This window comes from Passer domesticus, chromosome W (genome assembly GCF_036417665.1).
Source record: "Passer domesticus isolate bPasDom1 chromosome W, bPasDom1.hap1, whole genome shotgun sequence".
Lineage (NCBI taxonomy): Eukaryota > Metazoa > Chordata > Aves > Passeriformes > Passeridae > Passer > Passer domesticus.
Window position 1 is genome coordinate 12,847,706 of NC_087511.1, and position 69,787 is coordinate 12,917,492.

The following is a 69,787-nucleotide window of genomic DNA, read 5'->3' on the forward strand; positions in this document are numbered from 1 at the left end:
GTTCTTGTCCAGGGCCCGGTGGCCCGGAGTGGCCGGCTGCCTGCTGAAATTCCGTGCCGATCAGGATACCTCCAAGATGAAAGGTGCCCCCACAGGCAACTGTGGCTGCTTTGACAGTGTCACGTGCCTCCTGCAATCTGACATCAGGAACCGGGCCTGGTGAGTTTTGCTTCTCTGGGGAAAGGCCACAGCTCATAGCCAGGGCCCAGCGCCCCGGAGGGGCCGGCTGCCTGCTGAAATTCCGAACGAATCAGGATACCTCCCATATGCAAGGAGCCCCCACAGGCAACTGTGGCTGCTTTGACAGTGTCACGTGCCTCCTGCAAACTGACATCAGGAACCTGGCCTGTTGACTTTTGTTTCGCTTGGGAAAGGCGATGGTTCATGTCCAGAGCCCGGTGGCCCGGAGTGTCTGGCTGCCTGCTGAAATTCCGCACGGATCAGGATGCCGCTGAGATGCGAGGTGGCCCCACAGGCAAATGTGGCTGGTTTGACAGTGCCAAGTGCCTCCTGCAAACTGACATCAGGACCCTGGCCTCGTGACTTTTGTTTCTCTGGGGAAAGGCCATCGTTCGTGTCCAGGGCCCAGTGGCCCGGAGTGGCCGGCTGCCGACTGAAATTCCGCACGGATCAGGGTGCCGCCGAGATGCAACGTGCCCCCACTGGCAACTGTGGCTGGTTAGACAGTGCCAAGTGCCTCCTGCAAACTGACATCAGGAACCTGGCCTGGTGAGTTTTGTTTCTCTGGGGAAAGGCCATCGTTCGTGTCCAGAGCCCAGTGGCCCGGAGTGGCCGGCTACCTGCTGAAATTCGGCATGGATCAGGATACCTCCCAGATGCAAGGTGCCCCCACAGGCAACTGTCGCTGCTTTGACGGTGCCACGTGCCTCCTGCAAACTGACATCAGGAACCTGGCCTGGTGAGTTTTGTTTCTCTGGGGAAAGGCCATCGTTCGTGTCCAGGGCCCATTGGCCCGGAGTGTCCGGCTGCCGGCTGAAATTCCGCACGGATCAGGGTGCCGCCGAGATGCAAGGTGGCCCCACAGGCAACTGTGGCTGGTTTCACAGTGCCAAGTGACTCCTGCAAACTGACATCAGGAACCTGGCCTGGTGAGTTTTGTTTCTCTGGGGAAAGGCCATAGCTCATAGCCAGGGCCCGGTGGCCCGGAGTGGCCGGCTGCCTGCTGAAATTCCGCACGGATCAGGATAGCTCCCAGATGCAAGGTGCCCCCACAGGCAACTGTGGCTGGTTTGACAGTGCCAAGTGCCTCCTGCAAACTGACATCAGGAACCTGGCCTGGTGAGTTTTGTTTCTCTGGGGAAAGGCCATCGTTCGTGTCCAGGGCCCGGTGCCCCGGCGAGGCCAGCTGCTTGCTGAAATTCCGTACGGATCAGGATGCCGCCGAGATGCAAGGTGCCCCCACAGGCAACTGTGGCTGCTTTCACAGTGCCAAGTGCCTCCTGCAAACTGACATCAGGAACCTGGCCTGGTGAGTTTTGTTTCTCTGGGGAAAGGCCATAGCTCATAGCCAGGGCCCGGTGGCCCGGAGTGGCCGGCTGCCTGCTGAAATTCCGCACGGATCAGGATAGCTCCCAGATGCAAGGTGCCCCCACAGGCAACTGTGGCTGGTTTGACAGTGCCAAGTGCCTCCTGCAAACTGACATCAGGAACCTGGCCTGGTGAGTTTTGTTTCTCTGGGGAAAGGCCATCGTTTGTGTCCATGGCCCGGTGCCCCGGCGAGGCCAGCTGCTTGCTGAAATTCCGTACGGATCAGGATGCCGCCGAGATGCAAGGTGCCCCCACAGGCAACTGTGGCTGCTTTGACTGCGCCAAGTGCCTCCTGCAAACTGACATCAGGAACCTGGCCTGGTGAGTTTTGCTTCTCTGGGGAAAGGCCATCGTTCGAGTCCAGGGCCCGGTGCCCCGGAGAGGCCAGCTGCTTGCTGAAATTCCGTATGGATCAGGATGCCGCCGAGATACAAGGTGCCCCCACAGGCAACTGTGGCTGGTTTGACAGTGCCAAGTGCCTCCTGCAAACTGACATCACGACCCTGGCCTGGTGAGTTTTGTTTCTCTGGGGAAAGGCCGTCGTTTTTGTCCAGGGCCCAGTGGCCCGCAGTGGCCGGCTGCCTGCTGAAATTCCGCACAGATCAGGATGCCTCCCAGATGAAAGGTGCCCCCACAGGCAACTGTGGCTGGTTTGACTGTGCCAATTGCCTCCTGCAAACTGACATCAGGAACCTGGCCTGTTGACTTTTGTTTCGCTGGGGAAAGGCGATGGTTCATGTCCAGAGCCCGGTGGCCCAGAGTGTCCGGCTGCCTGCTGAAATTCCGCACGGATCAGGATGCCGCTGAGATGCGAGGTGGCCCCACAGGCAACTCTGGCTGGTTTGACAGTGCCAAGTGCCTCCTGCAAACTGACATCAGGAACCTGGCCTGGTGAGTTTTGTTTCTCTGGGGAAAGGCCATCGTTCATGTCCAGAGCCCAGTGGCCCGAAGTGGGCAGCTGCCTGCTGAAATTCCGCATGGATCAGGATACCTCCCAGATGCAAGGTGCCCCCACAGGCAACTGTGGCTGGTTTGACAGTGCCACGTGCCTCCTGCAAACTGACATCAGGAACCTGGCCTGGTGAGTTTTGTTTCTCTGGGGAAAGGCCATGGCTCATAGCCAGGGCCCGGTGGCCCGGAGTGGCCGGCTGCCTGCTGAAATTCCGCACGGATCAGGATAGCTCCCAGATGCAAGGTGCCCCCACAGGCAACTGTGGCTGGTTTGACAGTGCCAAGTGCCTCCTGCAAACTGACATCAGGAACCTGTCCTGGTGAGTTTTCTTTCTCTGGGGAAAGGCCATCGTTTGTGTCCAGGGCCCGGTGCCCCGGCGAGGCCAGCTGCTTGCTGAAATTCCGTACGGATCAGGATGCCGCCCAGATGCAAGGTGCCCCCACAGGCAACTGTGGCTGGTTTGACAGTGCCAAGTGCCTCCTGCAAAGTGACATCAGAAACCTGGCCTGGTGAGTTTTGTTTCTCTGGGGAAAGGCCATCATTCATGTCCAGGGCCCGGTGGCCCAGAGTGGCCGGCTGCCTGCTGAAATTCCGCACGGATCAGGGTGCCGCCGAGATGCAAGGTGCCCCCACAGGCAACTGTGGCTGGTTTGACTGTGCCAAGTGCCTCCTGCAAACTGACATCAGGAACCTGGCCTGGTGAGTTTTGTTTCTCTGGGGAAAGGCCATCGTTCGTGTCCAGGGCCCGGTGTACCGGAGAGGCCAGCTGCTTGCGGAAATTCCGCACGGATCAGGATGCCTCCCAGATGAAATGTGCCCCCACAGGCAACTGTATCTGTTTGACTGCGCCAAGTGCCTCCTGCAAACTGACATCAGGAACCTGGCCGGGTGAGTTTTGTTTCTCAGCGGAAAGGCCATCGTTCTTGTCCAGGGCCCGGTGCCCCGGAGTGGCCGGCTGCCTGCTGAAATTCCGTACGGATCAGGATACCTCCCAGATGCAAGGTGCCCCCACAGGCAACTGTGGCTGCTTTGACAGTGTCACGTGCCTCCTGCAAACTGACATCAGGAAGCTGGCCTGGTGAGTTTTGCTTCTCTGGGGAAAGGCCATCGTTCGAGTCCAGGGCCCAGTGGCCCGGAGTGGCCGGCTGCCCACTGAAATTCCGCACGGATCAGGGTGCCGCCGAGATGCAAGGTGCCCCCACAGGCAACTGTGGCTGGTTTGACAGTGCCAAGTGCCTCCTGCAAACTGACATCACGACCCTGGCCTGGTGAGTTTTGTTTCTCTGGGGAAAGGCCATCGTTTTTGTCCAGGGCCCAGTGGCCCGCAGTGGCCGGCTGCCTGCTGAAATTCCGCAAGGATCAGGATACCTCCCAGATGCAAGGTGCCCCCACAGGCAACTGTGGCTGCTTTGACAGTGTCATGTGCCTCCTGCAAACTGGCATCAGGAACCTGGCCTGGTGAGTTTTGTTTCTCTGGGGAAAGGCCATCGTTCGTGTCCAGGGCCCAGTGGCCCGGAGTGGCCGGCTGCCGACTGAAATTCCGCACAGATCAGGGTGCCGCCGAGATGCAAGGTGCCCCCACAGGCAACTGTGGCTGGTTTGACAGTGCCAAGTGCCTCCTGCAAACTGACGTCAGGACCCTGGCCTGGTGAGTTTTGTTTCTCTGGGGAAAGGCCATCGTTCGTGTCCAGGGCCCGGTGGCCCGGAGTGGCCGGCTGCCTGCTGCAATTCCGCAAGGATCAGGATACCTCCCAGATGCAAGGTGCCCCCACAGGCAACTGTGGCTGGTTTGACAGTGCCAAGTGCCTCCTGCAAAGTGACATCAGGAACCTGGCCGGGTGAGTTTTGTTTCTCAGGGGAAAGGCCATCGTTCATGTCCAGGGCCCGGTGCCCCGGAGAGGCCAGCTGCCTGCTGAAATTCCGTACGGATCAGGATGCCGCCGAGATGCAAGGTGCCCCCACAGGCAACTGTGGCTGGTTTGACAGTGCCAAGTGCCTCCTGCAAACTGACATCAGGACCCTGGCCTGGTGAGTTTTGTTTCTCTGGGGAAAGGCCATCGTTCGTGTCCAGGGCCCGGTGGCCCGGAGTGGCCGGCTGCCTGCTGAAATTCCGTACGAATCAGGAAATTCCCAGATGAAAGGTGCCCCCACAGGCAACTGTGGCTGGTTTGACAGTGCCAAGTGCCTCCTGCAAAGTGACATCAGGAACCTGGCCTGGTGAGTTTTGTTTCTCTGGGGAAAGGTGATGGTTCATGTCCAGAGCCCGGTGGCCCGGAGTGTCCGGCTGCCTGCTGAAATTCCACACGGATCAGGATGCCGCTGAGATGCGAGGTGGCCCCACAGGCAACTGTGGCTGGTTTGACAGTGCCAAGTGCCTCCTGCAAACTGACATCAGGACCCTGGCCTGGTGAGTTTTGTTTCTCAGGGGAAAGGCCATCGTTCTTGTCCAGGGCCCGGTGGCCCGGAGTGGCCGGCTGCCTGCTGAAATTCCGTACGGATCAGGATACCTCCCAGATGCAAGGTGCCCCCACAGGCAACTGTGGCTGCTTTGACAGTGTCACGTGCCTCCTGCAAACTGACATCAGGAAGCTGGCCTGGTGAGTTTTGCTTCTCTGGGGAAAGGCCATCGTTCGAGTCCAGGGCCCGGTGCCCCGGAGAGGCCAGCTGCTTGCTGAAATTCCGCACAGATCAGGATGCCTCCCAGATGAAAGGTGCCCCCACAGGCAACTGTGGCTGGTTTGACTGTGCCAATTGCCTCCTGCAAACTGACATCAGGAACCTAGCCGGGTGAGTTTTGTTTCTCTGGGGAAAGGCCATCGTTCGTGTCCAGGGCCCGGTGGCCCGGAGGGGCCGGCTGCCTGCTGAAATTCCGAACGAATCAGGATACCTCCCATATGCAAGGAGCCCCCACAGGCAACTGTGGCTGCTTTGACAGTGTCACGTGCCTCCTGCAAACTGTCATCAGGAACCTGGCCTGTTGACTTTTGTTTCGCTGGGGAAAGGCGATGGTTCATGTCCAGAGCCCGGTGGCCCGGAGTGTCCGGCTGCCAGCTGAAATTCCGCACGGATCAGGATGCCGCTGAGATGCGAGGTGGCCCCACAGGCAACTGTGGCTGGTTTGACAGTGCCAAGTGCCTCCTGCAAACTGATATCAGGACCCTGGCCTGGTGAGTTTTGTTTCTCTGGGGAAAGGCCATCGTTCGGGTCCAGAGCCCAGTGGCCCGGAGTGGGCAGCTGCCTGCTGAAATTCCGCAAGGATCAGGATACCTCCCAGATGCAAGGTGCCCCCACAGGCAACTGTGGCTGCTTTGACAGTGTCACGTGCCTCCTGCAAACTGGCATCAGGAACCTGGCCTGGTGAGTTTTGTTTCTCTGGGGAAAGGCCATCGTTCGTGTCCAGGGCCCAGTGGCCCGGAGTGGCCGGCTGCCGACTGAAATTCCGCACAGATCAGGCTGCCGCCGAGATGCAAGGTGCCCCCACAGGCAACTGTGGCTGGTTTGACATTGCCAAGTGCCTCCTGCAAACTGACGTCAGGACCCTGGCCTGGTGAGTTTTGTTTCTCTGGGGAAAGGCCATCGTTCGTGTCCAGGGCCCGGTGGCCCGGAGTGGCCGGCTGCCTGCTGAAATTCCGCAAGGATCAGGATACCTCCCAGATGCAAGGTGCCCCCACAGGCAACTGTGGCTGGTTTGACAGTGTCACGTGCCTCCTGCAAACTGGCATCAGGAACCTGGCCTGGTGAGTTTTGTTTCTCTGGGGAAAGGCCATCGTTCGTGTCCAGGGCCCAGTGGCCCGGAGTGGCCGGCTGCCGACTGAAATTCCGCACGGATCAGGGTGCCGCCGAGATGCAAGGTGCCCCCACAGGCAACTGTGGCTGGTTTGACATTGCCAAGTGCCTCCTGCAAACTGACGTCAGGACCCTGGCCTGGTGAGTTTTGTTTCTCTGGGGAAAGGCCATCGTTCGTGTCCAGGGCCTGGTGGCCCGGAGTGGCCGGCTGCCTGCTGAAATTCCGTACGAATCAGGAAACTCCCAGATGCAAGGTGCCCCCACAGGCAACTGTGGCTGCTTTGACAGTGCCAAGTACCTCCTGCAAACTGACATCAGGAACCTGGCCTGGTGAGTTTTGTTTCTCTCGGGAAAGGCCATCGTTCGTGTCCAGGGCCTGGTGGCCCGGAGTGGCCGGCTGCCTGCTGAAATTCCGTACGGATCAGGATGCCGCCGAGATGCAAGGTGCCCCCACAGGCAACTGTGGCTGGTTTGACAGTGCCAAGTGCCTCCTGCAAACTGACATCAGGACCCTGGCCTGGTGAGTTTTGTTTCTCTGGGGAAAGGCCATCCTTCGTGTCCAGGGCCCGGTGGCACGGAGTGGCCGGCTGCCTGCTGAAATTCCATACGAATCAGGAAACTCCCAGATGCAAGGTGCCCCCACAGGCAACTGTGGCTGCTTTGACAGTGCCAAGTGCCTCCTGCAAACTGACATCAGGAACCTGGCCTGGTGAGTTTTGCTTCTCTGGGGAAAGGCCATCGTTCGAGTCCAGGGCCCGGTGGCCCGGAGAGGCCAGCTGCTTGCTGAAATTCCGTATGGATCAGGATGCCGTCGAGATACAAGGTGCCCCCACAGGCAACTGTGGCTGGTTTGACTGTGCCAAGTGCCTCCTGCAAACTGACATCAGGAACCTGGCCGGGTGCGTTTTGTTTCTCTGGGGAAAGGCCATCGTTCGTGTCCAGGGCCCGGTGCCCCGGAGAGGCCGGCTGCCTGCTGAAATTCCGCACGGATCAGGATACCTCCCAGATGCAAGGTGCCCCCACAGGCAACTGTGGCTGGTTTGACAGTGCCAAGTGCCTCCTGCAACCTGACATCAGGAACCTGGCCTGGTGAGTTTTGTTTCTCTGGGGAAAGGCCATGGCTCATAGCCAGGGCCCGGTGGCCCGGAGTGGCCGGCTGCCTGCTGAAATTCCGCACGGATCAGGATACCTCCCAGATGCAAGGTGCCCCCACAGGCAACTGTGGCTGGTTTGACAGTGCCACGTGCCTCCTGCAAACTGACATCAGGAACCTGGCCTGGTGAGTTTTTTTTTCTCTGGGGAAAGGCCATCGTTCTTGTCCAAGGCCCGGTGCCCCGGAGAGGCCAGCTGCTTGCTGAAATTCCGTATGGATCAGGATGCCGCCGAGATGCAAGGTGCCCCCACAGGCAACTGTGGCTGGTTTGACTGTGCCAAGTGCCTCCTGCAAAGTGACATCAGAAACCTGGCCTGGTGAGTTTTGTTTCTCTGGGGAAAGGCCATCGTTCGTGTCCAGGGCCCAATGGCCCGGAGTGGCCGGCTGCCTGCTGAAATTCCGCACGGATCAGGATACCTCCCCGATGAAAGGTGCCCCCACAGGCAACTGTGGCTGCTTTGACAGTGTCACGTGCCTCCTGCAAACTGACATCAGGAACCTGGCCTGGTGAGTTTTGTTTCTCTGGGGAAAGGCCGTGGCTCATAGCCAGGGCCCGGTGGCCCGGAGAGGCCAGCTGCTTGCTGAAATTCCGTACGGATCAGGATGCCGCCGAGATGCAAGGTGCCCCCACAGGCAACTGTGGCTGGTTTGACAGTGTCACGTGCCTCCTGCAAACTGACATCAGGAACCTGGCCTGGTGAGTTTTGTCTCTCTGGGGAAAGGCCATGGCTCATAGCCAGGGCCCGGTTTCCCGGAGAGGCCAGCTGCTTGCTCAAATTCCGAACGGATCAGGATGCCGCCGAGATGCAAGGTGCCCCCACAGGCAACTGTGGCTGGTTTGACAGTGCCAAGTGCCTCCTGCAAACTGACATCAGGAACCTGGCCTGGTGGGTTTTGTTTCGCTGGGGAAAGGCGATGGTTCATGTCCAGAGCCCGGTGGCCCGGAGTGGCCGGCTGCCTGCTGAAATTCCGCACGGATCAGGATGCCGCCGAGATGCAAGGTGCCCCCGCAGGCAATTGTGGCTGGTTTGACAGTGCCAAGTGCCTCCTGCAAACTGACATCAGGAACCTCGCCTGGTGAGTTTTGTTTCTCTGGGGAAAGGCCATGGCTCATAGCCAGGGCCCGGCGGCCCAGAGTGGCCGGCTGCATGCTGAAATTCTGCACGGATCAGGATACCACCCAGATTCAAGGTGCCCCCACAGGCAACTGTGGCTGGTTTGACAGTGCCAAGTGCCTCCTGCAAACTGACATCAGGAACCTGGCCTGGTGAGTTTTGTTTCTCTGGGGAAAGGTGATGGTTCATGTCCAGAGCCCGGTGGCCCGGAGTGTCCGGCTGCCTGCTGAAATTCCGCACGGATCAGGATGCCGCTGAGATGCGAGGTGGCCCCACAGGCAACTGTGGCTGGTTTGACAGTGCCAAGTGCCTCCTGCAAACTGATATCAGGACCCTGGCCTGGTGAGTTTTGTTTCTCTGGGGAAAGGCCATCGTTCGGGTCCAGAGCCCAGTAGCCCGGAGTGGGCAGCTGCCTGCTGAAATTCCGCATGGATCAGGATACCTCCCAGATGCAAGGTGCCCCCACAGGCAACTGTGGCTGGTTTGACAGTGTCACGTGCCTCCTGCAAACTGGCATCAGGAACCTGGCCTGGTGAGTTTTGTTTCTCTGGGGAAAGGCCATCGTTCGTGTCCAGGGCCCAGTGGCCCGGAGTGGCCGGCTGCCGACTGAAATTCCGCACAGATCAGGGTGCCGCCTAGATGCAAGTTGCCCCCACAGGCAACTGTGGCTGGTTTGACATTGCCAAGTGCCTCCTGCAAACTGACATCAGGACCCTGGCCTGGTGCGTTTTGTTTCTCTGGGGAAAGGCCATCGTTCGTGTCCAGGGCCCGGTGGCCCGGAGTGGCCGGCTGCCTGCTGCAATTCCGCAAGGATCAGGATACCTCCCAGATGCAAGGTGCCCCCACAGGCAACTGTGGCTGGTTTGACAGTGCCAAGTGCCTCCTGCAAACTGACATCAGGAACCTGGCCTGGTGAGTTTTGTTTCTCTGGGGAAAGGCCATCGTTCGTGTCCAGGGCCCGGTGCCCCGGAGAGGCCAGCTGCCTGCTGAAATTCCGTACGGATCAGGATGCCGCCGAGATGCAAGGTGCCCCCACAGGCAACTGTGGCTGGTTTGACAGTGCCAAGTGCCTCCTGCAAACTGACATCAGGACCCTGGCCTGGTGAGTTTTGTTTCTCTGGGGAAAGGCCATCGTTCGGGTCCAGAGCCCAGTAGCCCGGAGTGGGCAGCTGCCTGCTGAAATTCCGCATGGATCAGGATACCTCCCAGATGCAAGGTGCCCCCACAGGCAACTGTGGCTGCTTTGACAGTGTCACGTGCCTCCTGCAAACTGGCATCAGGAACCTGGCCTGGTGAGTTTTGTTTCTCTGGGGAAAGGCCATCGTTCGTGTCCAGGGCCCAGTGGCCCGGAGTGGCCGGCTGCCCACTGAAATTCCGCACGGATCAGGGTGCCGCCGAGATGCAAGGTGCCCCCACAGGCAACTGTGGGTGGTTTGACATTGCCAAGTGCCTCCTGCAAACTGACGTCAGGAACCTGGCCTGGTGAGTTTTGTTTCTCTGGGGAAAGGCCATCGTTCGTGTCCAGGGCCCGGTGGCCCGGAGTGGCCGGCTGCCTGCTGAAATTCCGTACGAATCAGGAAACTCCCAGATGCAAGGTGCCCCCACAGGCAACTGTGGCTGCTTTGACAGTGCCAAGTGCCTCCTGCAAACTGACATCAGGAACCTGGCCTGGTGAGTTTTGTTTCTCTGGGGAAAGGCCATCGCTCGAGTCCAGGGCCCGGTGTCCCGGAGAGGCCAGCTGCTTGCTGAAATTCCGTATGGATCAGGATGCCGCCGAGATACAAGGTGCCCCCACAGGCAACTGTGGCTGGTTTGACTGTGCCAAGTGCCTCCTGCAAACTGACATCAGGAACCTGGCCGGGTGCGTTTTGTTTCTCTGGGGAAAGGCCATTGTTCGTGTCCAGGGCCCGGTGCCCCGGAGTGGCCGGCTGCCTGCTGAAATTCCGCACGGATCAGGATACCCCCCAGATGCAAGGTGCCCCCACAGGCAACTGTGGCTGGTTTGACAGTGTCACGTGCCTCCTGCAAACTGACATCAGGAACCTGGCCTGGTGAGTTTTGTTTCTCAGGGGAAAGGCCATGGCTCATAGCCAGGGCCCGGTGGCCCGGAGTGACTCGCTGCCTGCTGAAATTCCGCACGGATCAGGATACCTCACAGATGCAAGGTGCCCCCACAGGCAACTGTGGCTGGTTTGACAGTGCCAAGTGCCTCCTGCAACCTGACATCAGGAACCTGGCCTGGTGAGTTTTGTTTCTCTGGGGAAAGGCCATGGCTCATAGCCAGGGCCCGGTGGCCCGGAGTGGCCGGCTGCCTGCTGAAATTCCGCACGGATCAGGATACCTCCCATATGCAAGGTGCCCCCACAGGCAACTGTGGCTGGTTTGACAGTGCCAAGTGCCTCCTGCAAACTGACATCAGGAACCTGGCCTGGTGAGTTTTTTTTCTCTGGGGAAAGGCCATCGTTCTTGTCCAGGGCCCGGTGCCCCGGAGAGGCCAGCTGCTTGCTGAAATTCCGTACGGATCAGGATGCCGCTGAGATGCGAGGTGGCCCCACAGGCAACTGTGGCTGGTTTGACAGTGCCAAGTGCCTCCTGCAAACTGACATCAGGACCCTGGCCTGGTGAGTTTTGTTTCTCTGGGGAAAGGCCATCGTTCGGGTCCAGAGCCCAGTAGCCCGGAGTGGGCAGCTGCCTGCTGAAATTCCTCAAGGATCAGGATAGCTCCCAGATGCAAGGTGCCCCCACAGGCAACTGTGGCTGCTTTGACAGTGTCACGTGCCTCCTGCAAACTGACATCAGGAACCTGGCCTGGTGAGTTTTGTTTCTCTGGGGAAAGGCCGTGGCTCATAGCCAGGGCCCGGTGGCCCGGAGAGGCCAGCTGCTTGCTGAAATTCCGTACGGATCAGGATGCCGCCGAGATGCAAGGTGCCCCCACAGGCAACTGTGGCTGGTTTGACAGTGTCACGTGCCTCCTGCAAACTGACATCAGGAACCTGGCCTGGTGAGTTTTGTCTCTCTGGGGAAAGGCCATGGCTCATAGCCAGGGCCCGGTTTCCCGGAGAGGCCAGCTGCTTGCTCAAATTCCGAACGGATCAGGATGCCGCCGAGATGCAAGGTGCCCCCACAGGCAACTGTGGCTGGTTTGACAGTGCCAAGTGCCTCCTGCAAACTGACATCAGGAACCTGGCCTGGTGGGTTTTGTTTCGCTGGGGAAAGGCGATGGTTCATGTCCAGAGCCCGGTGGCCCGGAGTGGCCGGCTGCCTGCTGAAATTCCGCACGGATCAGGATGCCGCCGAGATGCAAGGTGCCCCCGCAGGCAATTGTGGCTGGTTTGACAGTGCCAAGTGCCTCCTGCAAACTGACATCAGGAACCTCGCCTGGTGAGTTTTGTTTCTCTGGGGAAAGGCCATGGCTCATAGCCAGGGCCCGGCGGCCCAGAGTGGCCGGCTGCATGCTGAAATTCCGCACGGATCAGGATACCACCCAGATTCAAGGTGCCCCCACAGGCAACTGTGGCTGGTTTGACAGTGCCAAGTGCCTCCTGCAAACTGACATCAGGAACCTGGCCTGGTGAGTTTTGTTTCTCTGGGGAAAGGTGATGGTTCATGTCCAGAGCCCGGTGGCCCGGAGTGTCCGGCTGCCTGCTGAAATTCCGCACGGATCAGGATGCCGCTGAGATGCGAGGTGGCCCCACAGGCAACTGTGGCTGGTTTGACAGTGCCAAGTGCCTCCTGCAAACTGATATCAGGACCCTGGCCTGGTGAGTTTTGTTTCTCTGGGGAAAGGCCATCGTTCGGGTCCAGAGCCCAGTAGCCCGGAGTGGGCAGCTGCCTGCTGAAATTCCGCATGGATCAGGATACCTCCCAGATGCAAGGTGCCCCCACAGGCAACTGTGGCTGGTTTGACAGTGTCACGTGCCTCCTGCAAACTGGCATCAGGAACCTGGCCTGGTGAGTTTTGTTTCTCTGGGGAAAGGCCATCGTTCGTGTCCAGGGCCCAGTGGCCCGGAGTGGCCGGCTGCCGACTGAAATTCCGCACAGATCAGGGTGCCGCCTAGATGCAAGGTGCCCCCACAGGCAACTGTGGCTGGTTTGACATTGCCAAGTGCCTCCTGCAAACTGACATCAGGACCCTGGCCTGGTGCGTTTTGTTTCTCTGGGGAAAGGCCATCGTTCGTGTCCAGGGCCCGGTGGCCCGGAGTGGCCGGCTGCCTGCTGCAATTCCGCAAGGATCAGGATACCTCCCAGATGCAAGGTGCCCCCACAGGCAACTGTGGCTGGTTTGACAGTGCCAAGTGCCTCCTGCAAACTGACATCAGGAACCTGGCCTGGTGAGTTTTGTTTCTCTGGGGAAAGGCCATCGTTCGTGTCCAGGGCCCGGTGCCCCGGAGAGGCCAGCTGCCTGCTGAAATTCCGTACGGATCAGGATGCCGCCGAGATGCAAGGTGCCCCCACAGGCAACTGTGGCTGGTTTGACAGTGCCAAGTGCCTCCTGAAAACTGACATCAGGACCCTGGCCTGGTGAGTTTTGTTTCTCTGGGGAAAGGCCATCGTTCGGGTCCAGAGCCCAGTAGCCCGGAGTGGGCAGCTGCCTGCTGAAATTCCGCATGGATCAGGATACCTCCCAGATGCAAGGTGCCCCCACAGGCAACTGTGGCTGCTTTGACAGTGTCACGTGCCTCCTGCAAACTGGCATCAGGAACCTGGCCTGGTGAGTTTTGTTTCTCTGGGGAAAGGCCATCGTTCGTGTCCAGGGCCCAGTGGCCCGGAGTGGCCGGCTGCCCACTGAAATTCCGCACGGATCAGGGTGCCGCCGAGATGCAAGGTGCCCCCACAGGCAACTGTGGGTGGTTTGACATTGCCAAGTGCCTCCTGCAAACTGACGTCAGGAACCTGGCCTGGTGAGTTTTGTTTCTCTGGGGAAAGGCCATCGTTCGTGTCCAGGGCCCGGTGGCCCGGAGTGGCCGGCTGCCTGCTGAAATTCCGTACGAATCAGGAAACTCCCAGATGCAAGGTGCCCCCACAGGCAACTGTGGCTGCTTTGACAGTGCCAAGTGCCTCCTGCAAACTGACATCAGGAACCTGGCCTGGTGAGTTTTGTTTCTCTGGGGAAAGGCCATCGTTCGTGTCCAGGGCCCGGTGGCCTGGAGTGGCCGGCTGCCTGCTGAAATTCCATACGAATCAGGAAACTCCCAGATGCAAGGTGCCCCCACAGGCAACTGTGGCTGCTTTGACAGTGCCAAGTGCCTCCTGCAAACTGACATCAGGAACCTGGCCTGGTGAGTTTTGCTTCTCTGGGGAAAGGCCATCGCTCGAGTCCAGGGCCCGGTGTCCCGGAGAGGCCAGCTGCTTGCTGAAATTCCGTATGGATCAGGATGCCGCCGAGATACAAGGTGCCCCCACAGGCAACTGTGGCTGGTTTGACTGTGCCAAGTGCCTCCTGCAAACTGACATCAGGAACCTGGCCGGGTGCGTTTTGTTTCTCTGGGGAAAGGCCATTGTTCGTGTCCAGGGCCCGGTGCCCCGGAGTGGCCGGCTGCCTGCTGAAATTCCGCACGGATCAGGATACCCCCCAGATGCAAGGTGCCCCCACAGGCAACTGTGGCTGGTTTGACAGTGTCACGTGCCTCCTGCAAACTGACATCAGGAACCTGGCCTGGTGAGTTTTGTTTCTCAGGGGAAAGGCCATGGCTCATAGCCAGGGCCCGGTGGCCCGGAGTGACTCGCTGCCTGCTGAAATTCCGCACGGATCAGGATACCTCACAGATGCAAGGTGCCCCCACAGGCAACTGTGGCTGGTTTGACAGTGCCAAGTGCCTCCTGCAACCTGACATCAGGAACCTGGCCTGGTGAGTTTTGTTTCTCTGGGGAAAGGCCATGGCTCATAGCCAGGGCCCGGTGGCCCGGAGTGGCCGGCTGCCTGCTGAAATTCCGCACGGATCAGGATACCTCCCATATGCAAGGTGCCCCCACAGGCAACTGTGGCTGGTTTGACAGTGCCAAGTGCCTCCTGCAAACTGACATCAGGAACCTGGCCTGGTGAGTTTTTTTTCTCTGGGGAAAGGCCATCGTTCTTGTCCAGGGCCCGGTGCCCCGGAGAGGCCAGCTGCTTGCTGAAATTCCGTACGGATCAGGATGCCGCCGAGATGCAAGGTGCCCCCACAGGCAACTGTGGCTGGTTTGACTGTGCCAAGTGCCTCCTGCAAAGTGACATCAGAAACCTGGCCTGGTGAGTTTTGTTTCGCTGGGGAAAGGCGATGGTTCATGTCCAGAGCCCGGTGGCCCGGAGTGGCCGGCTGCCTGCTGAAATTCCGCACGGATCAGGATGCCGCCGAGATGCAAGGTGCCCCCGCAGGCAATTGTGGCTGGTTTGACAGTGCCAAGTGCCTCCTGCAAACTGACATCAGGAACCTCGCCTGGTGAGTTTTGTTTCTCTGGGGAAAGGCCATGGCTCATAGCCAGGGCCCGGCGGCCCAGAGTGGCCGGCTGCATGCTGAAATTCCGCACGGATCAGGATACCACCCAGATTCAAGGTGCCCCCACAGGCAACTGTGGCTGGTTTGACAGTGCCAAGTGCCTCCTGCAAACTGACATCAGGAACCTGGCCTGGTGAGTTTTGTTTCTCTGGGGAAAGGTGATGGTTCATGTCCAGAGCCCGGTGGCCCGGAGTGTCCGGCTGCCTGCTGAAATTCCGCACGGATCAGGATGCCGCTGAGATGCGAGGTGGCCCCACAGGCAACTGTGGCTGGTTTGACAGTGCCAAGTGCCTCCTGCAAACTGACATCAGGACCCTGGCCTGGTGAGTTTTGTTTCTCTGGGGAAAGGCCATCGTTCGGGTCCAGAGCCCAGTAGCCCGGAGTGGGCAGCTGCCTGCTGAAATTCCGCATGGATCAGGATACCTCCCAGATGCAAGGTGCCCCCACAGGCAACTGTGGCTGGTTTGACAGTGTCACGTGCCTCCTGCAAACTGGCATCAGGAACCTGGCCTGGTGAGTTTTGTTTCTCTGGGGAAAGGCCATCGTTCGTGTCCAGGGCCCAGTGGCCCGGAGTGGCCGGCTGCCGACTGAAATTCCGCACAGATCAGGGTGCCGCCGAGATGCAAGGTGCCCCCACAGGCAACTGTGGCTGGTTTGACATTGCCAAGTGCCTCCTGCAAACTGACGTCAGGACCCTGGCCTGGTGAGTTTTGTTTCTCTGGGGAAAGGCCATCGTTCGTGTCCAGGGCCCGGTGGCCCGGAGTGGCCGGCTGCCTGCTGAAATTCCGTACGAATCAGGAAACTCCCAGATGCAAGGTGCCCCCACAGGCAACTGTGGCTGCTTTGACAGTGCCAAGTGCCTCCTGCAAACTGACATCAGGAACCTGGCCTGGTGAGTTTTGTTTCTCTGGGGAAAGGCCATCGTTCGTGTCCAGGGCCCGGTGCCCCGGAGAGGCCAGCTGCCTGCTGAAATTCCGTACGGATCAGGATGCCGCCGAGATGCAAGGTGCCCCCACAGGCAACTGTGGCTGGTTTGACAGTGCCAAGTGCCTCCTGCAAACTGACATCAGGAACCTGGCCTGGTGAGTTTTGCTTCTCTGGGGAAAGGCCATCGTTGGAGTCCAGGGCCCGGTGGCCCGGAGAGGCCAGCTGCTTGCTGAAATTCCGTATGGATCAGGATGCCGCCGAGATACAAGGTGCCCCCACAGGCAACTGTGGCTGGTTTGACTGTGCCAAGTGCCTCCTGCAAACTGACATCAGGAACCTGGCCGGGTGCGTTTTGTTTCTCTGGGGAAAGGCCATTGTTCGTGTCCAGGGCCCGGTGCCCCGGAGTGGCCGGCTGCCTGCTGAAATTCCGCACGGATCAGGATACCCCCCAGATGCAAGGTGCCCCCACAGGCAACTGTGGCTGGTTTGACAGTGTCACGTGCCTCCTGCAAACTGACATCAGGAACCTGGCCTGGTCAGTTTTGTTTCTCTGGGGAAAGGCCATCGTTCGTGTCCAGGGCCCAGTGGCCCGGAGTGGCCGGCTGCCTGCTGAAATTCCGCACGGATCAGGATACCTCCCCGATGAAAGGTGCCCCCACAGGCAACTGTGGCTGCTTTGACAGTGTCACGTGCCTCCTGCAAACTGACATCAGGAACCTGGCCTGGTGAGTTTTGTTTCTCTGGGGAAAGGCCGTGGCTCGTAGCCAGGGCCCGGTGCCCCGGAGAGGCCAGCTGCTTGCTGAAATTCCGTACGGATCAGGATGCCGCTGAGATGCGAGGTGCCCCCACAGGCAACTGTGGCTGGTTTGACAGTGCCAAGTGCCTCCTGCAAAGTGACATCAGAAACCTGGCCTGGTGAGTTTTGTTTCTCTGGGGAAAGGCCATGGCTCATAGCCAGGGCCCGGTGGCCCGGAGTGGCCGGCTGCCTGCTGAAATTCCGCACGGATCAGGATACCTCCCAGATGCAAGGTGCCCCCACAGGCAACTGTGGCTGCTTTGACAGTGTCACGTGCCTCCTGAAAACTGACATCAGGAACCTGGCCTGGTGAGTTTTGTCTCTCTGGGGAATGGCCATGGCTCATAGCCAGGGCCCGGTTTCCCCGAGAGGCCAGCTGCTTGCTGAAATTCCGAATGGATCAGGATGCCGCCGAGATGCAAGGTGCCCCCACTGGCAACTGTGGCCGGTTTGACAGTGCCAAGTGCCTCCTGCGAACAGACATCAGAAACCTGGCCTGGTGAGTTTTGTTTCTCTGGGGAAAGGCCATCGTTCGTGTCCAGGGCCCAGTGGCCCGGAGTGGCCGGCTGCCTGCTGAAATTCCGCACGGATCAGGATACCTCCCCGATGAAAGGTGCCCCCACAGGCAACTGTGGCTGCTTTGACAGTGTCACGTGCCTCCTGCAAACTGACATCAGGAACCTGGCCTGGTGAGTTTTGTTTCTCTGGGGAAAGGCCGTGGCTCATAGCCAGGGCCCGGTGGCCCGGAGAGGCCAGCTGCTTGCTGAAATTCCGTACGGATCAGGATGCCGCCGAGACGCAAGGTGCCCCCACAGGCAACTGTGGCTGGTTTGACAGTGTCACGTGCCTCCTGCAAACTGGCATCAGGAACCTGGCCTGGTGAGTTTTGTCTCTCTGGGGAAAGGCCATGGCTCATAGCCAGGGCCCGGTTTCCCGGAGAGGCCAGCTGCTTGCTCAAATTCCGAACGGATCAGGATGCCGCCGAGATGCAAGGTGCCCCCACAGGCAACTGTGGCTGGTTTGACAGTGCCAAGTGCCTCCTGCAAACTGACATCAGGAACCTGGCCTGGTGGGTTTTGTTTCGCTGGGGAAAGGCGATGGTTCATGTCCAGAGCCCGGTGGCCCGGAGTGGCCGGCTGCCTGCTGAAATTCCGCACGGATCAGGATGCCGCCGAGATGCAAGGTGCCCCCGCAGGCAATTGTGGCTGGTTTGACAGTGCCAAGTGCCTCCTGCAAACTGACATCAGGAACCTGGCCTGGTGAGTTTTGTTTCTCTGGGGAAAGGCCATGGCTCATAGCCAGGGCCCGGCGGCCCAGAGTGGCCGGCTGCATGCTGAAATTCCGCACGGATCAGGATACCACCCAGATTCAAGGTGCCCCCACAGGCAACTGTGGCTGGTTTGACAGTGTCACGTGCCTCCTGCAAACTGACATCAGGAACCTGGCCTGGTGAGTTTTGTTTCTCTGGGGAAAGGTGATGGTTCATGTCCAGAGCCCGGTGGCCCGGAGTGTCCGGCTGCCTGCTGAAATTCCGCACGGATCAGGATGCCGCTGAGATGCGAGGTGGCCCCACAGGCAACTGTGGCTGGTTTGACAGTGCCAAGTGCCTCCTGCAAACTGACATCAGGACCCTGGCCTGGTGAGTTTTGTTTCTCTGGGGAAAGGCCATCGTTCGGGTCCAGAGCCCAGTAGCCCGGAGTGGGCAGCTGCCTGCTGAAATTCCGCATGGATCAGGATACCTCCCAGATGCAAGGTGCCCCCACAGGCAACTGTGGCTGCTTTGACAGTGTCACGTGCCTCCTGCAAACTGGCATCAGGAACCTGGCCTGGTGAGTTTTGTTTCTCTGGGGAAAGGCCATCGTTCGTGTCCAGGGCCCAGTGGCCCGGAGTGGCCGGCTGCCTGCTGAAATTCCGCACAGATCAGGGTGCCGCCGAGATGCAAGGTGCCCCCACAGGCAACTGGGGCTGGTTTGACATTGACAAGTGCCTCCTGCAAACTGACGTCAGGACCCTGGCCTGGTGAGTTTTGTTTCTCTGGGGAAAGGCCATCGTTCGTGTCCAGGGCCCGGTGGCCCGGAGTGGCCGGCTGCCTGCTGAAATTCCGTACGAATCAGGAAACTCCCAGATGCAAGGTGCCCCCACAGGCAACTGTGGCTGCTTTGACAGTGCCAAGTGCCTCCTGCAAACTGACATCAGGAACCTGGCCGGGTGAGTTTTGTTTCTCTGGGGAAAGGCCATCGTTCGTGTCCAGGGCCCGGTGCCCCGGAGAGGCCAGCTGCCTGCTTAAATTCCGTACGGATCAGGATGCCGCCGAGATGCAAGGTGCCCCCACAGGCAACTGTGGCTGGTTCGACAGTGCCAAGTGCCTCCTGCAAACTGACATCAGGACCCTGGCCTGGTGAGTTTTGTTTCTCTGGGGAAAGGCCATCCTTCGTGTCCAGGGCCCGGTGGCCCGGAGTGGCCGGCTGCCTGCTGAAATTCCATACGAATCAGGAAACTCCCAGATGCAAGGTGCCCCCACAGGCAACTGTGGCTGCTTTGACAGTGCCAAGTGCCTCCTGCAAACTGACATCAGGAACCTGGCCTGGTGAGTTTTGCTTCTCTGGGAAAAGGCCATCGTTGGAGTCCAGGGCCCGGTGGCCCGGAGAGGCCAGCTGCTTGCTGAAATTCCGTATGGATCAGGATGCCGCCGAGATACAAGGTGCCCCCACAGGCAACTGTGGCTGGTTTGACTGTGCCAAGTGCCTCCTGCAAACTGACATCAGGAACCTGGCCGGGTGCGTTTTGTTTCTCTGGGGAAAGGCCATTGTTCGTGTCCAGGGCCCGGTGCCCCGGAGTGGCCGGCTGCCTGCTGAAATTCCGCACGGATCAGGATACCCCCCAGATGCAAGGTGCCCCCACAGGCAACTGTGGCTGGTTTGACAGTGTCACGTGCCTCCTGCAAACTGACATCAGGAACCTGGCCTGGTCAGTTTTGTTTCTCTGGGGAAAGGCCATGGCTCATAGCCAGGGCCCGGTGGCCCGGAGTGACTCGCTGCCTGCTGAAATTCCGCACGGATCAGGATACCTCCCAGATGCAAGGTGCCCCCACAGGCAACTGTGGCTGGTTTGACAGTGCCAAGTGCCTCCTGCAACCTGACATCAGGAACCTGGCCTGGTGAGTTTTGTTTCTCTGGGGAAAGGCCATGGCTCATAGCCAGGGCCCGGTGGCCCGGAGTGGCCGGCTGCCTGCTGAAATTCCGCACGGATCAGGATACCTCCCTTATGCAAGGTGCCCCCACAGGCAACTGTGGCTGGTTTGACAGTGCCACGTGCCTCCTGCAAACTGACATCAGGAACCTGGCCTGGTGAGTTTTTTTTCTCTGGGGAAAGGCCATCGTTCTTGTCCAGGGCCCGGTGCCCCGGAGAGGCCAGCTGCTTGCTGAAATTCTGTACGGATCAGGATGCCGCCGAGATGCAAGGTGCCCCCACAGGCAACTGTGGCTGGTTTGACAGTGCCAAGTGCCTCCTGCAAAGTGACATCAGAAACCTGGCCTGGTGAGTTTTGTTTCTCTGGGGAAAGGCCATCGTTCGTGTCCAGGGCCCAGTGGCCCGGAGTGGCCGGCTGCCTGCTGAAATTCCGCACGGATCAGGATACCTCCCCGATGAAAGGTGCCCCCACAGGCAACTGTGGCTGCTTTGACAGTGTCACGTGCCTCCTGCAAAGTGACATCAGGAACCTGGCCTGGTGAGTTTTGTTTCTCTGGGGAAAGGCCGTGGCTCATAGCCAGGGCCCGGTGGCCCGGAGAGGCCAGCTGCTTGCTGAAATTCCGTACGGATCAGGATGCCGCCGAGATGCAAGGTGCCCCCACAGGCAATTGTGGCTGGTTTGACAGTGTCACGTGCCTCCTGCAAACTGACATCAGGAACCTGGCCTGGTGAGTTTTGTCTCTCTGGGGAAAGGCCATGGCTCATAGCCAGGGCCCAGTGGCCCGGAGTGGCCGGCTGCCTGCTGAAATTCCGCACGGATCAGGATGCCGCCGAGATGCAAGGTGCCCCCGCAGGCAATTGTGGCTGGTTTGACAGTGCCAAGTGCCTCCTGCAAACTGACATCAGGAACCTGGCCTGGTGAGTTTTGTTTCTCTGGGGAAAGGCCATCGTTCGTGTCCAGGGCCCGGTGCCCCGGAGGGGCCGGCTGCCTGCTGAAATTCCGCATGGATCAGGATGCCGCCGAGATGCAAGGTGCCCCCGCAGGCAATTGTGGCTGGTTTGACAGTGCCAAGTGCCTCCTGCAAACTGACATCAGGAACCTGGCCTGGTGAGTTTTGTTTCTCTGGGGAAAGGCCATCGTTCGTGTCCAGGGCCCGGTGCCCCGGAGAGGCCAGCTGCTTGCTGAAATTCCGTACGGATCAGGATACCTCCCAGATGCAAGGTGCCCCCACAGGCAACTGTGGCTGCTTTGACAGTGTCACGTGCCTCCTGAAAACTGACATCAGGAACCTGGCCTGGTGAGTTTTGTCTCTCTGGGGAAAGGCCATGGCTCATAGCCAGGGCCCGGTTTCCCCGAGAGGCCAGCTGCTTGCTGAAATTCCGAATGGATCAGGATGCCGCCGAGATGCAAGGTGCCCCCACTGGCAACTGTGGCCGGTTTGACAGTGCCAAGTGCCTCCTGCAAACTGACATCAGGAACCTGGCCTGGTGAGTTTTGTTTCGCTGGGGAAAGGCGATGGTTCATGTCCAGAGCCCGGTGGCCCGGAGTGGCCGGCTGCCTGCTGAAACTCCGCACGGATCAGGATACCTCCCAGATGAAAGGTGCCCCCACAGGCAACTGTGGCTGGTTTGACAGTGCCCAGTGCCTCCTGCAAACTGACATCAGGAACCTGGCCTGGTGAGTTTTGTTTCTCTGGGGAAAGGCCATCGTTCGTGTCCAGGGCCCGGTGCCCCGGAGAGGCCAGCTGCTTGCTGAAATTCCGTACGGATCAGATGCCGCCGAGATGCAAGGTGCCCCCACAGGCAACTGTGGCTGGTTTGACAGTGCCAAGTGCCTCCTGCAAACTGACATCAGGAACCTGGCCTGGTGAGTTTTGTTTCTCTGGGGAAAGGCCATGGCTCATAGCCAGGGCCCGGTGGCCCGGAGTGGCCGGCTGCCTGCTGAAATTCCGCACGGATCAGGATACCTCCCATATGCAAGGTGCCCCCACAGGCAACTGTGGCTGGTTTGACAGTGCCCAGTGCCTCCTGCAAACTGACATCAGGAACCTGGCCTGGTGAGTTTTGTTTCTCTGGGGAAAGGCCATCTTTCGTGTCCAGGGCCCGGTGGCCCGGAGTGGCCGGCTGCCTGCTGAAATTCCGCACGGATCAGGATAGCTCCCAGATGCAAGGTGCCCCCACAGGCAACTGTGGCTGGTTTGACAGTGCCAAGTGCCTCCTGCAAACGGACATCAGGAACCTGGCCTGGTGAGTTTTGTTTCTCTGGGGAAAGGTCATGGCTCATAGCCAGGGCCCAGTGGCCCGGAGTGGCCGGCTGCCGGCTGAAATTCCACACGGATCAGGATAGCTCCCAGATGAAAGGTGCCCCCACAGGCAACTGTGGCTGGTTTGACAGTGCCAAGTGCCTCCTGCAAACTGACATCAGGAACCTGGCCTGGTGAGTTTTGTTTCGCTGGGGAAAGGCCATGGCTCATATCCAGGGCCCGGTGGCCCGGAGTGGCCGGCTGCCTGCTGAAACTCCACACGGATCAGGATACCTCCCAGATGCAAGGTGCCCCCACAGGCAACTGTGGCTGGTTTGACAGTGCCCAGTGCCTCCTGAAAACTGACATCAGGAAACTGGCCTGGTGAGTTTTGTTTCTCTGGGGAAAGGCCATGGCTCATAGCCAGGGCCCGGTGGCCCAGAGTGGCCGGCTGCATGCTGAAATTCCGCACGGATCAGGATACCCCCCAGATGAAAGGTGCCCCCACAGGCAACTATGGCTTGTTTGACAGTGCCAAGTGCCTCCTGCAAACTGACATCAGGAACCTGGCCTGGTGAGTTTTGTTTCTCTGGGGAAAGGCCATCGTTCGTGTCCAGGGCCCGGTGGCCCGGAGTGGCCGGCTGCCTGCTGAAATTCCGTACGAATCAGGAAACTCCCAGATGCAAGGTGCCCCCACAGGCAACTGTGGCTGCTTTGACAGTGCCAAGTGCCTCCTGCAAAGTGACATCAGGAACCTGGCCTGGTGAGTTTTGCTTCTCTGGGGAAAGGCCATGGCTCATATCCAGGGCCCGGTGGCCCGGAGTGGCCGGCTGCCTGCTGAAACTCCACACGGATCAGGATACCTCCCAGATGCAAGGTGCCCCCACAGGCAACTGTGGCTGGTTTGACAGTGCCCAGTGCCTCCTGCAAACTGACATCAGGAAACTGGCCTGGTGAGTTTTGTTTCTCTGGGGAAAGGCCATCGTTCGTGTCCAGGGCCCGGTGGCCCGGAGAGGCCAGCTGCTTGCTGAAATTCCGTACGGATCAGGATGCCGCCGAGATGCAAGGTGCCCCCACAGGCAACTGTGGCTGGTTTGACTGTGCCAAGTGCCTCCTGCAAAGTGACATCAGAAACCTGGCCTGGTGAGTTTTGTTTCTCTGGGGAAAGGCCATTGTTCGTGTCCAGGGCCCGGTGGCCCGGAGAGGCCAGCTGCTTGCTGAAATTCCGTACGGATCAGGATGCCGCCGAGATGCAAGGTGCCCCCACAGGCAACTGTGGCTGGTTTGACAGTGCCAAGTGCCTCCTGCAAACTGACATCAGGAACCTGGCCTGGTGAGTTTTGTTTCTCTGGGGAAAGGCCATCTTTCGTGTCTAGGGCCCGATGGCCCGGAGTGGCCGGCTGCCTGCTGAAATTCCGCACGGATCAGGATAGCTCCCAGATGCAAGGTGCCCCCACAGGCAACTGTGGCTGGTTTGACAGTGCCAAGTGCCTCCTGCAAACTGACATCAGGACCCTGGCCTGGTGAGTTTTGTTTCTCTGGGGAAAGGCCATCCTTCGTGTCCAGGGCCCGGTGGCCCGGAGTGGCCGGCTGCCTGCTGAAATTCCATACGAATCAGGAAACTCCCAGATGCAAGGTGCCCCCACAGGCAACTGTGGCTGCTTTGACAGTGCCAAGTGCCTCCTGCAAACTGACATCAGGAACCTGGCCTGGTGAGTTTTGCTTCTCTGGGAAAAGGCCATCGTTGGAGTCCAGGGCCCGGTGGCCCGGAGAGGCCAGCTGCTTGCTGAAATTCCGTATGGATCAGGATGCCGCCGAGATACAAGGTGCCCCCACAGGCAACTGTGGCTGGTTTGACTGTGCCAAGTGCCTCCTGCAAACTGACATCAGGAACCTGGGCGGGTGCGTTTTGTTTCTCTGGGGAAAGGCCATTGTTCGTGTCCAGGGCCCGGTGCCCCGGAGTGGCCGGCTGCCTGCTGAAATTCCGCACGGATCAGGATACCCCCCAGATGCAAGGTGCCCCCACAGGCAACTGTGGCTGGTTTGACAGTGTCACGTGCCTCCTGCAAACTGACATCAGGAACCTGGCCTGGTCAGTTTTGTTTCTCTGGGGAAAGGCCATGGCTCATAGCCAGGGCCCGGTGGCCCGGAGTGACTCGTGCCTGCTGAAATTCCGCACGGATCAGGATACCTCCCAGATGCAAGGTGCCCCCACAGGCAACTGTGGCTGGTTTGACAGTGCCAAGTGCCTCCTGCAACCTGACATCAGGAACCTGGCCTGGTGAGTTTTGTTTCTCTGGGGAAAGGCCATGGCTCATAGCCAGGGCCCGGTGGCCCGGAGTGGCCGGCTGCCTGCTGAAATTCCGCACGGATCAGGATACCTCCCTTATGCAAGGTGCCCCCACAGGCAACTGTGGCTGGTTTGACAGTGCCACGTGCCTCCTGCAAACTGACATCAGGAACCTGGCCTGGTGAGTTTTTTTTCTCTGGGGAAAGGCCATCGTTCTTGTCCAGGGCCCGGTGCCCCGGAGAGGCCAGCTGCTTGCTGAAATTCTGTACGGATCAGGATGCCGCCGAGATGCAAGGTGCCCCCACAGGCAACTGTGGCTGGTTTGACAGTGCCAAGTGCCTCCTGCAACCTGACATCAGAAACCTGGCCTGGTGAGTTTTGTTTCTCTGGGGAAAGGCCATCGTTCGTGTCCAGGGCCCAGTGGCCCGGAGTGGCCGGCTGCCTGCTGAAATTCCGCACGGATCAGGATACCTCCCCGATGAAAGGTGCCCCCACAGGCAACTGTGGCTGCTTTGACAGTGTCACGTGCCTCCTGCAAACTGACATCAGGAACCTGGCCTGGTGAGTTTTGTTTCTCTGGGGAAAGGCCGTGGCTCATAGCCAGGGCCCGGTGGCCCGGAGAGGCCAGCTGCTTGCTGAAATTCCGTACGGATCAGGATGCCGCCGAGATGCAAGGTGCCCCCACAGGCAACTGTGGCTGGTTTGACAGTGTCACGTGCCTCCTGCAAACTGACATCAGGAACCTGGCCTGGTGAGTTTTGTCTCTCTGGGGAAAGGCCATGGCTCATAGCCAGGGCCCAGTGGCCCGGAGTGGCCGGCTGCCTGCTGAAATTCCGCACGGATCAGGATGCCGCCGAGATGCAAGGTGCCCCCGCAGGCAATTGTGGCTGGTTTGACAGTGCCAAGTGCCTCCTGCAAACTGACATCAGGAACCTGACCTGGTGAGTTTTGTTTCTCTGGGGAAAGGCCATCGTTCGTGTCCAGGGCCCGGTGCCCCGGAGAGGCCAGCTGCTTGCTGAAATTCCGTACGGATCAGGATACCTCCCAGATGCAAGGTGCCCCCACAGGCAACTGTGGCTGCTTTGACAGTGTCACGTGCCTCCTGAAAACTGACATCAGGAACCTGGCCTGGTGAGTTTTGTCTCTCTGGGGAAAGGCCATGGCTCATAGCCAGGGCCCGGTTTCCCCGAGAGGCCAGCTGCTTGCTGAAATTCCGAATGGATCAGGATGCCGCCGAGATGCAAGGTGCCCCCACTGGCAACTGTGGCCGGTTTGACAGTGCCAAGTGCCTCCTGCAAACTGACATCAGGAACCTGGCCTGGTGAGTTTTGTTTCGCTGGGGAAAGGCGATGGTTCATGTCCAGAGCCCGGTGGCCCGGAGTGGCCGGCTGCCTGCTGAAACTCCGCACGGATCAGGATACCTCCCAGATGAAAGGTGCCCCCACAGGCAACTGTGGCTGGTTTGACAGTGCCCAGTGCCTCCTGCAAACTGACATCAGGAACCTGGCCGTGTGAGTTTTGTTTCTCTGGGGAAAGGCCATCGTTCGTGTCCAGGGCCCGGTGCCCCGGAGAGGCCAGCTGCTTGCTGAAATTCCGTACGGATCAGATGCCGCCGAGATGCAAGGTGCCCCCACAGGCAACTGTGGCTGGTTTGACAGTGCCAAGTGCCTCCTGCAAACTGACATCAGGAACCTGGCCTGGTGAGTTTTGTTTCTCTGGGGAAAGGCCATGGCTCATAGCCAGGGCCCGGTGGCCCGGAGTGGCCGGCTGCCTGCTGAAATTCCGCACGGATCAGGATACCTCCCATATGCAAGGTGCCCCCACAGGCAACTGTGGCTGGTTTGACAGTGCCCAGTGCCTCCTGCAAACTGACATCAGGAACCTGGCCTGGTGAGTTTTGTTTCTCTGGGGAAAGGCCATCTTTCGTGTCCAGGGCCCGGTGGCCCGGAGTGGCCGGCTGCCTGCTGAAATTCCGCACGGATCAGGATAGCTCCCAGATGCAAGGTGCCCCCACAGGCAACTGTGGCTGGTTTGACAGTGCCAAGTGCCTCCTGCAAACGGACATCAGGAACCTGGCCTGGTGAGTTTTGTTTCTCTGGGGAAAGGTCATGGCTCATAGCCAGGGCCCAGTGGCCCGGAGTGGCCGGCTGCCGGCTGAAATTCCACACGGATCAGGATAGCTCCCAGATGAAAGGTGCCCCCACAGGCAACTGTGGCTGGTTTGACAGTGCCAAGTGCCTCCTGCAAACTGACATCAGGAACCTGGCCTGGTGAGTTTTGTTTCGCTGGGGAAAGGCCATGGCTCATATCCAGGGCCCGGTGGCCCGGAGTGGCCGGCTGCCTGCTGAAACTCCACACGGATCAGGATACCTCCCAGATGCAAGGTGCCCCCACAGGCAACTGTGGCTGGTTTGACAGTGCCCAGTGCCTCCTGAAAACTGACATCAGGAAACTGGCCTGGTGAGTTTTGTTTCTCTGGGGAAAGGCCATGGCTCATAGCCAGGGCCCGGTGGCCCAGAGTGGCCGGCTGCATGCTGAAATTCCGCACGGATCAGGATACCCCCCAGATGAAAGGTGCCCCCACAGGCAACTATGGCTTGTTTGACAGTGCCAAGTGCCTCCTGCAAACTGACATCAGGAACCTGGCCTGGTGAGTTTTTTTTCTCTGGGGAAAGGCCATCGTTCGTGTCCAGGGCCCGGTGGCCCGGAGTGGCCGGCTGCCTGCTGAAATTCCGTACGAATCAGGAAACTCCCAGATGCAAGGTGCCCCCACAGGCAACTGTGGCTGCTTTGACAGTGCCAAGTGCCTCCTGCAAAGTGACATCAGGAACCTGGCCTGGTGAGTTTTGCTTCTCTGGGGAAAGGCCATGGCTCATATCCAGGGCCCGGTGGCCCGGAGTGGCCGGCTGCCTGCTGAAACTCCACACGGATCAGGATACCTCCCAGATGCAAGGTGCCCCCACAGGCAACTGTGGCTGGTTTGACAGTGCCCAGTGCCTCCTGCAAACTGACATCAGGAAACTGGCCTGGTGAGTTTTGTTTCTCTGGGGAAAGGCCATCGTTCGTGTCCAGGGCCCGGTGGCCCGGAGAGGCCAGCTGCTTGCTGAAATTCCGTACGGATCAGGATGCCGCCGAGATGCAAGGTGCCCCCACAGGCAACTGTGGCTGGTTTGACTGTGCCAAGTGCCTCCTGCAAAGTGACATCAGAAACCTGGCCTGGTGAGTTTTGTTTCTCTGGGGAAAGGCCATTGTTCGTGTCCAGGGCCCGGTGGCCCGGAGAGGCCAGCTGCTTGCTGAAATTCCGTACGGATCAGGATGCCGCCGAGATGCAAGGTGCCCCCACAGGCAACTGTGGCTGGTTTGACAGTGCCAAGTGCCTCCTGCAAACTGACATCAGGAACCTGGCCTGGTGAGTTTTGTTTCTCTGGGGAAAGGCCATCTTTCGTGTCTAGGGCCCGATGGCCCGGAGTGGCCGGCTGCCTGCTGAAATTCCGCACGGATCAGGATAGCTCCCAGATGCAAGGTGCCCCCACAGGCAACTGTGGCTGGTTTGACAGTGCCAAGTGCCTCCTGCAAACTGACATCAGGAACCTGGCCTGGTGAGTTTTGTTTCTCTGGGGAAAGGCCATCGTTCGTGTCTAGGGCCCGATGGCCCGGAGTGGCCGGCTGTCTGCTGAAATTCCGAACGGATCAGGATAGCTCCCAGATGCAAGGTGCCCCCACAGGCAACTGTGGCTGGTTTGACAGTGCCAAGTGCCTCCTGCAAACTGACATCAGGAACCTGGCCTGGTGAGTTTTGTTTCTCTGGGGAAAGGCCATCGTTCGTGTCCAGGGCCCGGTGCCCCGGAGAGGCCAGCTGCTTGCTGAAATTCCGTACGGATCAGGATGCCGCCGAGATGCAAGGTGCCCCCACAGGCAACTGTGGCTGGTTTGACAGTGTCACGTGCCTCCTGCAAACTGACATCAGGAACCTGGCCTGGTGAGTTTTGTTTCTCTGGGGAAAGGCCATGGCTCATAGCCAGGGCCCAGTGGCCCGGAGTGGCCGGCTGCCTGCTGAAATTCCGTACGGATCAGGATGCCGCCGAGATGCAAGGTGCCCCCACAGGCAACTGTGGCTGGTTTGACAGTGCCAAGTGCCTCCTGCAAACTGACATCAGGAACCTGGCCGTGTGAGTTTTGTTTCTCTGGGGAAAGGCCATCGTTCGTGTCCAGGGCCCGGTGCCCCGGAGAGGACAGCTGCTTGCTGAAATTCCGTACGGATCAGGAAACTCCCAGATGCAAGGTGCCCCCACAGGCAACTGTGGCTGCTTTGACAGTGTCACGTGCCTCCTGAAAACTGACATCAGGACCCTGGCCTGGTGAGTTTTGTTTCTCTGTGGAAAGGCCATGGCTCATAGCCAGGGCCCAGTGGCCCGGAGTGGCCGGCTGCCTGCTGAAATTCCGCACGGATCAGGATACCTCCCAGATACAAGGTGCCCCCACAGGCAACTGTGGCTGCTTTGACAGTGTCACGTGCCTCCTGCAAACTGACATCAGGAACCTGGCCTGGTGAGTTTTGTTTCGCTGGGGAAAGGCCATCGTTCGTGTCCAGGGCATGGTGGCCCGGAGGGGCCAGCTGCCTGCTGAAATTCCGTACGAATCAGGATAACTCCCAGATGCAAGGTGCCCCCATAGGACACTGTGGCTGGTTTGACAGTGCCAAGTGCCTCCTGCAAACTGACATCAGGAACCTGGCCTGGTGAGTTTTGTTTCGCTGGGGAAAGGCGATGGTTCATGTCCAGAGCCCGGTGGCCCGGAGTGGCCGGCTGCCTGCAGAAATTCCGCAGGGATCAGGATGCCGCCGAGATGCAAGGTTCCCCCACAGGCAACTGTGGCTGGTTTGACAGTGCCAAGTGCCTCCTGCAAACTGACATCAGGAACCTGGCCTGGTGAGTTTTGCTTCTCTGGGGAAAGGCCATGGCTCATAGCCAGGGCCCGGTGGCCCGGAGTGGCCGGCTGCCTGCTGAAATTCCACACGGATCAGGATACCTCCCAGATGCAATGTGCCCCCACAGGCAACTGTGGCTGGTTTGACAGTGCCAAGTGCCTCCTGCAAACTGACATCAGGAACCTGGCCTGGTGAGTTTTGTTTCTCTGGGGAAAGGCCATCGTTCGTGTCCAGGGCCCAGTGGCCCGGAGTGGCCGGCTGCCTGCTGAAATTCCGCACGGATCAGGATGCCGCCGAGACGCAAGGTGCCCCCACAGGCAACTGTGGCTGGTTCGACAGTGTCACGTGCCTCCTGCAAACTGGCATCAGGAACCTGGCCTGGTGAGTTTTGTCTCTCTGGGGAAAGGCCATGGCTCATAGCCAGGGCCCGGTTTCCCGGAGAGGCCAGCTGCTTGCTCAAATTCCGAACGGATCAGGATGCCGCCGAGATGCAAGGTGCCCCCACAGGCAACTGTGGCTGGTTTGACAGTGCCAAGTGCCTCCTGCAAACTGACATCAGGAACCTGGCCTGGTGGGTTTTGTTTCGCTGGGGAAAGGCGATGGTTCATGTCCAGAGCCCGGTGGCCCGGAGTGGCCGGCTGCCTGCTGAAATTCCGCACGGATCAGGATGCCGCCGAGATGCAAGGTGCCCCCGCAGGCAATTGTGGCTGGTTTGACAGTGCCAAGTGCCTCCTGCAAACTGACATCAGGAACCAGGCCTGGTGAGTTTTGTTTCTCTGGGGAAAGGCCATGGCTCATAGCCAGGGCCCGGCGGCCCAGAGTGGCCGGCTGCATTCTGAAATTCCGCACGGATCAGGATACCACCCAGATTCAAGGTGCCCCCACAGGCAACTGTGGCTGGTTTGACAGTGCCAAGTGCCTCCTGCAAACTGACATCAGGAACCTGGCCTGGTGAGTTTTGTTTCTCTGGGGAAAGGTGATGGTTCATGTCCAGAGCCCGGTGGCCCGGAGTGTCCGGCTGCCTGCTGAAATTCCGCACGGATCAGGATGCCGCTGAGATGCGAGGTGGCCCCGCAGGCAACTGTGGCTGGTTTGACAGTGCCAAGTGCCTCCTGCAAACTGACATCAGGACCCTGGCCTGGTGAGTTTTGTTTCTCTGGGGAAAGGCCATCGTTCGGGTCCAGAGCCCAGTAGCCCGGAGTGGGCAGCTGCCTGCTGAAATTCCGCACAGATCAGGGTGCCGCCGAGATGCAAGGTGCCCCCACAGGCAACTGTGGCTGGTTTGACATTGCCAAGTGCCTCCTGCAAACTGACGTCAGGACCCTGGCCTGGTGAGTTTTGTTTCTCTGGGGAAAGGCCATCGTTCGTGTCCAGGGCCCGGTGGCCCGGAGTGGCCGGCTGCCTGCTGAAATTCCGTACGAATCAGGAAACTCCCAGATGCAAGGTGCCCCCACAGGCAACTGTGGCTGCTTTGACAGTGCCAAGTGCCTCCTGCAAACTGACATCAGGAACCTGGCCTGGTGAGTTTTGTTTCTCTGGGGAAAGGCCGTGGCTCATAGCCAGGGCCCGGTGGCCCGGAGAGGCCAGCTGCTTGCTGAAATTCCGTACGGATCAGGATGCCGCCGAGATGCAAGGTGCCCCCACAGGCAACTGTGGCTGGTTTGACAGTGTCACGTGCCTCCTGCAAACTGACATCAGGAACCTGGCCTGGTGAGTTTTGTCTCTCTGGGGAAAGGCCATGGCTCATAGCCAGGGCCCAGTGGCCCGGAGTGGCCGGCTGCCTGCTGAAATTCCGTACGGATCAGGATGCCGCCGAGATGCAAGGTGCCCCCGCAGGCAATTGTGGCTGGTTTGACAGTGCCAAGTGCCTCCTGCAAACTGACATCAGGAACCTGGCCTGGTGAGTTTTGTTTCTCTGGGGAAAGGCCATCGTTCGTGTCCAGGGCCCGGTGCCCCGGAGAGGCCAGCTGCTTGCTGAAATTCCGTACGGATCAGGATACCTCCCAGATGCAAGGTGCCCCCACAGGCAACTGTGGCTGCTTTGACAGTGTCACGTGCCTCCTGAAAACTGACATCAGGAACCTGGCCTGGTGAGTTTTGTCTCTCTGGGGAAAGGCCATGGCTCATAGCCAGGGCCCGGTTTCCCCGAGAGGCCAGCTGCTTGCTGAAATTCCGAATGGATCAGGATGCCGCCGAGATGCAAGGTGCCCCCACTGGCAACTGTGGCCGGTTTGACAGTGCCAAGTGCCTCCTGCAAACTGACATCAGGAACCTGGCCTGGTGAGTTTTGTTTCGCTGGGGAAAGGCGATGGTTCATGTCCAGAGCCCGGTGGCCCGGAGTGGCCGGCTGCCTGCTGAAACTCCGCACGGATCAGGATACCTCCCAGATGAAAGGTGCCCCCACAGGCAACTGTGGCTGGTTTGACAGTGCCCAGTGCCTCCTGCAAACTGACATCAGGAACCTGGCCGTGTGAGTTTTGTTTCTCTGGGGAAAGGCCATCGTTCGTGTCCAGGGCCCGGTGCCCCGGAGAGGCCAGCTGCTTGCTGAAATTCCGTACGGATCAGATGCCGCCGAGATGCAAGGTGCCCCCACAGGCAACTGTGGCTGGTTTGACAGTGCCAAGTGCCTCCTGCAAACTGACATCAGGAACCTGGCCTGGTGAGTTTTGTTTCTCTGGGGAAAGGCCATGGCTCATAGCCAGGGCCCGGTGGCCCGGAGTGGCCGGCTGCCTGCTGAAATTCCGCACGGATCAGGATACCTCCCATATGCAAGGTGCCCCCACAGGCAACTGTGGCTGGTTTGACAGTGCCCAGTGCCTCCTGCAAACTGACATCAGGAACCTGGCCTGGTGAGTTTTGTTTCTCTGGGGAAAGGCCATCTTTCGTGTCCAGGGCCCGGTGGCCCGGAGTGGCCGGCTGCCTGCTGAAATTCCGCACGGATCAGGATAGCTCCCAGATGCAAGGTGCCCCCACAGGCAACTGTGGCTGGTTTGACAGTGCCAAGTGCCTCCTGCAAACGGACATCAGGAACCTGGCCTGGTGAGTTTTGTTTCTCTGGGGAAAGGTCATGGCTCATAGCCAGGGCCCAGTGGCCCGGAGTGGCCGGCTGCCGGCTGAAATTCCACACGGATCAGGATAGCTCCCAGATGAAAGGTGCCCCCACAGGCAACTGTGGCTGGTTTGACAGTGCCAAGTGCCTCCTGCAAACTGACATCAGGAACCTGGCCTGGTGAGTTTTGTTTCGCTGGGGAAAGGCCATGGCTCATATCCAGGGCCCGGTGGCCCGGAGTGGCCGGCTGCCTGCTGAAACTCCACACGGATCAGGATACCTCCCAGATGCAAGGTGCCCCCACAGGCAACTGTGGCTGGTTTGACAGTGCCCAGTGCCTCCTGAAAACTGACATCAGGAAACTGGCCTGGTGAGTTTTGTTTCTCTGGGGAAAGGCCATGGCTCATAGCCAGGGCCCGGTGGCCCAGAGTGGCCGGCTGCATGCTGAAATTCCGCACGGATCAGGATACCCCCCAGATGAAAGGTGCCCCCACAGGCAACTATGGCTTGTTTGACAGTGCCAAGTGCCTCCTGCAAACTGACATCAGGAACCTGGCCTGGTGAGTTTTTTTTCTCTGGGGAAAGGCCATCGTTCGTGTCCAGGGCCCGGTGGCCCGGAGTGGCCGGCTGCCTGCTGAAATTCCGTACGAATCAGGAAACTCCCAGATGCAAGGTGCCCCCACAGGCAACTGTGGCTGCTTTGACAGTGCCAAGTGCCTCCTGCAAAGTGACATCAGGAACCTGGCCTGGTGAGTTTTGCTTCTCTGGGGAAAGGCCATGGCTCATATCCAGGGCCCGGTGGCCCGGAGTGGCCGGCTGCCTGCTGAAACTCCACACGGATCAGGATACCTCCCAGATGCAAGGTGCCCCCACAGGCAACTGTGGCTGGTTTGACAGTGCCCAGTGACTCCTGCAAACTGACATCAGGAAACTGGCCTGGTGAGTTTTGTTTCTCTGGGGAAAGGCCATCGTTCGTGTCCAGGGCCCGGTGGCCCGGAGAGGCCAGCTGCTTGCTGAAATTCCGTACGGATCAGGATGCCGCCGAGATGCAAGGTGCCCCCACAGGCAACTGTGGCTGGTTTGACTGTGCCAAGTGCCTCCTGCAAAGTGACATCAGAAACCTGGCCTGGTGAGTTTTGTTTCTCTGGGGAAAGGCCATTGTTCGTGTCCAGGGCCCGGTGGCCCGGAGAGGCCAGCTGCTTGCTGAAATTCCGTACGGATCAGGATGCCGCCGAGATGCAAGGTGCCCCCACAGGCAACTGTGGCTGGTTTGACAGTGCCAAGTGCCTCCTGCAAACTGACATCAGGAACCTGGCCTGGTGAGTTTTGTTTCTCTGGGGAAAGGCCATCTTTCGTGTCTAGGGCCCGATGGCCCGGAGTGGCCGGCTGCCTGCTGAAATTCCGCACGGATCAGGATAGCTCCCAGATGCAAGGTGCCCCCACAGGCAACTGTGGCTGGTTTGACAGTGCCAAGTGCCTCCTGCAAACTGACATCAGGAACCTGGCCTGGTGAGTTTTGTTTCTCTGGGGAAAGGCCATCGTTCGTGTCTAGGGCCCGATGGCCCGGAGTGGCCGGCTGCCTGCTGAAATTCCGCACGGATCAGGATAGCTCCCAGATGCAAGGTGCCCCCACAGGCAACTGTGGCTGGTTTGACAGTGCCAAGTGCCTCCTGCAAACTGACATCAGGAACCTGGCCTGGTGAGTTTTGTTTCTCTGGGGAAAGGCCATCGTTCGTGTCCAGGGCCCGGTGCCCCGGAGAGGCCAGCTGCTTGCTGAAATTCCGTACGGATCAGGATGCCGCCGAGATGCAAGGTGCCCCCACAGGCAACTGTGGCTGGTTTGACAGTGTCACGTGCCTCCTGCAAACTGACATCAGGAACCTGGCCTGGTGAGTTTTGTTTCTCTGGGGAAAGGCCATGGCTCATAGCCAGGGCCCAGTGGCCCGGAGTGGCCGGCTGCCTGCTGAAATTCCGTACGGATCAGGATGCCGCCGAGATGCAAGGTGCCCCCACAGGCAACTGTGGCTGGTTTGACAGTGCCAAGTGCCTCCTGCAAACTGACATCAGGAACCTGGCCGTGTGAGTTTTGTTTCTCTGGGGAAAGGCCATCGTTCGTGTCCAGGGCCCGGTGCCCCGGAGAGGACAGCTGCTTGCTGAAATTCCGTACGGATCAGGAAACTCCCAGATGCAAGGTGCCCCCACAGGCAACTGTGGCTGCTTTGACTGTGTCACGTGCCTCCTGAAAACTGACATCAGGACCCTGGCCTGGTGAGTTTTGTTTCTCTGTGGAAAGGCCATGGCTCATAGCCAGGGCCCAGTGGCCCGGAGTGGCCGGCTGCCTGCTGAAATTCCGCACGGATCAGGATACCTCCCAGATACAAGGTGCCCCCACAGGCAACTGTGGCTGCTTTGACAGTGTCACGTGCCTCCTGCAAACTGACATCAGGAACCTGGCCTGGTGAGTTTTGTTTCGCTGGGGAAAGGCCATCGTTCGTGTCCAGGGCATGGTGGCCCGGAGGGGCCAGCTGCCTGCTGAAATTCCGTACGAATCAGGATAACTCCCAGATGCAAGGTGCCCCCATAGGACACTGTGGCTGGTTTGACAGTGCCAAGTGCCTCCTGCAAACTGACATCAGGAACCTGGCCTGGTGAGTTTTGTTTCGCTGGGGAAAGGCGATGGTTCATGTCCAGAGCCCGGTGGCCCGGAGTGGCCGGCTGCCTGCAGAAATTCCGCAGGGATCAGGATGCCGCCGAGATGCAAGGTTCCCCCACAGGCAACTGTGGCTGGTTTGACAGTGCCAAGTGCCTCCTGCAAACTGACATCAGGAACCTGGCCTGGTGAGTTTTGCTTCTCTGGGGAAAGGCCATGGCTCATAGCCAGGGCCCGGTGGCCCGGAGTGGCCGGCTGCCTGCTGAAATTCCACACGGATCAGGATACCTCCCAGATGCAATGTGCCCCCACAGGCAACTGTGGCTGGTTTGACAGTGCCAAGTGCCTCCTGCAAACTGACATCAGGAACCTGGCCTGGTGAGTTTTGTTTCTCTGGGGAAAGGCCATCGTTCGTGTCCAGGGCCCAGTGGCCCGGAGTGGCCGGCTGCCTGCTGAAATTCCGCACGGATCAGGATGCCGCCGAGACGCAAGGTGCCCCCACAGGCAACTGTGGCTGGTTCGACAGTGTCACGTGCCTCCTGCAAACTGGCATCAGGAACCTGGCCTGGTGAGTTTTGTCTCTCTGGGGAAAGGCCATGGCTCATAGCCAGGGCCCGGTTTCCCGGAGAGGCCAGCTGCTTGCTCAAATTCCGAACGGATCAGGATGCCGCCGAGATGCAAGGTGCCCCCACAGGCAACTGTGGCTGGTTTGACAGTGCCAAGTGCCTCCTGCAAACTGACATCAGGAACCTGGCCTGGTGGGTTTTGTTTCGCTGGGGAAAGGCGATGGTTCATGTCCAGAGCCCGGTGGCCCGGAGTGGCCGGCTGCCTGCTGAAATTCCGCACGGATCAGGATGCCGCCGAGATGCAAGGTGCCCCCGCAGGCAATTGTGGCTGGTTTGACAGTGCCAAGTGCCTCCTGCAAACTGACATCAGGAACCAGGCCTGGTGAGTTTTGTTTCTCTGGGGAAAGGCCATGGCTCATAGCCAGGGCCCGGCGGCCCAGAGTGGCCGGCTGCATTCTGAAATTCCGCACGGATCAGGATACCACCCAGATTCAAGGTGCCCCCACAGGCAACTGTGGCTGGTTTGACAGTGCCAAGTGCCTCCTGCAAACTGACATCAGGAACCTGGCCTGGTGAGTTTTGTTTCTCTGGGGAAAGGTGATGGTTCATGTCCAGAGCCCGGTGGCCCGGAGTGTCCGGCTGCCTGCTGAAATTCCGCACGGATCAGGATGCCGCTGAGATGCGAGGTGGCCCCGCAGGCAACTGTGGCTGGTTTGACAGTGCCAAGTGCCTCCTGCAAACTGACATCAGGACCCTGGCCTGGTGAGTTTTGTTTCTCTGGGGAAAGGCCATCGTTCGGGTCCAGAGCCCAGTAGCCCGGAGTGGGCAGCTGCCTGCTGAAATTCCGCACAGATCAGGGTGCCGCCGAGATGCAAGGTGCCCCCACAGGCAACTGTGGCTGGTTTGACATTGCCAAGTGCCTCCTGCAAACTGACGTCAGGACCCTGGCCTGGTGAGTTTTGTTTCTCTGGGGAAAGGCCATCGTTCGTGTCCAGGGCCCGGTGGCCCGGAGTGGCCGGCTGCCTGCTGAAATTCCGTACGAATCAGGAAACTCCCAGATGCAAGGTGCCCCCACAGGCAACTGTGGCTGCTTTGACAGTGCCAAGTGCCTCCTGCAAACTGACATCAGGAACCTGGCCTGGTGAGTTTTGTTTCTCTGGGGAAAGGCCATCGTTCGTGTCCAGGGCCCGGTGCCCCGGAGAGGCCAGCTGCCTGCTGAAATTCCGTACGGATCAGGATGCCGCCGAGATGCAAGGTGCCCCCACAGGCAACTGTGGCTGGTTCGACAGTGCCAAGTGCCTCCTGCAAACTGACATCAGGACCCTGGCCTGGTGAGTTTTGTTTCTCTGGGGAAAGGCCATCCTTCGTGTCCAGGGCCCGGTGGCCCGGAGTGGCCGGCTGCCTGCTGAAATTCCATACGAATCAGGAAACTCCCAGATGCAAGGTGCCCCCACAGGCAACTGTGGCTGCTTTGACAGTGCCAAGTGCCTCCTGCAAACTGACATCAGGAACCTGGCCTGGTGAGTTTTGCTTCTCTGGGGAAAGGCCATCGTTGGAGTCCAGGGCCCGGTGGCCCGGAGAGGCCAGCTGCTTGCTGAAATTCCGTATGGATCAGGATGCCGCCGAGATACAAGGTGCCCCCACAGGCAACTGTGGCTGGTTTGACTGTGCCAAGTGCCTCCTGCAAACTGACATCAGGAACCTGGCCGGGTGCGTTTTGTTTCTCTGGGGAAAGGCCATTGTTCGTGTCCAGGGCCCGGTGCCCCGGAGTGGCCGGCTGCCTGCTGAAATTCCGCACGGATCAGGATACCCCCCAGATGCAAGGTGCCCCCACAGGCAACTGTGGCTGGTTTGACAGTGTCACGTGCCTCCTGCAAACTGACATCAGGAACCTGGCCTGGTCAGTTTTGTTTCTCAGGGGAAAGGCCATGGCTCATAGCCAGGGCCCGGTGGCCCGGAGTGACTCGCTGCCTGCTGAAATTCCGCACGGATCAGGATACCTCCCAGATGCAAGGTGCCCCCACAGGCAACTGTGGCTGGTTTGACAGTGCCAAGTGCCTCCTGCAACCTGACATCAGGAACCTGGCCTGGTGAGTTTTGTTTCTCTGGGGAAAGGCCATGGCTCATAGCCAGGGCCCGGTGGCCCGGAGTGGCCGGCTGCCTGCTGAAATTCCGCACGGATCAGGATACCTCCCATATGCAAGGTGCCCCCACAGGCAACTGTGGCTGGTTTGACAGTGCCACGTGCCTCCTGCAAACTGACATCAGGAACCTGGCCTGGTGAGTTTTTTTTCTCTGGGGAAAGGCCATCGTTCTTGTCCAGGGCCCGGTGCCCCGGAGAGGCCAGCTGCTTGCTGAAATTCTGTACGGATCAGGATGCCGCCGAGATGCAAGGTGCCCCCACAGGCAACTGTGGCTGGTTTGACAGTGCCAAGTGCCTCCTGCAAAGTGACATCAGAAACCTGGCCTGGTGAGTTTTGTTTCTCTGGGGAAAGGCCATCGTTCGTGTCCAGGGCCCAGTGGCCCGGAGTGGCCGGCTGCCTGCTGAAATTCCGCACGGATCAGGATACCTCCCCGATGAAAGGTGCCCCCACAGGCAACTGTGGCTGCTTTGACAGTGTCACGTGCCTCCTGCAAACTGACATCAGGAACCTGGCCTGGTGAGTTTTGTTTCTCTGGGGAAAGGCCGTGGCTCATAGCCAGGGCCCGGTGGCCCGGAGAGGCCAGCTGCTTGCTGAAATTCCGTACGGATCAGGATGCCGCCGAGATGCAAGGTGCCCCCACAGGCAACTGTGGCTGGTTTGACAGTGTCACGTGCCTCCTGCAAACTGACATCAGGAACCTGGCCTGGTGAGTTTTGTTTCTCTGGGGAAAGGCCATGGCTCATAGCCAGGGCCCAGTGGCCCGGAGTGGCCGGCTGCCTGCTGAAATTCTGCACGGATCAGGATGCCGCCGAGATGCAAGGTGCCCCCGCAGGCAATTGTGGCTGGTTTGACAGTGCCAAATGCCTCCTGCAAACTGACATCAGGAACCTGGCCTGGTGAGTTTTGTTTCTCTGGGGAAAGGCCATCGTTCGAGTCCAGGGCCCGGTGCCCCGGAGAGGCCAGCTGCTTGCTGAAATTCCGTACGGATCAGGATACCTCCCAGATGCAAGGTGCCCCCACAGGCAACTGTGGCTGCTTTGACAGTGTCACGTGCCTCCTGAAAACTGACATCAGGAACCTGGCCTGGTGAGTTTTGTCTCTCTGGGGAAAGGCCATGGCTCATAGCCAGGGCCCGGTTTCCCCGAGAGGCCAGCTGCTTGCTGAAATTCCGAATGGATCAGGATGCCGCCGAGATGCAAGGTGCCCCCACTGGCAACTGTGGCCGGTTTGACAGTGCCAAGTGCCTCCTGCAAACTGACATCAGGATCCTGGCCTGGTGAGTTTTGTTTCGCTGGGGAAAGGCGATGGTTCATGTCCAGAGCCCGGTGGCCCGGAGTGGCCGGCTGCCTGCTGAAACTCCGCACGGATCAGGATACCTCCCAGATGAAAGGTGCCCCCACAGGCAACTGTGGCTGCTTTGACAGTGCCCAGTGCCTCCTGCAAACTGACATCAGGAACCTGGCCGTGTGAGTTTTGTTTCTCTGGGGAAAGGCCATCGTTCGTGTCCAGGGCCCGGTGCCCCGGAGAGGCCAGCTGCTTGCTGAAATTCCGTACGGATCAGGATGCCGCCGAGATGCAAGGTGCCCCCACAGGCAACTGTGGCTGGTTTGACAGTGCCAAGTGCCTCCTGCAAACTGACATCAGGAACCTGGCCTGGTGAGTTTTGTTTCTCTGGGGAAAGGCCATGGCTCATAGCCAGGGACCGGTGGCCCGGAGTGGCCGGCTGCCTGCTGAAATTCCGCACGGATCAGGATACCTCCCAGATGCAAGGTGCCCCCACAGGCAACTGTGGCTGGTTTGACAGTGCCCAGTGCCTCCTGCAAACTGACATCAGGAACCTGGCCTGGTGAGTTTTGTTTCTCTGGGGAAAGGCCATCTTTCGTGTCCAGGGCCCGGTGGCCCGGAGTGGCCGGCTGCCTGCTGAAATTCCGCACGGATCAGGATAGCTCCCAGATGCAAGGTGGCCCCACAGGCAACTGTGGCTGGTTTGACAGTGCCAAGTGCCTCCTGCAAACGGACATCAGGAACCTGGCCTGGTGAGTTTTGTTTCTCTGGGGAAAGGTCATGGCTCATAGCCAGGGCCCAGTGGCCCGGAGTGGCCGGCTGCCGGCTGAAATTCCGCACGGATCAGGATGCCGCTGAGATGCGAGGTGGCCCCACAGGCAACTGTGGCTGGTTTGACAGTGCCAAGTGCCTCCTGCAAACTGACATCAGGACCCTGGCCTGGTGAGTTTTGTTTCGCTGGGGAAAGGCCATGGCTCATATCCAGGGCCCGGTGGCCCGGAGTGGCCGGCTGCCTGCTGAAACTCCACACGGATCAGGATACCTCCCAGATGCAAGGTGCCCCCACAGGCAACTGTGGCTGGTTTGACAGTGCCCAGTGCCTCCTGAAAACTGACATCAGGAAACTGGCCTGGTGAGTTTTGTTTCTCTGGGGAAAGGCCATGGCTCATAGCCAGGGCCCGGTGGCCCGGAGTGGCCGGCTGCCTGCTGAAATTCCGTACGAATCAGGAAACTCCCAGATGCAAGGTGCCCCCACAGGCAACTGTGGCTGCTTTGACAGTGCCAAGTGCCTCCTGCAAAGTGACATCAGGAACCTGGCCTGGTGAGTTTTGCTTCTCTGGGGAAAGGCCATGGCTCATATCCAGGGCCCGGTGGCCCGGAGTGGCCGGCTGCCTGCTGAAACTCCACACGGATCAGGATACCTCCCAGATGCAAGGTGCCCCCACAGGCAACTGTGGCTGGTTTGACAGTGCCCAGTGCCTCCTGCAAACTGACATCAGGAAACTGGCCTGGTGAGTTTTGTTTCTCTGGGGAAAGGCCATCGTTCGTGTCCAGGGCCCGGTGGCCCGGAGAGGCCAGCTGCTTGCTGAAATTCCGTACGGATCAGGATGCCGCCGAGATGCAAGGTGCCCCCACAGGCAACTGTGGCTGGTTTGACTGTGCCAAGTGCCTCCTGCAAAGTGACATCAGAAACCTGGCCTGGTGAGTTTTGTTTCTCTGGGGAAAGGCCATCTTTCGTGTCTAGGGCCCGATGGCCCGGAGTGGCCGGCTGCCTGCTGAAATTCCGCACGGATCAGGATAGCTCCCAGATGCAAGGTGCCCCCACAGGCAACTGTGGCTGGTTTGACAGTGCCAAGTGCCTCCTGCAAACTGACATCAGGAACCTGGCCTGGTGAGTTTTGTTTCTCTGGGGAAAGGCCATCGTTCGTGTCTAGGGCCCGATGGCCCGGAGTGGCCGGCTGCCTGCTGAAATTCCGCACGGATCAGGATAGCTCCCAGATGCAAGGTGCCCCCACAGGCAACTGTGGCTGCTTTGACAGTGCCAAGTGCCTCCTGCAAACTGACATCAGGAACCTGGCCTGGTGAGTTTTGTTTCTCTGGGGAAAGGCCATCGTTCGTGTCCAGGGCCCGGTGCCCCGGAGAGGCCAGCTGCTTGCTGAAATTCCGTACGGATCAGGATGCCGCCGAGATGCAAGGTGCCCCCACAGGCAACTGTGGCTGGTTTGACAGTGTCACGTGCCTCCTGCAAACTGACATCAGGAACCTGGCCTGGTGAGTTTTGTTTCTCTGGGGAAAGGCCATGGCTCATAGCCAGGGCCCAGTGGCCCGGAGTGGCCGGCTGCCTGCTGAAATTCCGTACGGATCAGGATGCCGCCGTGATGCAAGGTGCCCCCACAGGCAACTGTGGCTGGTTTGACAGTGTCACGTGCCTCCTGCAAACTGACATCAGGACCCTGGCCTGGTGAGTTTTGTTTCTCTGGGGAAAGGCCATCGTTCATGTCCAGGGCCTGGTGCCCCGGAGAGGACAGCTGCTTGCTGAAATTCCGTACGGATCAGGATGCCGCCGAGATGCAAGGTGCCCCCACAGGCACCTGTGGCTGCTTTGACAGTGTCACGTGCCTCCTGCAAACTGACATGAGGACCCTGGCCTGGTGAGTTTTGTTTCTCTGGGGAAAGGCCATCGTTCGTGTCCAGGGCCCGGTGCCCCGGAGAGGCCAGCTGCTTGCTGAAATTCCGTACGGATCAGGATGCCGCCGAGATGCAAGGTGCCCCCACAGGCAACTGTGGCTGCTTTAACAGTGTCACGTGCCTCCTGCAAACTGACATCAGGACCCTGGCCTGGTGAGTTTTGTTTCTCTGGGGAAAGGCCATGGCTCATAGCCAGGGCCCGGTGGCCTGGAGTGGCCGGCTGCCTGCTGAAATTCCGCACGGATCAGGATGCCGCCGAGATGCAAGGTGCCCCCACAGGCAACTGTGGCTGGTTTGACAGTGCCCAGCGCCTCCTGCAAACTGACATCAGGAACCTGGCCTGGTGAGTTTTGTTTCTCTGGGGAAAGGCCATGGCTCATAGCCAGGGCCCAGTGGCCCGGAGTGGCCGGCTGCCTGCTGAAATTCCGCACGGATCAGGATACCTGCCAGATGCAAGGTGCCCCCACAGGCAACTGTGGCTGGTTTGACAGTGCCACGTGCCTCCTGCAAACTGACATCAGGAACCTGGCCTGGTGAGTTTTGTTTCTCTGGGGAAAGGCCGTCGTTCGTGTCCTGGGCCCGGTGCCCCGGAGAGGCCAGCTGCTTGCTGAGATTCCGTACGGATCAGGATGCCGCCGAGATGCAAGGTGCCCCCATAGGAAACTGTGGCTGGTTTGACAGTGCCAAGTGCCTCCTGCAAACTGACATCAGGACCCTGGCCTGGTGAGTTTTGTTTCTCTGTGGAAAGGCCATGGCTCATCGCCAGGGCCCAGTGGCCCGGAGTGGCCGGCTGCCTGCAGAAATTCCGCACGGATCAGGATACCTCCCAGATACAAGGTGCCCCCACAGGCAACTGTGGCTGCTTTGACAGTGTCACGTGCCTCCTGCAAACTGACATCAGGAACCTGGCCTGGTGAGTTTTGTTTCGCTGGGGAAAGGCCATCGTTCGTGTCCAGGGCACGGTGGCCCGGAGGGGCCAGCTGCCTGCTGAAATTCCGTACGAATCAGGATAACTCCCAGATGCAAGGTGCCCCCATAGGACACTGTGGCTGGTTTGACAGTGCCAAGTGCCTCCTGCAAACTGACATCAGGAACCAGGCCTGGTGAGTTTTGCTTCTCTGGGGAAAGGCCATGGCTCATAGCCAGGGCCCGGTGGCCCGGAGTGGCCGGCTGCCTGCTGAAATTCCACACGGATCAGGATACCTCCCAGATGCAATGTGCCCCCACAGGCAACTGTGGCTGGATTGACAGTGCCCAGTGCCTCTTGCAAACTGACATCAGGAACCTGGCCTGGTGAGTTTTGTCTCTCTGGGGAAAGGCCATGGCTCATAGCCAGGGCCCGGTGGCCCGGAGAGGCCAGCTGCTTGCTGAAGTTCCGAACGGATCAGGATGCCGCCGAGATGCAAGGTGCCCCCACAGGCAACTGTGGCTGGTTTGGCAGTGCCAAGTGCCTCCAGCCAACTGACATCAGGAACCTGGCCTGGTGAGTATTGCTTCTCTGGGGAAAGGCCATGGCTCATATCCAGGGCCCGGTGGCCCGGAGTGGCTGGCTGCCTGCTGAAATTCCACACGGATCAGGATACCTCCCAGATGCAAGGTGCCCCCACAGGCAACTGTGGGTGGTTTGACAGTGCCCAGTGCCTCCTGCAAACTGACATCAGGAAACTGGCCTGGTGAGTTTTGTTTCTCTGGGGAAAGGCCATCGTTCGTGTCCAGGGCCCGGTGGCCCGGAGTGGCCGGCTGCCTGCTGAAATTCCACACGGATCAGGATACCTCCCAGATGCAAGGTGCCCCCACAGGCAACTGTGGCTGGTTTGACAGTGCCAAGTGCCTCCTGCAAACTGACATCAGGAACCTGGCCTGGTGAGTTTTGTTTCTCTGCGGAAAGGCCATCGTTCGTGTCAAGGGCCCGGTGCCCCGGAGAGGCCAGCTGCTTGCTGAAATTCCGTACGGATCAGGATGCCGCCGAGATGCAAGGTGCCCCCACAGGCAACTGTGGCTGGTTTGACAGTGCCAAGTGCCTCCTGCAAACTGACATCAGGAACCTGGCCTGGTGAGTTTTGTTTCTCTGGGGAAAGGCCATCTTTCGTGTCTAGGGCCCGATGGCCCGGAGTGGCCGGCTGCCTGCTGAAATTCCGCACGGATCAGGATAGCTCCCAGATGCAAGGTGCCCCCACAGGCAACTGTGGCTGGTTTGGCAGTGCCAAGTGCCTCCTGCAAACTGACATCAGGAACCTGGCCTGGTGAGTTTTGTTTCTCTGGGGAAAGGCCATCGTTCGTGTCCAGGGCCCGGTGCCCCGGAGAGGCCAGCTGCTTGCTGAAATTCCGTACGGATCAGGATGCCGCCGAGATGCAAGGTGCCCCCACAGGCAACTGTGGCTGGTTTGACAGTGCCAAGTGCCTCCTGCAAAGTGACATCAGAAACCTGGCCTGGTGAGTTTTGTTTCTCTGGGGAAAGGCCATCGTTCGTGTCCAGGGCCCGGTGGCCCGGAGTGGCCGGCTGCCTGCTGAAATTCCGTACGGATCAGGATACCTCCCAGATGCAAGGTGCCCCCACAGGCAACTGTGGCTGCTTTGACAGTGTCACGTGCCTCCTGCAAACTGACATCAGGAACCTGGCCTGGTGAGTTTTGTTTCTCTGGGGAAAGGCCATGGCTCATAGCCAGGGCCCAGTGGCCCGGAGTGGCCGGCTGCCTGCTGAAATTCCGTACGGATCAGGATGCCGCCGAGATGCAAGGTGCCCCCACAGGCAACTGTGGCTGGTTTGACAGTGCCAAGTGCCTCCTGCAAACTGACATCAGGAACCTGGCCTGGTGAGTTTTGTTTCTCTGGGGAAAGGCCATCGTTCGTGTCCAGGGCCCGGTGCCCCGGAGAGGACAGCTGATTGCTGAAATTCCGTACGGATCAGGATGCCGCCGAGATGCAAGGTGCCCCCACAGGCAACTGTGGCTGCTTTGACAGTGTCACGTGCCTCCTGCAAACTGACATGAGGACCCTGGCCTGGTGAGTTTTGTTTCTCTGGCGAAAGGCCATCGTTCGTGTCCAGGGCCCGGTGCCCCGGAGAGGCCAGCTGCTTGCTGAAATTCCGTACGGATCAGGATGCCGCCGAGATGCAAGGTGCCCCCACAGGCAACTGTGGCTGCTTTAACAGTGTCACGTGCCTCCTGCAAACTGACATCAGGACCCTGGCCTGGTGAGTTTTGTTTCTCTGGGGAAAGGCCATGGCTCATAGCCAGGGCCCGGTGGCCTGGAGTGGCCGGCTGCCTGCTGAAATTCCGCACGGATCAGGATGCCGCCGAGATGCAAGGTGCCCCCACAGGCAACTGTGGCTGGTTTGACAGTGCCCAGCGCCTCCTGCAAACTGACATCAGGAACCTGGCCTGGTGAGTTTTGTTTCTCTGGGGAAAGGCCATCGTTCGTGTCCAGGGCCCGGTGACCCGGAGTGGCCGGCTGCCTGCTGAAATTCCGCACGGATCAGGATACCTGCCAGATGCAAGGTGCCCCCACAGGCAACTGTGGCTGGTTTGACAGTGCCACGTGCCTCCTGCAAACTGACATCAGGAACCTGGCCTGGTGAGTTTTGTTTCTCTGGGGAAAGGCCGTCGTTCGTGTCCTGGGCCCGGTGCCCCGGAGAGGCCAGCTGCTTGCTGAGATTCCGTACGGATCAGGATGCCGCCGAGATGCAAGGTGCCGCCATAGGAAACTGTGGCTGGTTTGACAGTGCCAAGTGCCTCCTGCAAACTGACATCAGGACCCTGGCCTGGTGAGTTTTGTTTCTCTGTGGAAAGGCCATGGCTCATAGTCAGGGCCCAGTGGCCCGGAGTGGCCGGCTGCCTGCTGAAATTCCGCACGGATCAGGATACCTCCCAGATACAAGGTGCCCCCACAGGCAACTGTGGCTGCTTTGACAGTGTCACGTGCCTCCTGCAAACTGACATCAGGAACCTGGCCTGGTGAGTATTGCTTCTCTGGGGAAAGGCCATCGTTCGTGTCCAGGGCACGGTGGCCCGGAGGGGCCAGCTGCCTGCTGAAATTCCGTACGAATCAGGATAACTCCCAGATGCAAGGTGCCCCCATAGGACACTGTGGCTGGTTTGACAGTGCCAAGTGCCTCCTGCAAACTGACATCAGGAACCTGGCCTGGTGAGTTTTGTTTCTCTGGGGAAAGGCCATCGTTCGTGTCCAGGGCCCGGTGGCCCGGAGTGGCCGGCTGCCTGCTGAAATTCCGCACGGATCAGGATACCTCCCAGATGCAAGGTGCCCCCACAGGCAACTGTGGCTGCTTTGACAGTGCCAAGTGCCTCCTGCAAACTGACATCAGGAACCTGGCCTGGTGAGTTTTGTTTCTCTGCGGAAAGGCCATCGTTCGTGTCAAGGGCCCGGTGCCCCGGAGAGGCCAGCTGCTTGCTGAAATTCCGTACGGATCAGGATGCCGCCGAGATGCAAGGTGCCCCCACAGGCAACTGTGGCTGCTTTGACAGTGTCACGTGCCTCCTGCAAACTGACATCAGGAACCTGGCCTGGTGAGTTTTGTTTCGCTGGGGAAAGGCGATGGTTCATGTCCAGAGCCCGGTGGCCCGGAGTGGCCGGCTGCCTGCTGAAATTCCGCACGGATCAGGATGCCGCCGAGATGTAAGGTGCCCCCACAGGCAACTGTGGCTGGTTTGACAGTGCCAAGTGCCTCCTGCAAACTGACATCAGGAACCTGGCCTGGTGAGTTTTGCTTCTCTGGGGAAAGGCCATGGCTCATATCCAGGGCCCGGTGGCCCGGAGTGGCCGGCTGCCTGCTGAAATTCCACACGGATCAGGATACCTCCCAGATGCAAGGTGCCCCCACAGGCAACTGTGGCTGGTTTGACAGTGCCCAGTGCCTCCTGCAAACTGACATCAGGAACCTGGCCTGGTGAGTTTTGTCTCTCTGGGGAAAGGCCATGGCTCATAGCCAGGGCCCGGTGGCCCGGAGAGGCCAGCTGCTTGCTGAAATTCCGAACGGATCAGGATGCCGCCGAGATGCAAGGTCCCCCCACAGGCAACTGTGGCTGGTTTGACAGTGCCAAGTGCCTCCTGCCAACTGACATCAGGAACCTGGCCTGGTGAGTTTTGCTTCTCTGGGGAAAGGCCATGGCTCATATCCAGGGCCCGGTGGCCCGGAGTGGCCGGCTGCCTGCTGAAATTCCACACGGATCAGGATACCTCCCAGATGCAAGGTGCCCCCACAGGCAACTGTGGCTGGTTTGACAGTGCCCTGTGCCTCCTGCAAACTGACATCAGGAAACTGGCCTGGTGAGTTTTGTTTCTCTGGCGAAAGGCCATCGTTCGTGTCCAGGGCCCGGTGGCCCGGAGTGGCCAGCTGCCTGCTGAAATTCCACACGCATCAGGATACCTCCCAGATGCAAGGTGCCCCCACAGGCAACTGTGGCTGGTTTGACAGTGCCCAGTGCCTCCTGCAATCTGACATCCGGAACCTGGCCTGGTGAGTTTTGTTTCTCTGGGCAAAGGCCATGGCTCATGGCCAGGGCCCGGTGGCCCGGAGTGGCCGGCTGCCTGCTGAAATTCCGCACGGATCAGGATACCTCCAAGATACAAGGTGCCCCCACAGGCAACTGTGGCTGGTTTGACAGTGCCCAGTGCCTCCTGCAAACTGACATCAGGAACCTGGCCTGGTGAGTTTTGTTTCTCTGGGGGAAGGCCATGGCTCATAGCCAGGGCCCGGTGGCCCGGAGTGGTCGGCTGCCTGCTGAAATTCCGCACGGATCAGGATACCTCCCAGATGCAAGGTGCCCCCACAGGCAACTGTGGCTGGTTTGACAGTGCCAAGTGCCTCCTGCAAACTGACATCAGGAACCTGGCCTGGTGAGTTTTGTTTCTCTGGGGAAAGGCCATCGTTCTTGTCCAGGGCCCGGTGCCCCGGAGATGCCAGCTGCTTGCTGAAATTCCGTACGGATCAGGATGCCGCCGAGATGCAAGGTGCCCCCACAGACAACTGTGGCTGGTTTGACAGTGGCAAGTGCCTCCTGCAAACTGACATCAGGAACCTGGCCTGGTGAGTTTTGTTTCTCAGGGGAAAGGCCATCGTTCGTGTCCAGGGCCCGGTGGCCCGGAGTGGCCGGCTGCCTGCTGAAATTCCGTACGGATCAGGATACCTCCCAGATGAAAAGAGCCCCAACAGGCGACTGTGGCTGCTTTGACAGTGTCACGTGCCTCCTGCAAACTGACATCAGGAACCTGGCCTGGTGAGTTTTGTCTCTCTGGGGAAGGGCCATGGCTCATAGCCAGGGCCCGGTGCCCCGGAGAGGCCAGCTGCTTGCTGAAATTCCGTACCGATCAGGATGCCGCCGAGATGCAAGGTGCCCCCACAGGCAACTGTGGCTGCTTTGACAGTGTCACGTGCCTCCTGCAAACTGACATGAGGACCCTGGCCTGGTGAGTTTTGTTTCTCTGGGGAAAGGCCATCGTTCGTGTCCAGGGCCCGGTGCCCCGGAGAGGCCAGCTGCTAGCTGAAATTCCGTACGGATCAGGATGCCGCCGAGATGCAAGGTGCCCCCACAGGCAACTGTGGCTGGTTTGACAGTGCCAAGTGCCTCCTGCAAACTGACATCAGGAACCTGGCCTGGTGAGTTTTGTTTCGCTGGGGAAAGGCCATGGTTCATGTCCAGAGCCCGGTGGCCCGGAGTGGCCGGATGCCTGCTGAAATTCTGCACGGATTAGGATGCCGCCGAAATGCAAGGTGCCCCCACAGGCAACTGTGGCTGGTTTGACAGTGCCAAGTGCCTCCTGCAAACTGACATCAGGAACCTGGCCTGGTGAGTTTTGTTTCTCTGGGGAAAGGCCATCGTTCTTGTCCTGGGCCTGGTGCCCCGGAGAGGCCAGCTGCTTGCTGAAATTCCGTACGGATCAGGATGCCGCCGAGATGCAAGGTGCCCCCATAGGCAACTGTGGCTGGTTTGACAGTGCCCAGTGCCTCCTGAAAACTGACATCAGGACCCTGGCCTGGTGAGTTTTGTTTCTCTGGGGAAAGGCCATGGCTCATAGCCAGGGCCCAGTGGCCCGGAGTGGCCGGCTGCTTGCTGAAATTCCGTACGGATCAGGATGCCGCCGAGATGCAAGGTGCCCCCACAGGCAACTGTGGCTGGTTTGACAGTGCCAAGTGCCTCCAGAAAACTGACATCAGGAACCTGGCCGTGTGAGTTTTGTTTCTCTGGGGAAAGGCCATCGTTCGTGTCCAGGGCCCGGTGCCCCGGAGAGGCCAGCTGCTCGCTGAAATTCCGTACGGATCAGGATGCCGCCGAGATGCAAGGTGCCCCCACAGGCAACTGTGGCTGGTTTGACAGTGCCAAGTGCCTCCTGCAAACTGACATCAGGAACCTGGCCTGGTGAGTTTTGTTTCACTGGGGAAAGGCCATGGTTCATGTCCAGAGCCCGGTGGCCCGGAGTGGCCGGATGCCTGCTGAAATTCTGCACGGATTAGAATGCCGCCGAAATGCAAGGTGCCCCCACAGGCAACTGTGGCTGGTTTGACAGTGCCAAGTGCCTCCTGCAAACTGACATCAGGAACCTGGCCTGGTGAGTTTTGTTTCTCTGGGGAAAGGCCATCGTTCGTGTCCTGGGCCCGGAGCCCCGGAGAGGCCAGCTGCTTGCTGAAATTCCGTACGGATCAGGATGCCGCCGAGATGCAAGGTGCCCCCATAGGCAACTGTGGCTGGTTTGACAGTGCCCAGTGCCTCCAGAAAACTGACATCAGGACCCTGGCCTGGTGAGTTTTGTTTCTCTGGGGAAAGGCCATGGCTCATAGCCAGGGCCCAGTGGCCCGGAGTGGCCGGCTGCCTGCTGAAATTCCGCACGGATCAGGATGCCGCCCAGATGCAAGGTGCCCCCACAGGCAACTGTGGCTGGTTTGACAGTGCCCAGTGCCTCCTGCAAACTGACATCAGGAACCTGGCCTGGTGAGTTTTGTTTCTCTGGGGGAAGGCCATGGCTCATAGCCAGGGCCCGGTGGCCCGGAGTGGCCGGCTGCCTGCTGAAATTCCGCACGGATCAGGATACCTCCCAGATGCAAGGTGCCCCCACAGGCAACTGTGGCTGGTTTGACAGTGCCAAGTGCCTCCTGCAAACTGACATCAGGAACCTGGCCGGGTGAGTTTTGTTTCTCAGGGGAAAGGCCATCGTTCGTGTCCAGGGCCCGGTGACCCGGAGTGGCCGGCTGCCTGCTGAAATTCCGTACGGATCAGGATACCTCCCAGATGAAAGGTGCCCCCACAGGCGACTGTGGCTGCTTTGACAGTGTCACGTGCCTCCTGCAAACTGACATCAGGAACCTGGCCTGGTGAGTTTTGTTTCTCTGGGGAAAGGCCATGGCTCATAGCCAGGGCCCGGTGGCCCGGAGTGGCCGGCTGCCTGCTGAAACTCCGTACGGATCAGGATGTCGCCGAGATGCAAGGTGCCCCCACAGGCAACTGTGGCTGGTTTGACAGTGCCAAGTGCCTCCTGCAAACTGACATCAGGAACCTGGCCTGGTGAGTTTTGTCTCTCTGGGGAAAGGCCATGGCTCATAGCCCGGGCCCTGTGGCCCGGAGAGGCCAGCTGCTTGCTGAAATTCCGAACGGATCAGGATGCCGCCGAGATGCAAGGTGCCCCCACAGGCAACTGTGGCTGGTTTGACAGTGCCAAGTGCCTCCTGCAAACTGACATGAGGACCCTGGCCTGGTGAGTTTTGTTTCGCTGGGGAAAGGCGATGGTTCATGTCCAGAGCCCGGTGGCCCGGAGTGGCCGGCTGCCTGCTGAAATTGCGCACGGATCAGGATGCCGCCGAGATGAAAGGTTCCCCCACAGGCAACTGTGGCTGGTTTGACAGTGCCAAGTGCCTCCTGCAAACTGACATCAGGAACCCGGCCTGGTGAGTTTTGCTTCTCTGGGGAAAGGCCATGGCTCATATCCAGGGCCCGGTGGCCCGGAGTGGCCGGCTTTCTGCTGAAATTCCACACGGATCAGGATACCTCCCAGATGCAAGGTGCCCCCACAGGCAACTGTGGCTGGTTTGACAGTGCCAAGTGCCTCCTGCAAACTGACATCAGGAACCTGGCCTGGTGAGTTTTGTTTCTCTGGGGAAAGGCCATCGTTCGTGTCCAGGGCCCGGTGCCCCGGAGATGCCAGCTGCTTGCTGAAATTCCGTACGGATCAGGATGCCGCCGAGATGCAAGGTGCCCCCACAGGCAACTGTGGCTGGTTTGACAGTGCCAAGTGCCTCCTGCAAACTGACATCAGGAACCTGGCCTGGTGAGTTTTGTTTCTCTGGGGAAAGGCCATGGTTCATATCCAGGGCCTGGTGGCCCGGAGTGGCCGGATGCCTGCTGAAATTCCGCTCCGATCAGGATACCTCCCAGATGCAAGGTTCCCCCACAGGCAACTGTGGCTGCTTTGACAGTGCCAAGTGCCTCCTGCAAACTGACATGAGGACCCTGGCCTGGTGAGTTTTGTTTCTCTGGGGAAAGGCCATCGTTCGTGTCCAGGGCCCGGTGCCCCGGAGAGGCCAGCTGCTAGCTGAAATTCCGTACGGATCAGGATGCCGCCGAGATGCAAGGTGCCCCCACAGGCAACTGTGGCTGGTTTGACAGTGCCAAGTGCCTCCTGCAAACTGACATCAGGAACCTGGCCTGGTGAGTTTTGTTTCGCTGGGGAAAGGCCATGGTTCATGTCCAGAGCCCGGTGGCCCGGAGTGGCCGGATGCCTGCTGAAATTCTGCACGGATTAGGATGCCGCCGAAATGCAAGGTGCCCCCACAGGCAACTGTGGCTGGTTTGACAGTGCCAAGTGCCTCCTGCAAACTGACATCAGGAACCTGGCCTGGTGAGTTTTGTTTCTCTGGGGAAAGGCCATCGTTCTTGTCCTGGGCCTGGTGCCCCGGAGAGGCCAGCTGCTTGCTGAAATTCCGTACGGATCAGGATGCCGCCGAGATGCAAGGTGCCCCCATAGGCAACTGTGGCTGGTTTGACAGTGCCCAGTGCCTCCTGAAAACTGACATCAGGACCCTGGCCTGGTGAGTTTTGTTTCTCTGGGGAAAGGCCATGGCTCATAGCCAGGGCCCAGTGGCCCGGAGTGGCCAGCTGCTTGCTGAAATTCCGTACGGATCAGGATGCCGCCGAGATGCAAGGTGCCCCCACAGGCAACTGTGGCTGGTTTGACAGTGCCAAGTGCCTCCAGAAAACTGACATCAGGAACCTGGCCGTGTGAGTTTTGTTTCTCTGGGGAAAGGCCATCGTTCGTGTCCAGGGCCCGGTGCCCCGGAGAGGCCAGCTGCTCGCTGAAATTCCGTACGGATCAGGATGCCGCCGAGATGCAAGGTGCCCCCACAGGCAACTGTGGCTGGTTTGACAGTGCCAAGTGCCTCCTGCAAACTGACATCAGGAACCTGGCCTGGTGAGTTTTGTTTCACTGGGGAAAGGCCATGGTTCATGTCCAGAGCCCGGTGGCCCGGAGTGGCCGGATGCCTGCTGAAATTCTGCACGGATTAGAATGCCGCCGAAATGCAAGGTGCCCCCACAGGCAACTGTGGCTGGTTTGACAGTGCCAAGTGCCTCCTGCAAACTGACATCAGGAACCTGGCCTGGTGAGTTTTGTTTCTCTGGGGAAAGGCCATCGTTCGTGTCCTGGGCCCGGAGCCCCGGAGAGGCCAGCGGCTTGCTGAAATTCCGTACGGATCAGGATGCCGCCGAGATGCAAGGTGCCCCCATAGGCAACTGTGGCTGGTTTGACAGTGCCCAGTGCCTCCAGAAAACTGACATCAGGACCCTGGCCTGGTGAGTTTTGTTTCTCTGGGGAAAGGCCATGGCTCATAGCCAGGGCCCAGTGGCCCGGAGTGGCCGGCTGCCTGCTGAAATTCCGCACGGATCAGGATGCCGCCCAGAGGCAAGGTGCCCCCACAGGCAACTGTGGCTGGTTTGACAGTGCCCAGTGCCTCCTGCAAACTGACATCAGGAACCTGGCCTGGTGAGTTTTGTTTCTCTGGGGGAAGGCCATGGCTCATAGCCAGGGCCCGGTGGCCCGGAGTGGCCGGCTGCCTGCTGAAATTCCGCACGGATCAGGATACCTCCCAGATGCAAGGTGCCCCCACAGGCAACTGTGGCTGGTTTGACAGTGCCAAGTGCCTCCTGCAAACTGACATCAGGAACCTGGCCGGGTGAGTTTTGTTTCTCAGGGGAAAGGCCATCGTTCGTGTCCAGGGCCCGGTGACCCGGAGTGGCCGGCTGCCTGCTGAAATTCCGTACGGATCAGGATACCTCCCAGATGAAAGGTGCCCCCACAGGCGACTGTGGCTGCTTTGACAGTGTCACGTGCCTCCTGCAAACTGACATCAGGAACCTGGCCTGGTGAGTTTTGTTTCTCTGGGGAAAGGCCATGGCTCATAGCCAGGGCCCGGTGGCCCGGAGTGGCCGGCTGCCTGCTGAAACTCCGTACGGATCAGGATGTCGCCGAGATGCAAGGTGCCCCCACAGGCAACTGTGGCTGGTTTGACAGTGCCAAGTGCCTCCTGCAAACTGACATCAGGAACCTGGCCTGGTGAGTTTTGTCTCTCTGGGGAAAGGCCATGGCTCATAGCCCGGGCCCTGTGGCCCGGAGAGGCCAGCTGCTTGCTGAAATTCCGAACGGATCAGGATGCCGCCGAGATGCAAGGTGCCCCCACAGGCAACTGTGGCTGGTTTGACAGTGCCAAGTGCCTCCTGCAAACTGACATGAGGACCCTGGCCTGGTGAGTTTTGTTTCGCTGGGGAAAGGCGATGGTTCATGTCCAGAGCCCGGTGGCCCGGAGTGGCCGGCTGCCTGCTGAAATTGCGCACGGATCAGGATGCCGCCGAGATGAAAGGTTCCCCCACAGGCAACTGTGGCTGGTTTGACAGTGCCAAGTGCCTCCTGCAAACTGACATCAGGAACCCGGCCTGGTGAGTTTTGCTTCTCTGGGGAAAGGCCATGGCTCATATCCAGGGCCCGGTGGCCCGGAGTGGCCGGCTTTCTGCTGAAATTCCACACGGATCAGGATACCTCCCAGATGCAAGGTGCCCCCACAGGCAACTGTGGCTGGTTTGACAGTGCCAAGTGCCTCCTGCAAACTGACATCAGGAACCTGGCCTGGTGAGTTTTGTTTCTCTGGGGAAAGGCCATCGTTCGTGTCCAGGGCCCGGTGCCCCGGAGATGCCAGCTGCTTGCTGAAATTCCGTACGGATCAGGATGCCGCCGAGATGCAAGGTGCCCCCACAGGCAACTGTGGCTGGTTTGACAGTGCCAAGTGCCTCCTGCAAACTGACATCAGGAACCTGGCCTGGTGAGTTTTGTTTCTCTGGGGAAAGGCCATGGTTCATATCCAGGGCCTGGTGGCCCGGAGTGGCCGGATGCCTGCTGAAATTCCGCACCGATCAGGATACCTCCCAGATGCAAGGTTCCCCCACAGGCAACTGTGGCTGCTTTGACAGTGCCAAGTGCCTCCTGCAAACTGACATCAGGAACCTGGCCTGGTGAGTTTTGTTTCTCTCGGGAAAGGCCATCGTTCTTGTCCAGGGCCCGGTGCCCCGGAGATGCCAGCTGCTTGCTGAAATTCCGTACGGATCAGGATGCCGCCGAGATGCAAGGTGCCCCCACAGGCAACTGTGGCTGGTTTGACAGTGGCAAGTGCCTCCTGCAAACTGACATCAGGAACCTGGCCTGGTGAGTTTTGTTTCTCAGGGGAAAGGCCATCGTTCGTGTCCAGGGCCCGGTGGCCCGGAGTGGCCGGCTGCCTGCTGAAATTCCGTACGGATCAGGATACCTCCCAGATGAAAGGTGCCCCCACAGGCGACTGTGGCTGCTTTGACAGTGTCACGTGCCTCCTGCCAACTGACATCAGGAACCTGGCCTGGTGAGTTTTGTTTCTCTGGGGAAAGGCCATGGCTCATAGCCAGGGCCCGGTGGCCCGGAGTGGCCGGCTGCCTGCTGAAATTCCGTACGGATCAGGATGCCGCCGAGATGCAAGATGCCCCCACAGGCAACTGTGGCTGTTTTGACAGTGCCAAGTGCCTCCTGCAAACTGACATCAGGAACCTGGCCTGGTGAGTTTTGTTTCGCTGGGGAAAGGCCATGGTTCATGTCCAGAGCCCGGTGGCCCGGAGTGGCCGGATGCCTGCTGAAATTCTGCACGGATTAGGATGCCGCCGAAATGCAAGGTGCCCCCACAGGCAACTGTGGCTGGTTTGACAGTGCCAAGTGCCTCCTGCAAACTGACATCAGGAACCTGGCCTGGTGAGTTTTGTTTCTCTGGGGAAAGGCCATCGTTCTTGTCCTGGGCCTGGTGCCCCGGAGAGGCCAGCTGCTTGCTGAAATTCCGTACGGATCAGGATGCCGCCGAGATGCAAGGTGCCCCCATAGGCAACTGTGGCTGGTTTGACAGTGCCCAGTGCCTCCTGAAAACTGACATCAGGACCCTGGCCTGGTGAGTTTTGTTTCTCTGGGGAAAGGCCATGGCTCATAGCCAGGGCCCAGTGGCCCGGAGTGGCCAGCTGCTTGCTGAAATTCCGTACGGATCAGGATGCCGCCGAGATGCAAGGTGCCCCCACAGGCAACTGTGGCTGGTTTGACAGTGCCAAGTGCCTCCAGAAAACTGACATCAGGAACCTGGCCGTGTGAGTTTTGTTTCTCTGGGGAAAGGCCATCGTTCGTGTCCAGGGCCCGGTGCCCCGGAGAGGCCAGCTGCTCGCTGAAATTCCGTACGGATCAGGATGCCGCCGAGATGCAAGGTGCCCCCACAGGCAACTGTGGCTGGTTTGACAGTGCCAAGTGCCTCCTGCAAACTGACATCAGGAACCTGGCCTGGTGAGTTTTGTTTCACTGGGGAAAGGCCATGGTTCATGTCCAGAGCCCGGTGGCCCGGAGTGGCCGGATGCCTGCTGAAATTCTGCACGGATTAGAATGCCGCCGAAATGCAAGGTGCCCCCACAGGCAACTGTGGCTGGTTTGACAGTGCCAAGTGCCTCCTGCAAACTGACATCAGGAACCTGGCCTGGTGAGTTTTGTTTCTCTGGGGAAAGGCCATCGTTCGTGTCCTGGGCCCGGAGCCCCGGAGAGGCCAGCTGCTTGCTGAAATTCCGTACGGATCAGGATGCCGCCGAGATGCAAGGTGCCCCCATAGGCAACTGTGGCTGGTTTGACAGTGCCCAGTGCCTCCAGAAAACTGACATCAGGACCCTGGCCTGGTGAGTTTTGTTTCTCTGGGGAAAGGCCATGGCTCATAGCCAGGGCCCAGTGGCCCGGAGTGGCCGGCTGCCTGCTGAAATTCCGCACGGATCAGGATGCCGCCCAGAGGCAAGGTGCCCCCACAGGCAACTGTGGCTGGTTTGACAGTGCCCAGTGCCTCCTGCAAACTGACATCAGGAACCTGGCCTGGTGAGTTTTGTTTCTCTGGGGGAAGGCCATGGCTCATAGCCAGGGCCCGGTGGCCCGGAGTGGCCGGCTGCCTGCTGAAATTCCGCACGGATCAGGATACCTCCCAGATGCAAGGTGCCCCCACAGGCAACTGTGGCTGGTTTGACAGTGCCAAGTGCCTCCTGCAAACTGACATCAGGAACCTGGCCGGGTGAGTTTTGTTTCTCAGGGGAAAGGCCATCGTTCGTGTCCAGGGCCCGGTGACCCGGAGTGGCCGGCTGCCTGCTGAAACTCCGTACGGATCAGGATACCTCCCAGATGCAAGGTGCCCCCACAGGCGACTGTGGCTGCTTTGACAGTGTCACGTGCCTCCTGCAAACTGACATCAGGAACCTGGCCGGGTGAGTTTTGTTTCTCTGGGGAAAGGCCATGGCTCATAGCCAGGGCCCGGTGGCCCGGAGTGGCCGGCTGCCTGCTGAAACTCCGTACGGATCAGGATGTCGCCGAGATGCAAGGTGCCCCCACAGGCAACTGTGGCTGGTTTGACAGTGCCAAGTGCCTCCTGCAAACTGACATCAGGAACCTGGCCTGGTGAGTTTTGTCTCTCTGGGGAAAGGCCATGGCTCATAGCCCGGGCCCTGTGGCCCGGAGAGGCCAGCTGCTTGCTGAAATTCCGAACGGATCAGGATGCCGCCGAGATGCAAGGTGCCCCCACAGGCAACTGTGGCTGGTTTGACAGTGCCAAGTGCCTCCTGCAAACTGACATGAGGACCCTGGCCTGGTGAGTTTTGTTTCGCTGGGGAAAGGCGATGGTTCATGTCCAGAGCCCGGTGGCCCGGAGTGGCCGGCTGCCTGCTGAAATTGCGCACGGATCAGGATGCCGCCGAGATGAAAGGTTCCCCCACAGGCAACTGTGGCTGGTTTGACAGTGCCAAGTGCCTCCTGCAAACTGACATCAGGAACCCGGCCTGGTGAGTTTTGCTTCTCTGGGGAAAGGCCATGGCTCATATCCAGGGCCCGGTGGCCCGGAGTGGCCGGCTTTCTGCTGAAATTCCACACGGATCAGGATACCTCCCAGATGCAAGGTGCCCCCACAGGCAACTGTGGCTGGTTTGACAGTGCCAAGTGCCTCCTGCAAACTGACATCAGGAACCTGGCCTGGTGAGTTTTGTTTCTCTGGGGAAAGGCCATCGTTCGTGTCCAGGGCCCGGTGCCCCGGAGATGCCAGCTGCTTGCTGAAATTCCGTACGGATCAGGATGCCGCCGAGATGCAAGGTGCCCCCACAGGCAACTGTGGCTGGTTTGACAGTGCCAAGTGCCTCCTGCAAACTGACATCAGGAACCTGGCCTGGTGAGTTTTGTTTCTCTGGGGAAAGGCCATGGTTCATATCCAGGGCCTGGTGGCCCGGAGTGGCCGGATGCCTGCTGAAATTCCGCACCGATCAGGATACCTCCCAGATGCAAGGTTCCCCCACAGGCAACTGTGGCTGCTTTGACAGTGCCAAGTGCCTCCTGCAAACTGACATCAGGAACCTGGCCTGGTGAGTTTTGTTTCTCTCGGGAAAGGCCATCGTTCTTGTCCAGGGCCCGGTGCCCCGGAGATGCCAGCTGCTTGCTGAAATTCCGTACGGATCAGGATGCCGCCGAGATGCAAGGTGCCCCCACAGGCAACTGTGGCTGGTTTGACAGTGGCAAGTGCCTCCTGCAAACTGACATCAGGAACCTGGCCTGGTGAGTTTTGTTTCTCAGGGGAAAGGCCATCGTTCGTGTCCAGGGCCCGGTGGCCCGGAGTGGCCGGCTGCCTGCTGAAATTCCGTACGGATCAGGATACCTCCCAGATGAAAGGTGCCCCCACAGGCGACTGTGGCTGCTTTGACAGTGTCACGTGCCTCCTGCCAACTGACATCAGGAACCTGGCCTGGTGAGTTTTGTTTCTCTGGGGAAAGGCCATGGCTCATAGCCAGGGCCCGGTGGCCCGGAGTGGCCGGCTGCCTGCTGAAATTCCGTACGGATCAGGATGCCGCCGAGATGCAAGATGCCCCCACAGGCAACTGTGGCTGTTTTGACAGTGCCAAGTGCCTCCTGCAAACTGACATCAGGAACCTGGCCTGGTGAGTTTTGTCTCTCTGGGGAAAGGCCATGGCTCATAGCCAGGGCCCTGTGGCCCGGAGAGGCCAGCTGCTTGCTGAAATTCTGAACGGATCAGGATGCCGCCGAGATGCAAGGTGCCCCCACAGGCAACTGTGGCTGGTTTGACAGTGCCAAGTGCCTCCTGCAAACTGACATCAGGAACCTGGCCGTGTGAGTTTTGTTTCTCTGAGGAAAGGCCATCGTTCGTGTCCAGGGCCCGGTGGCCCGGAGAGGCCGGCTGCCTGCTGAAATTCCGTACCGATCAGGATACCTCCCAGATGCAAGGTTCCCCCACAGGCAACTGTGGCAGGTTTGACAGTGCCAAGTGCCTCCTGCAAACTGACATCAGGAACCTGGCTTGGTGAGTTTTGTTTCACTGGGGAAAGGCCATGGTTCTTATCGAGGGCCTGGTGGCCCGGAGTGGCCGGCTGCCGGCTGAAATTCCGCACGGATCATGATACCTCCCAGATGCAAGGTGCCCCCACAGGCAACTGTGGCTGGTTTGACATTGCCAAGTGCCTCCTGCAAACAGACATCAGGAACCTGGCCTGGCGAGTTTTGTTTCTCTGTGGAAAGGCCATGGTTCTTGTACTGGGCCCAGTGGATCGGAGTGGCCGGCTGCCGGCTGAAATTCCGCACGGATCAGGATACCTCCCAGATGCAAGGTGCCTGCACAAGTAACTGTGGCTGGTTAGACAATGCCAAGTGCCACCTGCAAACTGACATCAGGAACCTGGCCGTGTGAGTTTTGTTTCTCTGAGGAAAGGCCATCGTTCGTGTCCAGGGCCCGGTGGCCCGGAGAGGCCGGCTGCCTGCTGAAATTCCGCACGGATCATGATGCCTGCCAGATGCAAGGAGCCCCCACAGACAACTGTGGCTGGTTTGACAGTGCCAAGTGCCCCCTGCAAACTGACATCAGGAGCCTGGCCTGGTGAGCTTTGTTACTCTGGGGAAAGGCCATCGTTTGTGTCCAGGTCCCGGTGGCCCTGAGAGTTCGGGGATCGGCTGAAATTCCGAACTGATCAGGATGCCTTCCAGATGCCAGGTGCCCCACAGGCAACTATGGCTGGTTTGACAGTGCCAAGTGCCTCCTGCAAACTGACATCAGGAAACAGGCCTGGAGACTTTTGTTTCTCTGGGGAAAGGCCATAGCTCTTCTCCAGGTCCCGGTGGCCCTGAGTGCCCGGTTATCTACTGAAATTCCGAAGGGATCAGGATGCATCCCAGATGCAAGGTGTCACCACAGGCAACTGTGGATTGGTTGAAAGTGCCAAGTGCCTCCTGCAAACTGACATCAGGAACCTGGCCTGAGGAATTTTGTTTCCCTGGGGAAAGGCCATCGTTCGTGTCCAGGTGCCGGTGCCCCGGAGAGGCCGGCTGCCTCCTGAAATTCCGCACGGATCAGGATACCCCCCAGATGCAAGGTGCCCCCACAGGCAACTGTGGCTGGTTTGACAGTGCCAAGTGCCTCCTGCAAACTGACATCAGGAACCTGGCCTGGTGAGTTTTGTTTCTCTGGGGAAAGGCCATCGTTCTTGTCCTGGGCCTGGTGCCCCGGAGAGGCCAGCTGCTTGCTGAAATTCCGTACGGATCAGGATGCCGCCGAGATGCAAGGTGCCCCCATAGGCAACTGTGGCTGGTTTGACAGTGCCCAGTGCCTCCTGAAAACTGACATCAGGACCCTGGCCTGGTGAGTTTTGTTTCTCTGGGGAAAGGCCATGGCTCATAGCCAGGGCCCAGTGGCCCGGAGTGGCCGGCTGCTTGCTGAAATTCCGTACGGATCAGGATGCCGCCGAGATGCAAGGTGCCCCCACAGGCAACTGTGGCTGGTTTGACAGTGCCAAGTGCCTCCAGAAAACTGACATCAGGAACCTGGCCGTGTGAGTTTTGTTTCTCTGGGGAAAGGCCATCGTTCGTGTCCAGGGCCCGGTGCCCCGGAGAGGCCAGCTGCTCGCTGAAATTCCGTACGGATCAGGATGCCGCCGAGATGCAAGGTGCCCCCACAGGCAACTGTGGCTGGTTTGACAGTGCCAAGTGCCTCCTGCAAACTGACATCAGGAACCTGGCCTGGTGAGTTTTGTTTCACTGGGGAAAGGCCATGGTTCATGTCCAGAGCCCGGTGGCCCGGAGTGGCCGGATGCCTGCTGAAATTCTGCACGGATTAGAATGCCGCCGAAATGCAAGGTGCCCCCACAGGCAACTGTGGCTGGTTTGACAGTGCCAAGTGCCTCCTGCAAACTGACATCAGGAACCTGGCCTGGTGAGTTTTGTTTCTCTGGGGAAAGGCCATCGTTCGTGTCCTGGGCCCGGAGCCCCGGAGAGGCCAGCTGCTTGCTGAAATTCCGTACGGATCAGGATGCCGCCGAGATGCAAGGTGCCCCCATAGGCAACTGTGGCTGGTTTGACAGTGCCCAGTGCCTCCAGAAAACTGACATCAGGACCCTGGCCTGGTGAGTTTTGTTTCTCTGGGGAAAGGCCATGGCTCATAGCCAGGGCCCAGTGGCCCGGAGTGGCCGGCTGCCTGCTGAAATTCCGCACGGATCAGGATGCCGCCCAGAGGCAAGGTGCCCCCACAGGCAACTGTGGCTGGTTTGACAGTGCCCAGTGCCTCCTGCAAACTGACATCAGGAACCTGGCCTGGTGAGTTTTGTTTCTCTGGGGGAAGGCCATGGCTCATAGCCAGGGCCCGGTGGCCCGGAGTGGCCGGCTGCCTGCTGAAATTCCGCACGGATCAGGATACCTCCCAGATGCAAGGTGCCCCCACAGGCAACTGTGGCTGGTTTGACAGTGCCAAGTGCCTCCTGCAAACTGACATCAGGAACCTGGCCGGGTGAGTTTTGTTTCTCAGGGGAAAGGCCATCGTTCGTGTCCAGGGCCCAGTGACCCGGAGTGGCCGGCTGCCTGCTGAAATTCCGTACGGATCAGGATACCTCCCAGATGAAAGGTGCCCCCACAGGCGACTGTGGCTGCTTTGACAGTGTCACGTGCCTCCTGCAAACTGACATCAGGAACCTGGCCTGGTGAGTTTTGTTTCTCTGGGGAAAGGCCATGGCTCATAGCCAGGGCCCGGTGGCCCGGAGTGGCCGGCTGCCTGCTGAAACTCCGTACGGATCAGGATGTCGCCGAGATGCAAGGTGCCCCCACAGGCAACTGTGGCTGGTTTGACAGTGCCAAGTGCCTCCTGCAAACTGACATCAGGAACCTGGCCTGGTGAGTTTTGTCTCTCTGGGGAAAGGCCATGGCTCATAGCCCGGGCCCTGTGGCCCGGAGAGGCCAGCTGCTTGCTGAAATTCCGAACGGATCAGGATGCCGCCGAGATGCAAGGTGCCCCCACAGGCAACTGTGGCTGGTTTGACAGTGCCAAGTGCCTCCTGCAAACTGACATGAGGACCCTGGCCTGGTGAGTTTTGTTTCGCTGGGGAAAGGCGATGGTTCATGTCCAGAGCCCGGTGGCCCGGAGTGGCCGGCTGCCTGCTGAAATTGCGCACGGATCAGGATGCCGCCGAGATGAAAGGTTCCCCCACAGGCAACTGTGGCTGGTTTGACAGTGCCAAGTGCCTCCTGCAAACTGACATCAGGAACCCGGCCTGGTGAGTTTTGCTTCTCTGGGGAAAGGCCATGGCTCATATCCAGGGCCCGGTGGCCCGGAGTGGCCGGCTTTCTGCTGAAATTCCACACGGATCAGGATACCTCCCAGATGCAAGGTGCCCCCACAGGCAACTGTGGCTGGTTTGACAGTGCCAAGTGCCTCCTGCAAACTGACATCAGGAACCTGGCCTGGTGAGTTTTGTTTCTCTGGGGAAAGGCCATCGTTCGTGTCCAGGGCCCGGTGCCCCGGAGATGCCAGCTGCTTGCTGAAATTCCGTACGGATCAGGATGCCGCCGAGATGCAAGGTGCCCCCACAGGCAACTGTGGCTGGTTTGACAGTGCCAAGTGCCTCCTGCAAACTGACATCAGGAACCTGGCCTGGTGAGTTTTGTTTCTCTGGGGAAAGGCCATGGTTCGTATCCAGGGCCTGGTGGCCCGGAGTGGCCGGATGCCTGCTGAAATTCCGCACCGATCAGGATACCTCCCAGATGCAAGGTTCCCCCACAGGCAACTGTGGCTGCTTTGACAGTGCCAAGTGCCTCCTGCAAACTGACATCAGGAACCTGGCCTGGTGAGTTTTGTTTCTCTCGGGAAAGGCCATCGTTCTTGTCCAGGGCCCGGTGCCCCGGAGATGCCAGCTGCTTGCTGAAATTCCGTACGGATCAGGATGCCGCCGAGATGCAAGGTGCCCCCACAGGCAACTGTGGCTGGTTTGACAGTGGCAAGTGCCTCCTGCAAACTGACATCAGGAACCTGGCCTGGTGAGTTTTGTTTCTCAGGGGAAAGGCCATCGTTCGTGTCCAGGGCCCGGTGGCCCGGAGTGGCCGGCTGCCTGCTGAAATTCCGTACGGATCAGGATACCTCCCAGATGAAAGGTGCCCCCACAGGCGACTGTGGCTACTTTGACAGTGTCACGTGCCTCCTGCCAACTGACATCAGGAACCTGGCCTGGTGAGTTTTGTTTCTCTGGGGAAAGGCCATGGCTCATAGCCAGGGCCCGGTGGCCCGGAGTGGCCGGCTGCCTGCTGAAATTCCGTACGGATCAGGATGCCGCCGAGATGCAAGATGCCCCCACAGGCAACTGTGGCTGTTTTGACAGTGCCAAGTGCCTCCTGCAAACTGACATCAGGAACCTGGCCTGGTGAGTTTTGTCTCTCTGGGGAAAGGCCATGGCTCATAGCCAGGGCCCTGTGGCCCGGAGAGGCCAGCTGCTTGCTGAAATTCTGAACGGATCAGGATGCCGCCGAGATGCAAGGTGCCCCCACAGGCAACTGTGGCTGGTTTGACAGTGCCAAGTGCCTCCTGCAAACTGACATCAGGAACCTGGCCGTGTGAGTTTTGTTTCTCTGAGGAAAGGCCATCGTTCGTGTCCAGGGCCCGGTGGCCCGGAGAGGCCGGCTGCCTGCTGAAATTCCGTACCGATCAGGATACCTCCCAGATGCAAGGTGCCCCCACAGGCAACTGTGGCTGGTTTGACATTGCCAAGTGCCTCCTGCAAACAGACATCAGGAACCTGGCCTGGCGAGTTTTGTTTCTCTGTGGAAAGGCCATGGTTCTTGTACTGGGCCCAGTGGATCGGAGTGGCCGGCTGCCGGCTGAAATTCCGCACGGATCAGGATACCTCCCAGATGCAAGGTGCCTGCACAAGTAACTGTGGCTGGTTAGACAATGCCAAGTGCCACCTGCAAACTGACATCAGGAACCTGGCCGTGTGAGTTTTGTTTCTCTGAGGAAAGGCCATCGTTCGTGTCCAGGGCCCGGTGGCCCGGAGAGGCCGGCTGCCTGCTGAAATTCCGCACGGATCATGATGCCTGCCAGATGCAAGGAGCCCCCACAGACAACTGTGGCTGGTTTGACAGTGCCAAGTGCCCCCTGCAAACTGACATCAGGAGCCTGGCCTGGTGAGCTTTGTTACTCTGGGGAAAGGCCATCGTTTGTGTCCAGGTCCCGGTGGCCCTGAGAGTTCGGGGATCGGCTGAAATTCCGAACTGATCAGGATGCCTTCCAGATGCCAGGTGCCCCACAGGCAACTATGGCTGGTTTGACAGTGCCAAGTGCCTCCTGCAAACTGACATCAGGAAACAGGCCTGGAGACTTTTGTTTCTCTGGGGAAAGGCCATAGCTCTTCTCCAGGTCCCGGTGGCCCTGAGTGCCCGGTTATCTACTGAAATTCCGAAGGGATCAGGATGCATCCCAGATGCAAGGTGTCACCACAGGCAACTGTGGATTGGTTGAAAGTGCCAAGTGCCTCCTGCAAACTGACATCAGGAACCTGGCCTGAGGAATTTTGTTTCCCTGGGGAAAGGCCATCGTTCGTGTCCAGGTGCCGGTGCCCCGGAGAGGCCGGCTGCCTCCTGAAATTCCGCACGGATCAGGATACCCCCCAGATGCAAGGTGCCCCCACAGGCAACTGTGGCTGGTTTGACAGTGCCAAGTGCCTCCTGCAAATTGACATCAGGAACCTGGCCTGAGGAATTTTGTTTCTCTGGGGAAAGGCCATCGTTCCTGTCCAGGGCTTGGTGGCCTGGAGTGACTGGCTGACTGCTTAAATTCCGAACAAATCAGGATGCCTCTCAGATGCAAGGTGCCCCCACAGGCAACTGTGGCGGGTTTGACAATGCCAAGTGCCTCCTGCAAACTGATAGCAGCAGCCTGGCCTCGTGACTTTTGTTTCTCTGGGGAAAGGCCACCGTTCATCTCCAGGGCTTGGTGCCCCGGAGTGGCCCGCTGCCTGCTGAAATTCCCAATGGATCAGTATGCCTCCCAGATGCCTGGTGCCCGCACAAGCTGCTGCGGCTGGTTTGACAGTGCCAAGTGCCGCCTGCAAACTGACGTCAGGAGCCTGGCCTTGTGACTTTGGTTTCTCTGGGGAAAGGCCACGGTTCAGCTCCAGGTCCGGGTGGCCCTGAGTGTCCGGCTGCCTGCTGAAATTCCGTACCGATCAGGACACCTCCCAGATGAAAGGTGCCCCCACAGGCAACTGTGGCTGCTTTGACAGTGCCAAGTGCCTCCTGCAAACTGACATCAGGAACCTGGCCTGGTGAGTTTTGTTTCTCTGGGGAAAGGCCATCGTTCGTGTCCAGGGCCTAGTGGCCCGGAGTGGCCGGCTGCCTGCTGAAATTCCGCACGGATCAGGATTCCCCCCAGATGCAAGGTGCCCCCACAGGCAACTGTGGCTGCTTTGACAGTGCCAAGTGCCTCCTGCAAACTGACATCAGGATCCTGGCCTGGTGAGTTTTGTTTCTCAGGGGAAAGGCCATGGTTCATATCCAGGGCCTGGTGGCCCGGAGTGGCTGGCTGCCTGCTGAAATTCCGCACCGATCAGGATACCTCCCAGATGCAAGGTTCCCCCACAGGCAACTGTGGCTGGTTTGACAGTGCCAAGTGCCTCCTGCAAACTGACATCAGGAACCTGGCCTGGTGAGTTTTGTTTCTCTCGGGAAAGGCCATCGTTCTTGTCCAGGGCCCGGTGCCCCGGAGATGCCAGCTGCTTGCTGAAATTCCGTACGGATCAGGATGCCGCCGAGATGCAAGGTGCCCCCACAGGCAACTGTGGCTGGTTTGACAGTGGCAAGTGCCTCCTGCAAACTGACATCAGGAACCTGGCCTGGTGAGTTTTGTTTCTCAGGGGAAAGGCCATCGTTCATGTCCAGGGCCCGGTGGCCCGGAGTGGCCGGCTGCCTGCTGAAATTCCGTACGGATCAGGATACCTCCCAGATGAAAGGTGCCCCCACAGGCGACTGTGGCTGCTTTGACAGTGTCACGTGCCTCCTGCCAACTGACATCAGGAACCTGGCCTGGTGAGTTTTGTTTCTCTGGGGAAAGGCCATGGCTCATAGCCAGGGCCCGGTGGCCCGGAGTGGCCGGCTGCCTGCTGAAATTCCGTACGGATCAGGATGCCGCCGAGATGCAAGATGCCCCCACAGGCAACTGTGGCTGGTTTGACAGTGCCAAGTGCCTCCTGCAAACTGACATCAGGAACCTGGCCTGGTGAGTTTTGTCTCTCTGGGGAAAGGCCATGGCTCATAGCCAGGGCCCTGTGGCCCGGAGAGGCCAGCTGCTTGCTGAAATTCTGAACGGATCAGGATGCCGCCGAGATGCAAGGTGCCCCCACAGGCAACTGTGGCTGGTTTGACAGTGCCAAGTGCCTCCTGCAAACTGACATCAGGAACCTGGCCGTGTGAGTTTTGTTTCTCTGAGGAAAGGCCATCGTTCGTGTCCAGGGCCCGGTGGCCCGGAGAGGCCGGCTGCCTGCTGAAATTCCGTACCGATCAGGATACCTCCCAGATGAAAGGTGCCCCCACAGGCAACTGTGGCAGGTTTGACAGTGCCAAGTGCCTCCTGCAAACTGACATCAGGAACCTGGCTTGGTGAGTTTTGTTTCACTGGGGAAACGCCATGGTTCTTATCGAGGGCCTGGTGGCCCGGAGTGGCCGGCTGCCGGCTGAAATTCCGCACGGATCAGGATACCTCCCAGATGCAAGGTGCCTGCACAAGTAACTGTGGCTGGTTAGACAATGCCAAGTGCCACCTGCAAACTGATATCAGGAGCCTGGCTTCGTGACTTTTGTTTCCCTGGGGAAAGGCCACCGTTCAGCTCCAGGTCCGGGTGGCCCTGAGTGTCTGGGGATTGGCAGAAATTCCGCACGGATCATGATGCCTGCCAGATGCAAGGAGCCCCCACAGACAACTGTGGCTGGTTTGACAGTGCCAAGTGCCCCCTGCAAACTGACATCAGGAGCCTGGCCTGGTGAGCTTTGTTACTCTGGGGAAAGGCCATCGTTTGTGTCCAGGTCCCGGTGGCCCTGAGAGTTCGGGGATCGGCTGAAATTCCGAACTGATCAGGATGCCTTCCAGATGCCAGGTGCCCCACAGGCAACTATGGCTGGTTTGACAGTGCCAAGTGCCTCCTGCAAACTGACATCAGGAAACAGGCCTGGAGACTTTTGTTTCTCTGGGGAAAGGCCATAGCTCTTCTCCAGGTCCCGGTGGCCCTGAGTGCCCGGTTATCTACTGAAATTCCGAAGGGATCAGGATGCATCCCAGATGCAAGGTGTCACCACAGGCAACTGTGGATTGGTTGAAAGTGCCAAGTGCCTCCTGCAAACTGACATCAGGAACCTGGCCTGAGGAATTTTGTTTCCCTGGGGAAAGGCCATCGTTCGTGTCCAGGTGCCGGTGCCCCGGAGAGGCCGGCTGCCTCCTGAAATTCCGCACGGATCAGGATACCCCCCAGATGCAAGGTGCCCCCACAGGCAACTGTGGCTGGTTTGACAGTGCCAAGTGCCTCCTGCAAATTGACATCAGGAACCTGGCCTGAGGAATTTTGTTTCTCTGGGGAAAGGCCATCGTTCCTGTCCAGGGCTTGGTGGCCTGGAGTGACTGGCTGACTGCTTAAATTCCGAACAAATCAGGATGCCTCTCAGATGCAAGGTGCCCCCACAGGCAACTGTGGCGGGTTTGACAATGCCAAGTGCCTCCTGCAAACTGATAGCAGCAGCCTGGCCTCGTGACTTTTGTTTCTCTGGGGAAAGGCCACCGTTCATCTCCAGGGCTTGGTGCCCCGGAGTGGCCCGCTGCCTGCTGAAATTCCCAATGGATCAGTATGCCTCCCAGATGCCTGGTGCCCGCACAAGCTGCTGCGGCTGGTTTGACAGTGCCAAGTGCCTCCTGCAAACTGATGTCAGGAGCCTGGCCTTGTGACTTTGGTTTCTCTGGGGAAAGGCCACGGTTCAGCTCCAGGTCCGGGTGGCCCTGAGTGTCCGGCTGCCTGCTGAAATTCCGTACCGATCAGGACACCTCCCAGATGAAAGGTGCCCCCACAGGCAACTGTGGCTGCTTTGACAGTGCCAAGTGCCTCCTGCAAACTGACATCAGGAACCTGGCCTGGTGAGTTTTGTTTCTCTGGGGAAAGGCCATCGTTCGTGTCCAGGGCCTAGTGGCCCGGAGTGGCCGGCTGCCTGCTGAAATTCCGCACGGATCAGGATTCCCCCCAGATGCAAGGTGCCCCCACAGGCAACTGTGGCTGCTTTGACAGTGCCAAGTGCCTCCTGCAAACTGACATCAGGATCCTGGCCTGGTGAGTTTTGTTTCTCAGGGGAAAGGCCATGGTTCATATCCAGGGCCTGGTGGCCCGGAGTGGCTGGCTGCCTGCTGAAATTCCGCACCGATCAGGATACCTCCCAGATGCAAGGTTCCCCCACAGGCAACTGTGGCTGGTTTGACAGTGCCAAGTGCCTCCTGCAAACTGACATCAGGAACCTGGCCTGGTGAGTTTTGTTTCTCTCGGGAAAGGCCATCGTTCTTGTCCAGGGCCCGGTGCCCCGGAGATGCCAGCTGCTTGCTGAAATTCCGTACGGATCAGGATGCCGCCGAGATGCAAGGTGCCCCCACAGGCAACTGTGGCTGGTTTGACAGTGGCAAGTGCCTCCTGCAAACTGACATCAGGAACCTGGCCTGGTGAGTTTTGTTTCTCAGGGGAAAGGCCATCGTTCATGTCCAGGGCCCGGTGGCCCGGAGTGGCCGGCTGCCTGCTGAAATTCCGTACGGATCAGGATACCTCCCAGATGAAAGGTGCCCCCACAGGCGACTGTGGCTGCTTTGACAGTGTCACGTGCCTCCTGCCAACTGACATCAGGAACCTGGCCTGGTGAGTTTTGTTTCTCTGGGGAAAGGCCATGGCTCATAGCCAGGGCCCGGTGGCCCGGAGTGGCCGGCTGCCTGCTGAAATTCCGTACGGATCAGGATGCCGCCGAGATGCAAGATGCCCCCACAGGCAACTGTGGCTGGTTTGACAGTGCCAAGTGCCTCCTGCAAACTGACATCAGGAACCTGGCCTGGTGAGTTTTGTCTCTCTGGGGAAAGGCCATGGCTCATAGCCAGGGCCCTGTGGCCCGGAGAGGCCAGCTGCTTGCTGAAATTCTGAACGGATCAGGATGCCGCCGAGATGCAAGGTGCCCCCACAGGCAACTGTGGCTGGTTTGACAGTGCCAAGTGCCTCCTGCAAACTGACATCAGGAACCTGGCCGTGTGAGTTTTGTTTCTCTGAGGAAAGGCCATCGTTCGTGTCCAGGGCCCGGTGGCCCGGAGAGGCCGGCTGCCTGCTGAAATTCCGTACCGATCAGGATACCTCCCAGATGAAAGGTGCCCCCACAGGCAACTGTGGCAGGTTTGACAGTGCCAAGTGCCTCCTGCAAACTGACATCAGGAACCTGGCTTGGTGAGTTTTGTTTCACTGGGGAAACGCCATGGTTCTTATCGAGGGCCTGGTGGCCCGGAGTGGCCGGCTGCCGGCTGAAATTCCGCACGGATCAGGATACCTCCCAGATGCAAGGTGCCTGCACAAGTAACTGTGGCTGGTTAGACAATGCCAAGTGCCACCTGCAAACTGATATCAGGAGCCTGGCTTCGTGACTTTTGTTTCCCTGGGGAAAGGCCACCGTTCAGCTCCAGGTCCGGGTGGCCCTGAGTGTCTGGGGATTGGCAGAAATTCCGCACGGATCATGATGCCTGCCAGATGCAAGGAGCCCCCACAGACAACTGTGGCTGGTTTGACAGTGCCAAGTGCCCCCTGCAAACTGACATCAGGAGCCTGGCCTGGTGAGCTTTGTTACTCTGGGGAAAGGCCATCGTTTGTGTCCAGGTCCCGGTGGCCCTGAGAGTTCGGGGATCGGCTGAAATTCCGAACTGATCAGGATGCCTTCCAGATGCCAGGTGCCCCACAGGCAACTATGGCTGGTTTGACAGTGCCAAGTGCCTCCTGCAAACTGACATCAGGAAACAGGCCTGGAGACTTTTGTTTCTCTGGGGAAAGGCCATAGCTCTTCTCCAGGTCCCGGTGGCCCTGAGTGCCCGGTTATCTACTGAAATTCCGAAGGGATCAGGATGCATCCCAGATGCAAGG